This window comes from Ailuropoda melanoleuca, chromosome 1 (assembly GCF_002007445.2).
Source record: "Ailuropoda melanoleuca isolate Jingjing chromosome 1, ASM200744v2, whole genome shotgun sequence".
Lineage (NCBI taxonomy): Eukaryota > Metazoa > Chordata > Mammalia > Carnivora > Ursidae > Ailuropoda > Ailuropoda melanoleuca.
Genome location: NC_048218.1, coordinates 185578306 through 185647954, shown reverse-complemented (window position 1 = coordinate 185647954; position 69649 = coordinate 185578306). Strand labels below are relative to the sequence as shown.

At 39.5% G+C, this 69649-nt stretch overlaps 2 protein-coding genes across 2 annotated transcripts in view; one reads left to right on the top strand and one right to left on the bottom strand.

Moving 5' to 3' along the window:
* Window positions 1–9522: 9522 nt before the first annotated feature.
* ASB15 (ankyrin repeat and SOCS box containing 15) lies at window positions 9523–37997 on the bottom strand. The gene is made up of 11 exons (XM_002919021.4): window positions 37923–37997; window positions 33211–33283; window positions 28420–28556; window positions 26595–26647; window positions 26373–26504; window positions 24906–25064; window positions 20044–20289; window positions 17815–17986; window positions 15428–15998; window positions 14760–14913; window positions 9523–9695 (listed from the first exon to the last, which is right to left on the bottom strand). Exons 3-11 carry the CDS (start codon window positions 28524–28526, stop codon window positions 9523–9525), a joined length of 1767 nt encoding a protein of 588 aa, XP_002919067.2. The 5' UTR covers window positions 28527–28556; window positions 33211–33283; window positions 37923–37997.
* Window positions 37998–64511: 26514 nt separating this feature from the next.
* Window positions 64512–69649, top strand: part of NDUFA5 (NADH:ubiquinone oxidoreductase subunit A5) — a 12076-nt gene continuing 6938 nt past the window's right edge. Inside the window, exons 1-3 of the mRNA XM_002919020.4 lie at window positions 64512–64634; window positions 64949–64993; window positions 67529–67645. Of these exons, the coding sequence (XP_002919066.1) occupies window positions 64614–64634; window positions 64949–64993; window positions 67529–67645 (183 nt within the window). The 5' untranslated portion in view covers window positions 64512–64613. The remainder of the gene's footprint in view (window positions 64635–64948; window positions 64994–67528; window positions 67646–69649) is intronic.

The window sequence follows — 69649 nt, the reverse complement described above, 5'->3', positions numbered from 1 at the left end:
CTTTGTTTTTCCTTTTCAACAGTTCCTTGGCGATTCGGGGCCTTTTCCGGTTCCATACAAATTTAAGGACTGTTTGTTCCAGTTCCTTGAAAAATGTCATCGGTATTTTGATGGGGATAGCATTGAAAGTGTAGATTGCTCTGGGTAGCATGGACATTTTAACTATGTTAATTCTTCCCATCCATGAGCATGGAATATTTTTCCATCTTTTTGTGTCTTCTTCAATGTCTTTCAAGAGTGATTTATAGTTTCTAGAATATAGATCCTTTACGTCTCTGGTTAAGTTAATTCCAAGGTAACGTATGGTTTTTGGTGTTATTGTAAATGGGATGGATTCCCTAATTTCTCTTTCTTCAGTCTCATTATTTGTCACACTGGGTTTCTGAACTCACCACATCTACTCCATCATCCCTGGGCCATTGTCTGAGCTCCACCCTGAGCCCAGAAAGCCTTCATCTCTTCTACCAGGCTGGACGTCTCCCAAGGAGAGGCTTCTCCTGATGCCAGAGGCCAGTTTTCCCAGCTCCCACAGACTGCATTCCACGCAGCATTCCACTTAGGATGGCTTATTTCAAGTCGGTCTTTGCCCTAAAGGCATTTTCTCCAAGGGAGGCTCCACGCCTGCCCCGTTCACTGTCCCCAAGGCCTAGCATAGTTATTAGGTGTTCAAGAAGCATGTTTAAAAAAAACAAACCAGATGAATTACTGTATAGGCAGGAGTGGATCCAAGTCTTACAGAGCCTGAAGATTACCCAGTGGTAAGGCCCTCCTTAAGAATAATAATATAAAATTATAAATACAAAATTAGTTATGAAAGTGAAGCTGTATTTAAAACAATAACAGAATCATGACAAACTACTAGGTACCTCTTAGGTGATTTGAGCTGCTTTCTTCTGAGGTCTCTTGAAGCAGTTCACCAAAAGTGCTCCTAGAGAAGGGCTGCCTAATTGTAACCCGGCTTCTTGGCTCCCCTGCCTCCCACAATGCCCTACTCCTCCTGTGAACCCCAATACTCACAGGGGCGCAGAAGCTCCTGCTTTATGGTCAGTCTGCCTCTGAGTGTGGCCTCCAACTAGTGAACGAGCCCAGCTGGCCGCAGAAGTGTTCATATCTCGTGATAGCACTCCTGCCCATTTCATGGAGACCTTTCTTACTTGAATTGTCCTCAATTTGCCGATGAGGAAACATGGAAATCCTATTCGACAGTGTCATTTGCAAAATTGGGAAACTGGAAATTCTCTTCTCACAAATGTCAAGCATCTATCTACTTACTGTTAACAAGTTGTTCCTCACTTTTACCCTCCTCTATCCCTGCCGCCTCCACACACCCTCTTTTTAAGGCTTATCTAATCCCTTTCAACGTACAGGGGCAAGATTGCTTTCTGAACTCGATCTAATGTATTTTATACTTACACAGAAGGATTTGGGTTTTCAACATTTCCTACGGACGGTGCGTCCCAAGGCTGTGGGGTTAGTGAAATGACCCCTAAGGAAGTGGAGCTTCCGACTTCCCTGTCTGTCTGCCGGGAGCGGCTGGGAGAGCTCCCCGGGGGGACGTCAGGCAAAGGTCAGGCCCGGCTCACACAACAACCAAACAGGCCACGGGGTTCAGATGAGAGCTGGCAATACCCTCCTGAAGCCTCGGCTCTCAGGCCTGGCGGCCAAGCAAATCTCCAAGCGATGCCAGCTTACGATAGTGAGCATGAGTCAAATTTAAAATTGTTAGAGCTATTTATAAAATAACATCTTGCCATTGTATCACATCGGCAGTTCACAACATGCTTTTACATAACAAGGTGCCAGGCGGTGGAACGCACTAATGCGATCTCCGTGGGATCCCTGAGGGTCGCTGCCGCTTGCTGCGTGGAAGGCAGCCCTTGGGGAAACAGATACTATTATTTCTACTTTACAAAGGACGGAAATGGGTTCTGAGGCTCTGCGAGGTTCCAAAAACCTCTTTGAGCGTACCCGGCTCAAAGAGAGAATTGTGGTTGTGCGTCAGAAGTCCAAGCTCCTTCTCATATTGAGATTTACTTGTGTGTCGTTTCAAAATGTTCTGAAATGAAAGACAGGTGGGATGAAAGACAGAAATTTTTAATAGAGCATCGGATGCCTTGCCTTATGTAGAGTAGGCCCAATTTTCATTTGTTGAACTAATTCAAACATGGAAACATGAGTCCCATGCAAGCAGATGGACAGTTACGCTGATAATGGGAACACCGTTGAAGGCAAAAAACCGATTTCCAGAAAAAAATTCCAACGTGAGGAATGAGTAGCTAACCTTCATCAGTCAGGCCTTTCAGTTTAAGCTGCAGATGACGAGTATGGAATCACACTTTCAAAGCAAGAGCAGATCTGATATATATTATGTGAAGTTCTAATAAAGGAAATTTCCCTTGGAGCGTCCCGAAGGTCTGAAGCAACCACTCATTTCAGCAGCTAGTTATCTGTTACCTCCAGAGTTGATATTACCGTTTGCGACAGATTTGCTCACTGTGGTGTCAGGAAGAATGATGTGGATGGAAGGCCAGCTCCCAAGACACGGATCTTTCCCTTGGGATGGCTCCCCTCTCAGGTTCATGACCAGTCCTGCAGGGAAGTGGTATCTTAAAGGGCAGAAAAGCTGACATCCTGCTATGAAGTTTGGCTCGAAAGGTAAATACAGAGCGAAAGGACAGGAATATGGGAACTTGGTGTACCCAGTAATGGGACAGTTCCATGCTTGAGAGCTGCTATCTGGCTCCTGAGCTTTTTCATTTGCAATTTTATCAAGAAAATCAAAGGCACTGTCTTTTCACAGACTCACAGTTCCTCGCTGACTTTTACCTCCATAGTTCTCCTGTGTTCTTGAGATTCATGGCCTTTTGAATGATTGCCTTGTCTCATTTTCCCCTGGCCCTCATTTCCAAATGCCACACCCCCTTCTCCTTGTTCCCCTTTCTTCGGTGCCCCCAGGGGAGATAGTTTTCAGGGGTGTTACAAAAGCCCCAACCCACTGGTAACACGATTCCTTGCCAATTCATGCCCTCAATAGAACAGGAAACCTTCATTCTTAGCTCTCCAATTTGTATGTTTCTCTGTGTTTTGTGAGAGCCATAACAACAGCAACCATAGTACTAAAAGATGGGAAAGTCGTATTATAATCAGCATGACATGTCAGAGGTTGGCAGAAAGGCTGCCTTGCCTGGGTTGAGGGCCAGTAAGGCCGGTGAAGGTGGCAAGCATGGCGCTGCCCATGAATGCTGTGTCATCTGCTTGTAATGGTCTTATCAGCAGAGCAAAACGAATAAATCATGTGCTGCTAGCGCAAGAACCAAGTGCTTCCGTCTGAGCCAGATGATTCCATTGTTTAGCTGGGCTACCTCAGTGAGATTGTAAACATGGCATCCCCTGCCATTGAGAGACAAGTGCCTCCTGCTTCTTAAAAGCTATTTATTCAGATTAATTTATATTCCATAAAATTCACTCAAAGTCTAAAGTTTCATGATTATTTTCAGTAAATTTATCAAGTTGTAAATTTAGAACATTTCCAGAACCCCACAAAGATCCCCTCTGCAGTCAACTTTTGTTCTCACCCCCAACCCCAGGCAACCACCAATCTGTTTACCGTCTCAATATATTTGTTTTGTCTGGACATTTTATATACATGGAATCATACAATAGTGTTCTTTTGTGTCTGACTTCTTTCACCTAACCTAATGTTTTTCAGATTCATCCAAGTCGGTAGCATGTTGTGAGATAGTGTTCTCTTGTATAGACAGACCATGTTGTATTTATTCACTCACCAGTTTGTGGACATTAAGATTGTTTGCACTTTTTGGCTATTCTGAACAATGCTCTCCTAATCTGAACTAAAAATGATGGGGTGCTAAGAGCTTGGGATTTGGAGTCAGGAGTTTCAGGTTGAGTTCTAGCTCCGGTATTTACTACCTTAGTTAACTGTAAGATTGTTTTCCTCAGTGCAGATAATTAACCCCTTCCCTGCCCTGCTCCTCCAGTTGTTGTAAGAACCAAGTAAGAGTAGGTCTGTGGGATGCTGTGTGAGCTGTGAAACACCGAACCAATGAAAGGCACTGTTATTGAAGTCATCTTTCTAGAATGCATTAAAATAAATGAGCTGCTTCTCAAGATTCTTTCCACATTCATAGAACAAATGATTAAGCTTTTGATCTATAGGAAATATTTACCTGTTTCCTTCTATAGACTTGGGGTTCTCACTATCTTTTTCTCACTAAAGCCTGTTACTTAGAAAGGTTTTTACTATCATTCCACTTCTCTTAAATTTCCTTGCCTTCTAAATGTTACTTTTGATTGTCAAACAAAAGGTTGTGTTTCCTATTGAAGAGAGGGTTTTCGGATATCCTAGAATCCCTGTAGGAAATTAGACTCAGTAAAGCAGAAGGTGATATTTGATCAGGGAATGCTCCAATCCACAATTCAATATAGTCTCTTGGGTATTTCCGGTGACTGCAGAGCAGAGACCTGATGAAAGATCTGGGGGCAGAGCTGAGACAGGTTCAGGGCCTTCCCATGAGTCAAACCTAAGCAAATGTTACCATCCTCCAGTCGAAGGGGATTAAAATTGTCATTTCGGTGAAACAATATTAAACCAATTGGGGTAACTAGATCTTCAGGGGTATTCAGACATTCGGGAACGTACATTGTTGACCACTGAATGTCCTGTCTAGTTACTTGACTTCTACAAAGCATAAAAAAAGAAAAAAGAAAAAAAAAAACACCTTTCCTTGAGAAGCCAGTGCCAACTTCACTTCAAACAGAAAGCACTGGCTACTGGTATCTCACACCCACTCAATCCCAAGGTAAGTACCACATTTAGCGCCCTCCACACCTTCTACCTTATTCAACACTGTGGGCTGCTTCCAAGGAGTTTTATCTTAAATCTCATTGGGAGATCTGGGATGGAAGCCTTCCAAGGCCAGAGAAATGGCTGTCCCCAGTTTACTGGAATCTCAAGCACAGAATGTGAGGACCCGTCAAGTGCCTCTGGTGGCATCACAAGCCAAGCTGATATTAGAACTCAGGCGCTCCCAGTGCCCAGATTCAAATTACTAGACTGTCCCCTTCCAAAAACAGCAAATCCCCAGACATCTCTAGCACTCCCTGAGGTTGCAAAACACAGGCCACTGAGGTCAGATAAGTATTCCTTCTACACATCTTCTCCCCAGAGAAGCCTTCCTTTCTTTTTCAATGATGGGTGATCAGGGATTTCCTAGCAAAAGCAGAGGTGGCGTGTCATGTGCTTGGGACAACTCTCTGCAGTATTCATTCTGTGAATTTTCTCAAAATATTTACAGACGATAGTGAGATGCCATATACATCTCTAACATTATTTTTCATATTTTCGCATGTAAGCATGACAATCTGCAGACATATCCTAAGACCAAGGTTCTTGGCTTTTACAAGTCTGGCCCTGGCCCCGCTGCTCTGTAGTAATAATGGTGAGAACTCGAGTTTCACGCACAGTCACTCTAGGTTAGAGCTGGTGTTTCTATACTTACCTCATGTCTTATTCAAAATCAAGCAGCCAACAGTTGGTGGAGCCTGGTTCACTCAGGTCTGTTTGACTACCAGGTACATATTTTCACCTCCTGCATTATACGACACTAAAATACCACCCTACAATGCACTTATGCATGTAGAATATATGTGTATATGGCACATAGTTGTGCTGTGTGTGTATGAAAGTATGGACATAGGCATAGTGTTTCATTTTTGACCCATAAAAAACTTGAAGCAGCTGAGAGTTCTTGTATGTTCTACATAACTTCTGACTTGGAAGATGACTGTATACATGAGAATAATGTGACTTGAAACCAAAATTTGGATAGGAATGTGTGGCAGAAGGTCAACGACAAGGCTTAAGTGTGTTCTCTGGGTCATAAAAGACACCATCTTTTTTGTAGTTTCCATGCTGTCTGACCCATATGTACAGATTTTTCAAAAGCCTGTATCAAAGGGAGTGTTACCTATGAATGTTTGCTGTACGACATTGCTTAACACGCTCCTTCTCCCATCTTTTGCACTGTCATCCTATTGCCTAGAAGCATGTCCTGTGACCAGCTGAAATGACCAAACCACATTCTTCAGGAGGCACTTGGTTTCAGTGCTTCAATTTAAGTCAGAAATGGGAACACTCTTTTGAGATTGCCTCCTGAAAAACTGAACAAAACATACTCAAATGAGAGGTCAGAGCTGCTGCTTTGCATTCGGGCCATCTGTCTGATACAAAACAAAATCCACAGTGACCAAAACAACCACACACGTCTTGGCAGCGTGGGGCGGCGTCATCAACACTCCAGCGTCGATCCCACAGTGGTTCAACGGGCAGCACACCGCACTGCGTTTGCCTTCTCCTATGGCTTGGTGAGGAGAAGCAGCTGTTGCCCTCTCCCGGATAAAGTGACATATTCCAGGAGAAACAGTCCTAATGAGATAGAACTGAGTTCCCCTTACCACCCCGCCCACTCACAAAGCACAGTTAGGAAACTGCAAAATATAAGAAAAAAGATCAGATCCGTTTCAGACACAGTGATTGTGTCAGGTTCATAGGAAACATGTGTCTCCTCCTTCACAAGTATCAGAAGACCCTCTTGCAAAATCGATAGCATATGCCATGAGCTTGTAGCTTTACATTCAAATGTTTCATGAATATATTTACATAAAATGCATTAAAGAAAATGTCACAGCTTTAGCGTACTAGACTTTACTTAACATCTGAAGCAGCTTGAATGTACTTACACAAAAATACATTAAAGTGTCAGTGCTTTGACTTATTTAATATCTGAAATATCCGATAGCAGACTTACATCCCCAGTATTAGTTTTTATTTACTTGGAGCAATACTTACAGGTAACAGTGCCTTTTAGCCACAACTAGGAAACAATAGAGGAATCATGCAATATCATACACAAAGCATTATAGTTTGAATTAAATACATTACAGCTCAATTTATATAAAAATATATCCTCTGGGGAATACAGGAAGTTAACACTACTAGCTCTAATTGCAAAGGTTTTTTTTTTTTTAATGCTTATTTATCTTTTAAAGATAACTGAAGCTAAATACGATTTGAAAAATTCACAAACCAATCAGGTATCACCATTGGAAAAATACAGTAACTCTAAAGATAAAAATAAATATAAGAAAAATACATTATTAAAATCTAGGAAAAACAAATCTAGATAATTACATGATTAAGATTACATAGCCAATTCACAGATTCAAAACTATCAATTTACCATGATAGTGATGAGGTCACTGATTATTTTTGTCTGGGTCTTATACAGAATGTACTCATTCAATATATTCAACAAATAATTATTGAACTCTGTGCTCTAGGGAATGTGTTTGGCTCGAAGAAAACACTGGAAAACAAAACAGACATAAAGCCTGCCCTCATAGAGCTTCTAGTCTAGTGGGGCAGACAGATGAGAGCCTGGGTGCCTATAATAAGCCTGAGAAGTGCTATGCTGGGCCCTCCCCTCCCACGGGAGGGATCGTCTAAACTGAGACCTGGAGGAGAAAGAGTGAGAGGGGAAGAAGGAGATGGAAAGAGGATTCTGGGCACGGAGAGAAAACAATGCAAAAGACCCGGAGGTATCAGAGAGCATGGTCTATTTCTACAACAGTGGTTCCCAAACAAAGGACCTCAGATATTTGTTGGGCCAGAATGAAATTTTCACCCATCAATGAGGAAATGAAGACAGTGTGGTAAGTCTTTTCAAAGCTAAAGCCATTCAATTTCACTAATTGGGTTTAAGACTGACTGGCTTTCTGGCATTAAGATGGCCCCTCTTTTATAAAATGACAGTGATAGTAGGTGATAGATTTTTAAAAAATAGATGACCCTGTTTTTGAAATTAGCAAAACAAAAACTACAGGTGTATAAAATCTGAAAACCTGGGAATCACTGTTCAAAGAATAGACTTGTAACAGGTGTTTAATATGGTTAAAGGAGAGGGGTAAGGGAGAAGTCAAGAGATAAAGCTGAGGAGGAAGGCAGGGGTTTAGATTGGGTAAGGGCCAGGAAGAACTTTGAACTGTATCCTAAAAGCAGTGGGAATGATTTTGAGCAGGGGAGTGCAATTCTACTTAGATTTGTAAAAGTTCACTCTGGATGTGGGTAGAATGCGTGTTGGATGGAACAAGACATCAGGAAGGAAGGCAAGCTGGCAGCACTACAGTACCCCGGGAAGAAGAAGATAATAGCTAGAATTAGGGCCAAATCAGTAAGACTGAGTAGGAAAAGCTGTCTGCAAGGGACAAACTTAACCAGGATTTGGTGATTTGCTATATTGGGTAAGAAAAATAGGGTGGTCGGAGCTGACGTCCAGGTTTTTCCTTAGGAAACTGCATTGACGATAATTGGGCTTAACGAGTGAGCTAATGTAGGAAAGGAGCCTTTTTGTGTGCAGGAAGGTAGTGAGTTCATTTGGGGACATGTTGAGTTTGAGGTGCCTTTGTGTTTAAAAGTCCATTAAAGGGGCGCCTGGGTGGCTCAGTCAGTTAAGCGTCTCTCTTCAGCTCAGGTTGTGACCTTTGGGTCCTGGGATCAAGCCCTACGTCGGGCTCCCTGCTCAGTGGAGAGTCCCTCTCCCTCTGACTCTCTTCCCTGCTTATGCTTGCTCGCTCTCTCTGTTTCAAATAAATAAATAAAATCTTTAGAAAAAAAACAAAGTCCATTAGAACACTTGTTTACATAGGATGAGAGAAAGAGTTGAACTTCAGATATAAACTGTCTAGCCAACAGCTTACAGTTAGTTATTGAAACCATAGACGTGAATGACATTTCTCCCAGAGAACATAGCGTAAGAAGAAAACAGGGCTTAAGACATATACTAACGGTTTGGCAGGAGATGAGTAACAGAAAGAAGCCAGAGACAAGAGCAGTCCGTCAGGGAGGCGAGAGGAGAGCTAAGAGAGCAAGGTGTCCTGAAAACAAAGGGAAAACCATTTCAAGGAGGGAGCAGACAGCAGTGCCAGATGCTGCAGGAATCAGCTGGAAGGATTACGAATGCTCATTGAAATTAGCAACAAGGCAGTTATTAAAGACCTTGAGAAAGGCAGTGGAGGGAGGGAGGGAGCCCAAGCGAGAGGGCAGTGGTGCATCTGCAGGCAGGAGGGAGCTCTTGTACACGGTGTGGGTATAAAAGAAAGAAAGAGCCAGCAACTGGCTGGAGACGGGTTTGAGAAACTGGTTCTTTGTTTTATAAACGCAGGAGAATGGGTATTGTAGGAGACACGTGATAGGGAGAATATGAAGACTTGTTGGAAGTGAAGATAATTAATAGAAATTCGCATAAAAACATTGGCCAGCTTTAAAAAAAATCACAACGTAAAGGCCTTTAAAGATGTGAAATATGTTGTCCCCATAAGAACACACGATCGTTATAAAATTGTTAATGGATTTAAATACACTTAAGGATGTAAAATGATTCCAAGAAATTCTGAATGAACCCATTTTAAAATACCTTTAAAATCACATTTAAAATATCTTTTAAATCATGGCAATTTTAGCTCTTGCCCATAGAGATCATACTCTTTAAATAATATATATCTTTGGATGGCTGGTGGCAGAGAGAGCTTCTCCATGGAGGTTTGCTGGCACAGGCGCTGTAGTCCCATCAGCCTTCGAATTTTTAACCGACACAAGTGCTTTAATGAGCAAGGATTCTCTAAAATGTTGGGAAAAAATAAGCAAAAAATAAAAACAGTATTAGTAGATTGTCCTGTAAAATACATCCTGTTTTAGAAAAACATTAATGGTGTCATTCTGAAAAACAGGCACGTACCCATTAGCAACCGGCGATTTGAAAAGAAATTCTAAGTGTAATGGAGCATCGCAGAGCCCTCCCCCAGATCGCGGTCTCCACGAAGACACGCATTTAGCTTCTTCCAGTGTCAGGAAGAGCCTGGCGCATAGTGCGTGCTCGCCGGGACAGCTTAAATGAATGAATGGAATTGACTTGAGAAAGCAAATGCTCGCATCTCCTATTTATGTTTTAGAATTGAGTACTATACAGTTTTATTTATCTGCTTCCTCTCTTGTCTACTGATCTTTCTAATGCATAATTATCCAGGAAACGTGATAGAAATGATTCAATCTTAGCTTTGTTTCAGTGTCTGACACCTAAACGTTTTATATTTTAAAAAAATTCTAATGTTACTTAAATATTTGATATTAGTCTCTATTCTCAACTCCTCCTTTATCTATGTTACAACACTGATATATTCTCCCAACAGCATGAGCGCAGCAGAGCACATGGTCTTAGCTGTGGGCTTTGGACTTTGGCATGGATTGAAATCCTGGCTCTGCCACTTGGGATCTGTGTGACCTTGAACTTAACCTCTGATTTCAGTACTCTCACCTGTGAAATGTGGCTAACAATGGGACCTACCTTGTAGGGTTGTTTGAATATCAGATAAATTAATTTACGTGAAGTATTAGAAAACTGCTCGGCACTTTGTAGCCACTCAATAATGTAAACTATCACTCAATTCAATAATAAAAGACATCACATTTCCGTTGCCTTTGTGATTATAAACAAATTCTCTTAAAAAAATTAAAGCAATGTTTTTCAAAAACTATGGAGGCAAAATTATTGTTACTCAAATAGGCAAAATAAGCCCATCTTTTTTTAAAAATTACATTTTATTTTCTTCTTTAACAAATAGATTGCCTTACATATGTCTGGAGGAATCCTGACATCCAGTGGTTAACCCCACCCATGGCATTCAAACGCCTTGCACGCCAGTTGCATTAATGGATGACTGAAACAATATTACACCTTCCTGGTCTTCTTCCTTAGATCGCCTTTCTACAGCCATCAGAGTTGGTTATTCTTTTGTAATAAAAACACATGGACAATTAATTACCAGTTAGAAGCAAACTCTGTTCTGCCTCTGACAGGAAGCACAGGGCTGTTGGAGAGAGTGGTTTGAAGTAAAACAGGCAAGGGTTCAAATCTTTACTTTGTTGTTTTCTAGGTCTGTAACTTTGGGTAATTCACATATTTAAGACTTTGGGTTTTTTTTTTTCCTCTTACAATCTCCAAAATGTTTTAACCTTTTTATTGCAAAATAAAATATAAAGTAACTACACACACGTATAGCTTCATGAGTTATTATTAGTGATTAAGAGATGAACATCTTTAATCACCTCCCAAGCCATGTATAGAAGAATTTCCCCAGTCGTCCCAGAATTCCCTTCATAATCCATTGCCATCTTCATTCCTTCCTCCCCTATGAGTTACCACGATTCTGACTTTGATGCTCATCTCTTTATTTTTTATTTATTTTTTAAGATTTTGGTTTTTTAAAGTAATCTCTACACCCAACATGGACATGCCTCGAATTTGCAACAGCAGATTGCAGGTCGCAGGCTCTACCAACTGAGCCCGGCCAGCGCCCCAGCTAATCACTTCCTTTAGAGCTTCCTCTTCTAAGTGTGCTATCCCCATGCGATTGTATTGACAGTATTTTTAAAAAATGTGTTAGGACCTTTAAGTCTCTTAATCCACAGGTTCTTTTCTCCATCCCCTTCTCTTTCTTTCAATTCATTTTAGAAGAACTGAAAAGCCCTGCAGTTTCCCACAGCCTAAATTTTGCTGATTGCCTTTTCATGGTGTATAGCTCCATGTTTCGCCATCATTTCTATTTCTCGCAAATTGGTAGCTGGATCCAGAGACTTGATCAGACTCAGATTTGATCTTTTGGCAAAACTGTAGCTGGTGCTGTGTTCTTTCATCAAGGGCCACATAATGAGATATTAGGAGCAGCTGATGCTCGATGATTACGTCCATTAGCTGACTGGGGGCTGCAAAGTGGTGACATCTAATTACATCATCTCTTTTTCATTTATTATTTGGAATACTTTTATAAAGAGATGCCTTTGCTCATCTACTCTGGTTACTAGTGGCACAAATCATATAGGTAAGGCAGAATAAATGCTCAAATTTTTTCCTGTATCAATTTTCAAGATAACAAATTGGTTTTCTTATTCTCTGGAGCTGACTGATTTTTAATAATATCATGTTTAAGCACATTTAATTGGTTTCAATTCACTGAAATAATTACCCTTTGGCAGCTGAATTGTCCCATCTTTGGCCAGTAGGAGCCTCTTCAAGTTGGTTCCTAAATTCTTTTGGCATGGTCTGGTAGTCTTTGAGAGTTTCTTTGCAACGTAGAATGACAGACACTCCAGGCTTATCTTGCACATTCCTTCCTGAGACCTGAAATCATCCTTTCTTTTTTTCTAGGAAATGGTAATTCAAGACCACAAGTCTAGGGATGTTCATTGCTCACAGTTTGCCATTATTTCTAAGCCTTTGCTGTAGGCAGACAGACAGACGCACACACTCCAGGTAAAATAGCTTGAGTTCATATTGATAATTCCAATTCAAGTTCAGGACTACAAGATTTTTCTTTTCTTTTTTTTTTTATATTTTATTTATTTATTTGACAGAGAGAGAGACAGCCAGCGAGAGAGGAACACAAGCAGGGGGAGTGGGAGAGGAAGAAGCAGGCTCATAGCGGAAGAGCCTGATGTGGGGCTCGATCCCAAAACGCCGGGATCACGCCCCGAGCCGAAGGCAGACGCCCAACCGCTGGCCACCCAGGCACCCCATGGACTACAAGATTTTTCTTTAACTTATTACATTTCTATTTCCTTTCTTCCACACTGAAAATCTTCTGTATTCTCAAGGATACAAAGAATAATAGAGTTAGAATATCCCACAATCACTCACTCACTGAATGCATCTGTCATTCTCATATAGCAATGTTAATATGACACCACCACCATATAATTTGGTATCTTTAAAAAATGTTATTGTGTGTGCTCTCCCCATTTTAAAATAGTTGTGTCATATCCACATTATCTGAACATGCAATCCTACATTTTTTATCTCCTCCCTTTTATCTCACACTTGGTCTTGGTATTCTGTCTAATCTCAGTACTAGTCCTCATGTCATTACTTCTCCAGTTATTTTGTTTGTCTGAAGCTCATTTCCTAGTGGATTCTTCAAAAGGTGATCAGAGGAACAATATTGCCTGAGAGCACCAGATTTTTTCCCCTCATAAGTCCGTTGTTCTTTTTGCCTACATGACCAAAGGACATAGTAATTTGTAATTTGTAGTTTTGTCTTTTCTTTTTTTACAGATTTTTTTTTTGTAATGTAAGTTTTTGTATTTGTTCTGTTCCCTCAATTTGATTTTCCTTTTCAAGGAATACTATTGTTCATTTCTTCACTCTTTATTGCCTGTCTTCAATATCTGTCACTCTTTCAAATGCTTTAATCTGTTCCTTCATTTCTATTTTATTTAAGCTTTTTTTTTTCCATTTCGGCTTCTTTTTCTCTGAGGGTATTATCTATCACATTATTAGTTCCTGCTTTCATTCAAGTTCAGTCTTTATATTTGAAGTTAATTTTTTCTTTTTATTTCTAATTCTTCCCTCAGTTCTCTTACCTCATTTCTGAATTTTTGTAATTCTGAACTTGTGTTTTTTCATATCTTGTATCATCTTCCGTATGCCATTTAGCTTGTTCTGAAATGAAGTTTTTAGTTTTCTCCTGTCCTAAGGGTGTGCCTTTCTGGTGTGTTTTCTGGTCAGTAGGGATATTATTCTATTTCTCTTTCTATATTTTCTTATAATAAATTTATATGAGACTTGACTGTGATAATTTTCTGTTGCTCATTTTGATGTGACATTAGCTGTCCTAAAGTTTTAGAAGGATGCTTGGTCGAAGACAGCTCTTCTGCCTTTACGGAATTCTTTATTCTGTTGTCTTCTTGTAATGATCCAAAATCATGGCCTACTGCCTGAGGTCTCCTTGTTCTGTTTGCTGCCCCTCCTTTTATGTGGACTTTCTCATGACCATGTCCTATGGTTTCGGTTTTATTCCCATTGTGGACTGTCATTCAGAATGAGAGCTTGACAGGTCAGTTTCAAGATTTTATAGGGTCTGGGGGCACCTGGCTGGCTCAGTCAGTAGAGCACGTGACTCTTGAACTTTGGATCGTAAGTTCAAGTACCACGTTGGACATAGAGCTTACTTAATAAAAAAAAAAAAAAAAAGATTGGTTCCCAAACATTAGTGAGTTTCAGAATCACTTAACTACTTAAAAAAAAAAAAATTTTATAGGACCCAGACTGTTTTGTAATTGCCCTTAGCCTTAGTTTCGTATTTATAATATGATTCACTTTTATGATTATAACTAAACTTTAAACTAGAGAATACAAAATGGCCTGCCCATAAGACAAACTTCTGATAGGAATTTGTCAATAAACACCTGAGAGAGAGAGTATCAAAAATGATAACTCTAATTCATTCCATTCACTCATTTACTCAGTATTTATTATTTACTACTCACTAGGTATCATGCAAAGCCTTGAGAATACAAAAATAAACAAAATGGATGCCTGTTCACATGGAGATTACAGTCTCCGTATCTTACGGTATTATAGGAGTTACCTTTTAAAAAATGAGTTCCAGTCGAAATGTTAATATAGTTATAGTAGTACTCGTTATACAATTAAAGAGTTGGAAAGTATCAAGAAAAGCAAAAAATCAGCATCTTATATCAGAGGAAGTATTAAGGATGATTTAAAAACCCAGATAATTCTGAAAGTGAAGTTGCACCGGAAAAGTCTCAATGATGACATTAAGAGACGTTGCTTACGTACATTCTTCAGGGAAAAAAATTCATAGGCAAAACTTTTTTTTTTTTTTTTTACCTAGTATTTGACGGATTTCTGGCCATTCTCTCTGTACTTCTAGTGCAGACTTCAGCTTAGTGCACAGAGGAATATAATCCATGTAATCGATTAACACACGAATAACGCTGCCTACCAAGTGTTTCATCCAAGGAACTGTAATAAACTCACAGAACTGAGAGAATTGATAAAATTTAATTTAGTAACACATTCAATATACTATATACATAAACACTCAATTTTGTTATGAAAAATTACTGTCTCTTTTTACAGAAAATAAAGTACCCTCCTTGTAATGAACAAAAAAGAAAAATAAATTGCTTTTATCTGTGAAACTATGAGCCCTGAAGCTATATGCAGGACTCTGCTGTGATTGCAGTCGACAAACATGGGAGAATCATATTTCTTCCCATGATTCTTCTTTCCATGTTTCCATCCCCAATATTCCACCAAATGAGCATCAATTATTAATTGCATACATTTTCACATGCTTCCACATTCAGTTTGCAATTCAAGAAAAAGAAATCATCTTGTTTGCCTCGTTTTATGCTTATATCCCCATATTACTGCCAACCAAAATTCAAGAATAAGAAAAACGTAAGAGTTGATTTTTCTTTTCCTGTCACATCCCTAAATGGGCAAACATTGGGATGCTGACCCAACAGGAAGAAGAAAAGGATGTAACTCACCGGGTTATCTTTTATTACACAAGATGTCCACCCCGGTAGTACCTCTTCCTCTATCTCTGACCGCACAAATGAATTTCCAAAGATGTTCCCATGCATGCACTCAAAGCACATCTCTACGTGATAGCCATTATTCAGCAACAGGCGCAGCATCACCTCGTCATTTAGGGCGTACTGAATGGCACTGGGGAAACGCGTGTCATTCACGCGCATAAAGTAACAATTGACGTTAGCTCCATGGGCGAGAAGCAGCCGGACAATTTCATGGTTATTGGCCCTCACTGCCACAAGAAGACAGTTGAGGGGATCTAGGTTTGGGTCTGCACCTGCAGCCAGAAGGACTTCTGTGCACAGGATGTCATTGTTAGAAACGGCAAAATACAGCGCCGTCTTCCGCTCATCGTCATAGCTCCCAGAAATGTGGTCCGCGAGCAGGGTATTGACATCAAAGCCATTTTCAATAAGCAGCTCCAGGCACTGCGCATTTTGCCCATCTGCTGCTGAGTGAATTGGTGTTAGCCCACTTTTCTGGATTGCATGTTTGGATGTTACTGGGATAAGATACTTCAGCGCACTGAAAAAAGAAAAAAAAAGTCAAACATCCACATGGCGTGAAGAAAGTGAATTTAAATTAGCTTCCTCACTAGACAAGTGAATGCAGTTTGTTTACTTTCTTTTATTTTCTCTAGACAACCTCATGCAAAAACATGTAACATTTGAACTTTGCCCATTGGCTGACTACTTTGTTCAGTATAATTTAGTTTTGTTTTTAGTTTCCCATTCTAAATACTCCTGGGGAACATGCTGGCGGTCCTGTGTTTGGTCCTAGAATTGTGGTTCCTCAGGAGCCCTCCCCGTCTTCCAATTCTTTTCGGAACAACATAATACTTAGAAACAACCAAAGCTAGTTAATGGAAAAAATATAAAAGAAGATTGGCGCATCTGCTGCCACAGAAGAATGCTTTGTGATCTCGACCATGAGAATCATGGAGTCATAGGAAGTGACCTTGGAACTGCTCAGTCCAACCCCACATTTAACAGAAGAGCAACAGGAAGTCTGCGGAGGTGAAATGACTCGTCCAAGGTCACTCAGCTGGATGTGGAGCAAGGACGAGAGTTTAGGCCTTTCGAGTTCTCATTCCTTACTTCTCTTTCACTGCTTCCTGAGTGGTCCATGCTTAGCAGTGGCCGTGCACGCCCTGCCTGCTTCCATATAGCTTGCCATCGAATCATCGGTCACAAAAAAGAGTCTGTATAGTCTGTATTATTCCATCAATCTATATCAGTCCAATGGGGATAACAAACCACAGCTTATGTTTCTAAGAACCTGTGATAAATAGTTGTGAATTTCACACTTGACTGAACCACTAGACATGCATGAGAGCCACAGGCAAGGAGAACTTGATCTCTTGTGCCTAATTCAGAGCTACCATGTGTGAATTTACGAACGCTGGGAGTAAATCCAGGTAAACTTTAACAACATGTCACTTAGCGTCGATTATGCGTCATTGGCTACTTAACTTAGCCAATGTGGCCACTGAAAGCGATAAAGCCTAATGATTTCAAAGTTTTTGAACTTACAAAATATATTTAATTGCCTAAAACCATCCTCTTACGGTGGGTAGTTTAATACAGTGATTATAGACTTCCACTGATGTGTTGATTGTGGCACCTGTTCTGATTTAAAAATCTATCCAAACTTTTTTTTTGAGTAAAGAAATTGGAACTTATAATGAAACTTTTCTATTCAAGGATAAATTTGACATTGTATCATAATATCCGTAGGTATTAGTAAAAATTAGAGTAATACTGGTAAAATTTCACAAAATCCTTTGCGAAAGGCAGAAGTTTTAGGAACCCTGTAGCCTTTTGTTAAACACATTGAAAACAAAACAGAACAAAACAGAAAGGCGTATTTGGGTGGCTTGTGCAGAATGTTCAGTTATAACTTGCTTCCTTCTAAAAGAAATTTTTTAAATTATAAAAGTAGTGTAAGTTCATAGGGCGCCTGGGTGGCACGGCGGGTAAGCGTCTGCCTTCGGCTCAGGGCGTGATCCCGGCGTTATGGGATCGACCCCCACATCGGGCTCCTCCGCTTTGAGCCTGCTTCTTCCTCTCCCACTCCCCCTGCTTGTGTTCCCTCTCTCGCTGGCTGTCTCTATCTCTGTCAAATAAATAAATAAAATCTTAAAAAAAAAAGTAGTGTAAGTTCAGTGTGGAAATTTCATGAAGTACGTGAAAATAAAAAGAAAGGGAAAAAGCCAAATATTTATATTTGTCTTTTTCTTTTCAGATTTTGAAAGTATCATATGGCTAGACTTGAGACTCTACTGTATATACAATTTTGTAGTTTTCAACTGAAAATGATCATCTTACGACATAATACTCACAGATAGTGTCCCTCATAGGCAGCTCGGTGTATTGGGAGATGGCCTGCTCTGTTGGGTACATTTCCACTTCCTCCATATTCCAGCACGAGGGAAATGCAGTCGGGATTGCCCCCTCCTGCTGCCTCAAACAACACTGATGCCCCATCATCCGCCAAAGCAAACACATCCCCGCCTGGCAATATAAAACATATGGCATAGTGTTAACTGGAGTTATCATGAAATTGTCAAGATAGTCCCCTTAAAAACAACCTGCTGTTTGCCTTTCTGGCTAGGACTTAAAAATATAGGATTAAGAACATCTGTGTTGGGACACCTGGGTGTCTCTGTCAGTTAAGCTTCTGCCTTCGGTTCAGGTCATGATCCCGGGGTCCTGGGATCGAGTCCCATATTGGGCTCCCTGCTCAGCAGGGAGTCTGCTTCTTCCTCGGCCCCTCCCCCTGCTCATGATCTATCTCTCTCCCATGCTTTCTCTCTCTCAAATAAATAAAATCTTTAAAAAAACCCATCTGTGTTCTCGGTATTTTCAATAAACAACTGTGCGTGCATGTTTTGTTTTATTAGAGAATCTTTGCATCACAACAATGTCTGAAAAATCAACAAGTTTATGCATTGTAGACAAATGCTCCCAGGGAAAGGGAGAGTTAGCTTTTCAAATTAAAAAACAATGTTAACTCTCTATTTCATTTCAACAACTGCACTCTAGGTGCTATGTGTGACCCAGCAGAAGATCCTAAAATATATCTAACTACCTGAAGCGGCTCAGAGGGGAAATACAACAAAATATCATCCAAGAACACAAGCGTGTGGCATTCAAGTGAAATCAGGGGAGTCCTGACGTAGAAGGAGGTCTGTGTTTGAATTCTGGCTCCGCTGCCGACTGGGAGAGTCTGGGCAGGCTACTTCTATGAATCGCCATCTCCTGGTCTGTAAACTAGAGGAATGCTGCTTATTTGGTAGGGCTCAGAGGATGATTAAATGAGATTGACTGGTGGGGGGCTGCGAAAGTGTTCGTTTTTTCTCCATAGAGGATCCTTGAGGAAGCATGTGGTCCTAGCCTTTATTTACACATGGGGAAACCGAGCACGAGAAGTTTTGGCAAGGCTAGGGTCCGACCGCAAGGAGGCGGTAGAAGCCAATTTGAGAATCTGGTCTCTTAAATCTCCGTTTGGCCCTTGGAGGCTCAAAGGAGGGCAACGTCACGACCTGTTGGGAGAATCCAGAAAGGCTTTAGGGGGGAGGTGTCTCGAGAGTGAGTTATGTTGGAGAATATTCCAGATGAGAGGAAGGGCCGGGCGCGAGCCCAGACAGAGGGAATGCGGGTACATTCTGGAATCCTGCTGGTCTCGTGCAGCCGGGGTACAGGACATGCTGAGAGCAGTGAGGGACAGACCTGGAAAGACAATTGTGGCTGATGCAGTGGGGCCGCGTGCGTGACTCAGAGGCTGCGGGGAGCTGCTGAGAGTTTTCTGAATACACCGCTGTAGCTGTCCTTCGAGGAGAAGAGCTGAGCTGCAGCACGTCGTATGGATTCTCTGACAGGGAGCCCGGAAAAGGGCGGCATGGTTAGGAAACAACTGCTCTGGTCCAGGTAAGATGTGAGGATCCTGCCCGGTATGCAAACCAACGGGGCTGGCACGGTGCGAACAGGTGGGAGAGACACCGCGGGACTTGGCAATGGGCTGGATTTGGAAAGGAAGGTGATGGAGGGCGTGGAAGTAAATCTAGGCGTTCCGTCTTGGTTGAGAACGATTATTAGGTCAAAAGTGTGAAGAAGGAATTCCGTTTTGGAGAAGCTAATGGTGAGGCCCTGGTGAGCCGTCTCGGTGAGTCTGGGCCGCCCATAGAGAGAGCAGCCAGGCCTGACCTTGCGGATTTGCAGGTCGCGATGTAGCGGGTGTAACTGAGGGCGCAAGAGCGGGCTTTCCAGGGGCTCCGGAGGAGATGGGTGCAGAAGCCCGAGGCCCGCTACACGCAGGACAGGAAGGCGAGCCAAGGAGGGATGGAGAAAAGGAAATCAGAGACCGGAGAATCATCAAGAATGTGCAAATTAGATAGGCTCGTTATGGGTATTAAGGAGGGCACATATTTCATGGTGCACTGGGTGTGATACGCAAGTAATGAATCATGGAACTTTACATAAAAAACTAGGGATGTACTGTATGGTGACTAACATAATATAATAAAAAAAATATTATAAAAAAAAAGAATGTGCCATTCCGTTTCACGTACCTCTGTGGATGAGGTGTTCCAGCACGTCGCAGTGACCATACTCGGCAGCGACACCTAACGGTGTGACGCCAAACCCGTCTCTCAGGTGGACGTTGCCTCCGTGGTTCAGCAGCAGAGCCACGATATCCTTGCGGCCTTGTTTGGCTGCTTCGTGCATTGCCGACCATCGCTTGGCACAGGGCTGGTCAAGGCTGGTGTTGTGTTTAAGCAGAGTGAACACCATGTCATAGGAGCCCTTCTTCACAGCTGGAGGGTGATTTTTAAAAAGAATATCAACAGTAGGCATATGAACACGCATCCTTCAGATGGTGTGACACGAATTATGAAATTTAATATGAAAATAGATATTCACTATTCCCTTTCCTTCTACGAGAGGATATTGTAGTTTTCATTCCCTTCTATTTCTCACACCCAGGATGATATTGCCTTCTCTTTAAGAGCCTGGCCTGAGGGGGGGTAAGAGTTTCATGGGATATAGTGCACTTCCCTAAAATAGGATGTTGTATATAGTCTTTCTAAACTTTAGAAAATGAAAATAAATGAAATAAAAATAGCCTCCATTTAATAAATAAATTAAATAATGTATGGAAATGCTTAGTGTACACTAAGAGCTCAATAAATTATAACTGTTATCATTAATCTAATTTCATCACTTCTAGGATCCTGGGCCACATGTGTAAATAATGTTTATTAAGCCCCCTCCCCACCCCCCAGAAAGATTCTTTTGTTTTCCTCCACCAAAGCATTGAGTATTAAATGAACTTCCCTTTCCCGTGATCTTAATGGGAGGTTAGCAATGAGAAGGTTTTTAGGTTTTTTGGAGAGAGAGAGCGAGAGTGCACATAAGCAGGGGGAGACTCCTAAGCAGGCCCCATGCCCAGCGCGGAACCCCACTTGGGGCTCAATCTCATGACCCTGAGATCATGACCTGAGCCGAAATCAAGAACCTGGTGGCTTAACCGACTGAGCTCCCTCGGCGCCCCAGCAATGAGAATGTTAAGAATCCCGGTAGGTCTGGTGTTGTAAGCAGGTGAAGTATATGACAGCTAATGCACTACAATGTAAGCGATCCGCTAGATAGATGTCTCTTCCCCCTGTTGCTTCTAATAGATAAAATCACACTTAAAACCATGCGCCTCCCCTCACTTGGTGTTATTAAGAGATTGTCCCAGTTTAGATATAAATAATTCTGGAAGATGTAATATCTTTTTCTCTTATCAGTAAGTAAAATCTTTTTTTTTAAAGATTTATTTGTTTATTTGAGAGTAAGAGCACAAGCGCATGCACGTGCACGAGTGAGGGGTGAGGGGAGGGTCAGAGGGAGAGAATCTTCAAGCGGACTCCCAGCTGATGCCGGGCTCCATCTCAAGACCCTAAGATAAGGCATGACTGGAGCCGAAACCAAGAGTCGGAAGCTCAACCGACTGAGCCACCCAGGCGTCCCAGTAAGAAACAGAGAAGGATGAGTGCTACTCCCTGCTAACGGAGGTAAGTATGGTTTCATTCATTCACTCATTCATTCATTCAGTTCACGCACTCTGGCTATATGAAAGGCACCGTGTCTTACACTGTGGACAACAGGAAAAAGACGGACTTGGTTCTCACTCGTGGAATTTATAGTCTAGGGAAGAAGCCTATGATGTCTTCTATTTGAAGAGAGACTCGGAGTCCAGGCCTTGCTGGGAAAGGCAGGAGGAGATGAGGGGTCACATAGAACATCCTGGGGAGCAGGGGGCAGAATACAGAAAGCATCAGAGGCCAAGGCGAGGGAAAGGGCTCCGACCAGAGGACGAGGACAAACTCTGCCTACTTCATTTGGAGGCAGGCAGGCCATCACTGTGGTGAGATTTCAGCTTTTCTCCCGCTCACTAAGTAGAGCCTGTTGACAAATGCCTTTCTCTGAATCGCCCACCTGCCACTGGCAGCTCTAATTATAGTGAGTGGCCTCATCCTAGCTGGTGTCATTGCAGAGAAAAACATCAATACGTGAAATGAACCCGGAGATATGTGTCCTCATTTATTTTCTTGAGCCTATTGTATTTTTTTCTAGAAAAAATGTATTAAAATAATGAATCTCTTCTATCATGATCTACTTTCCTTTTGTCTGACTCAGAAAACATGTTGATTAGAGATATTAGTCTTTCTTCATGAAAATAATATCACATATAGGCCACAACTTAAAACAATTTAAGAATAAAACCTCACATGCAATTTAACTGTTTTGGAACTAAGAATATATTTACTTCCCATAGAAGTAATAATGCAAATTATGGGGAATCCCTTCCAAGCTAACCCATGAAGACATTCTTAATAAATGGCTGAAATAATGAAAACTAATAGGCACAGACATGGTATTTGTGTAACACAACTAAGTAAAATTAAATTTAAGTAACTTATAAGATATATATATATATATATATATCTTCAACAATAATGCTTAAAGAAACCCAAGAGTTAGGGAATTAGAGACTTTTGTATACGTTATAGGCACTTTTGACCACTTCATAGTTTGCTGGCACTTTTCCTTTTTATTTTAAATTTCTGTCATTTTCTTTCTTTTCTGGACATATGTGTTTTGCTCATGTAATTGTCTTATTATTAGCACTGATTTATCTTGTGACTCGTAAGACAAATAGAGAAGAGATATTTTTCTGAGGTCTCTCTCTCTCCTTTTTTTTTTAAAGATTTTATTTATTTATTTGAGAGAGAGTGAGACAGCCAGCGAGAGAGGGAACACAAGTAGGAGGAATGGGAGAGGAAGAAGCAGGCTCTCAGCGGAGGAGCCTGATGTGGGGCTCGATCCCATAATGCCGGGATCACGCCCTGAGCCGAAGGCAGACGCTTAACCGCTGTGCCACCCAGGCGCCCCTTCTGAGGTCTCTTGACAAGGACTGACAGATCAAAAGAGGAGACAGAGGGCAGAGGATGTATACTGATTTGTGAGAAAGAAAATATCTGACGCAAGATCCCCTGCGCTGTAAATGGCATAAGGCTGTGGGACAATGGAGGGCAGTGGAACTGAGACGTGCTTCCTGGTTCCCTGGTTTCCTCCATCCCCCAGGCCCCAGTGGCCAGGATAATCCTGAACTGGAGAAAGGTGACACCAACTTTGGAGGGGGGTCAGAGAGGGAGTCTGAGTGCAAAATACCCTTAATAAGTGTCAGATGATGACAAATTAGATAGTTAGCTCTCAACAAGTAACTGTGTACGCAAGTACCACGAGGAAGGGCCAGACGGCTGATGGGGAAGAAGACCCCTGAGGGACCCAACGTGATATTTGTTTGGCCATCTAAGGATATTCCATAATGAAGACAAAGATGATGGCATTGGGCTAAGAAAAATAAAAATGACTTCACACAGAGAAATCCAAAGAATGGTATATTTTCCTCTTATCTCTCCTTTTATAAGTTAATGGGCTGTAAATAGCAAATTTCAAAGTAGACTAGAGAGTCAAGAAGAAAACTGGGAAAGTGCCGTGGATGATCCATTTTCCTATAGAATTTAAAAATACTTGGCATGGGCTCCACAAAGAAGGTCCTGGAGAAGGTGACCCAAGAAAAACCCCATTCTCCAGATACATGGGTAATGGAGACATAAGCGAACACCTTCAGAAAATTTCCTTGGTGAGACTTTTGTCTTCTCCTGATATTACCATTTAGCTTTTAGAAAATATTATTTCCAGATGTTAATTCTATTTTGGCTCTGATAACTCAGTGACCAACTTCCTTTCCCACACTTCAGATATTGCTAGAGTAGAGAAGCTAACATATGCAACTTTGAAGTGCATATAAATGCTTAACACTCTGTTGTAAGCATTAAAGAAAAACAAGCAAATAAAGCAAAAAGAAACCAAATGAGTGGTGATCATGACTTAGTTGTCCCTCAAATAAGTGAATTGAGAATAGCAAGTAGAGAATAATTCTACATTCGCAAAGTGAGACAGTATACAAACTGGGAAAGTGCGTGTGTGTGTGTGTGTGTGTGTGTGTGTGTGTGTGTTTGCTTTTTGCAGAAATCAAATATCTATAGATACCTAAAGAACTATCTATAGAAACAGCAGCACATATTTGGATGTCACTGCAAATACCTCCTGGTATGTGCCTTTAAAAATAATGCAGATCACATTAATAGTGGCGATGCAACCATAGGGGAATATTCCATTTTGTGTGTATAGAACCTGCTCAGGATAAGAGTTCTGGTTTACTTATAAGAAGCACAAGGTTATTGTGACAAATTCCACTACTCTACATCCCTATGTGACAGGAAATGTTATCTCTGGTCATTTGTAGTTAATCTCATCTCATTTTGCAAGCAGACTTGCCAATTTTTATTGGTCAATGAAAATAGCAGGATACACAGACTGAGAAGAAAATGACGAATGATACCTTTAGGTTTATCGTCATTCCTTGTGTGATAGTTGTGAACCCCTTTGTAGGTGCCCAGGGCTGCATCGATGTGATGAGAATCTGCTGGTGCCTCATTGCTCTTATGTGAGCTTGGTGTCTCTCTTTCGAGCCCCCTTTCTGCCTCTTTCTTCCTGCTGCATATTACACATGCAACCCTACTCACAACTGGACGCTACCTAGAGAATACTCCTTTAGAACTGGCACTTCTGGCCTCACAAAGTTCTGAGGTTGGATCCCTCCTACTTAGTTGGTGCTGAAGGATCTTTCACATTTGACCTCTTTGTAGGATTAAAACACCAAAATCATAGAGCAGATGAGATGGGTGTTGGGGGAGGAGCTCACGGACTAGAAGGAGATGAGGTCACATAACTTCAATACATAGTGGTTTCCAATACATACTTATTAAATATTTCTTTGTCTCAAACTATAAAAGTTCTAGGAAAAAAGGTCATTTACCAATCAGAAGGGGTGTCTCTCCTTTGTCATTTTTGGTGTTTGGCCACACTCCCTTTTCTAGTAAAGTTCTTACATTTTCCACCAGACCAGCTTTGACTGCCAAAGTCAAGGGTGTTTCTCCATCAGAAGTCTTGAACTCCCAGAGTGTCTGGTAGGATGCTGAGATGTGAAAATATTGTATAAAGTTAAAAGTCTTTACTTAAAGGATATCACAGAGATCAGAATAATCCAACATTATGCACTTTAGATTGAACAAAGTCAACTGATGAAAAGGAAAGGTTAAAAGACATGATTAAAATTTATTAAATGATGGTGAGTATAAGTAGATGAGCGTGGACTTGACAGCTTAGAAAACCAAAATCTGTGTTTTGAGGGTTTTTTATTTTAATGGATTGCAAATTCTCGTTTTTTGATAAATTGTAACATAACTCCTAGATCCTTTGTATTGTTATTTAAATTGCACCTGAAATTGGTTTTTGTCAAATGAAATCTGTGAATGTGGGAATAAGAATGTATATGAATACTGTCAGAATATGTTAGAAAATACCGTGCTTAACATCATCTTCTATATCTAGTTGTCTGATTATCTGCTTAGCTATTTTTTTCTGGCTGGCTGGCTGGATAGTTAATTATCAAGTAGCTATGATTGTCTCCTAGTGCATAGAATGAGGGAGCAACATTGAAGGTTATTGAAAGGGCACTCGCAAGACGTTTTAAAAGTTGCCAAGATGTGACAAATACTGTGCTAGAACATCAGAATTATGAAAATTATTATTAATACTTTATTTTACTTAATACTTAATATTGATTTACCATATTTACTAATGTTTACATTATGAAAAAATTAATGTAATATAAGCACAAAATATTGTAAATATACTTGTTGTACAGTAACGATCTTTTGGAAACTGTTAACTCAAGAGACAGTCAGGATGCAAAATTAAAAGCTGACTCCCTAAAGCAAAAAGGTTTATATTCAAATCAATTAATTCATGATATATATAAACTTGTATTACTTTTAGGTTATAGCCACATCTTCAAGGCAACTTCTGTCACATTCTTAGATAGATGCAAAGGGTGAACCCTGGACCTCACAAAATGTGCTAATTCTCTTTTTTTAGAGAGAGTGTGGGTGCGGGAGTGGGGGAGGAACAGAAGGAGAGGGAGAGAGGGAATCTTAAGCAGGCTCCATGCCCAGTGCAGAGCCCAACATGGGGCTCAATCTCACAACCTGAGATCATGACTTGAGCCAAAATCAAGAGTCCAATGCTTTACTGACCTAGCCACCCAAGCACCCCATAAAATGTGCTAATTTTTATACTCTGAGTATAAAACATGGATATTCTCTTTTCCCTATTCCACATAATCTTTTATTCTGCCTTTTCTTTTTGCTTATGTTTGTTGGGAACACTCAAAATTTCTACATTTTTGCTTTGGTTTGGTCAAAGGGATTTTATGTCCTCTTACCATCCAGAACAACTTCAAGTATTTGTTGAATGGGTTGAACAACAGCTTCGTGCAATGGAAACCATCCTTTTTCATCAGCTTCATCCAATGCATATTTATATTTCACACATTCCTGGAGCTCCAGAATGTGACCTAAATTAAATACATGCGCTGGTAACACATCTCTGTCTCAGCAAAGTGAAATCTCCAACCTGTCCCATTGTAGGCAATATACCCATTTACCTTGTTTTATGGCTTCCACAAGTTTTCTGTTTTGATCACTTAGTGGTGCAAATCTACCAGAGAAAGAAAAATAAGCCATATTTATCCTAGTGGTGTACTTCTAAAAACCCAAACACTTAACTTATATTGAGTTTTTGTACAATCAAGATCTACAGGAAATGCACACAACTAATTTTATTTACTTTAAAAATGTGAATGTCTAAGAATTAGACACAGTATATTTGTGATACACTAGACCTAGGCACATTAGTACAGAGGACAGGATTCAAGATTATAACACTATCTCTGAAATTAGTGCTAAGCAATGAAAATGGAGTAAACAATTGTCAGAGTCAGAAGAGCCAATTTCAGGTTTCGTGATTTTATGATCCTGGGGAGGCCAGTTAGCCTCTCTGGGTAGTGGTTTCTTCATCTCTAAAACGGTGGGACTAAATAGAAAGATGTCTAAGGCTTCTTCCAATTTTAAAAACTTTATGCTCAATAAAGTTTTTTGTTTTGAACTTAATAATTGCTGAATTGGGGGCTTATGATCCACACTGCATGTTAGAATCTTTAATCAACTGATCTGCAAGTGAAAACAGGCTGAGCGCTTACTGAACAAACTCCTAGTCATTGGCCCAACAGGTCGTGATTTCAACCCTCCTGGCAATTCTCTGGTGTGTGTGTTTATTTAAAGGAAACAAGGTATTTCATAACAAATTGATTCAACTCTTATTAAGCAGAAACATCTGCTGGCATTCTAGCGTTGTGAAAGCCTTCTTAGGAACTCTGTTGGGGATAAGGGAAAAATTAAAGAGACCCAGTTTAAAGGTACTGTGTCCATTTTTAAGAAGCTCAAAAGCAATAATTTTATAGCATGGAATCTATTCAAAAGCACTACTAAATTCCAGAATACAGGATTCTAAGATACTACAATAGAATGCAAACTAACGTTTATTTTTGTTAGAAGTATAATGTGTGTTGTTCAAGACAGAAATCTACATTATCAGCTTCAGACTCTATAACTCCTGCTAACATAAAGCATCAATTTTGTGTCTAATTTGTTAACCTCTGTCATTTGGATAGCAGATAATTAAATAGGTTGTGGTTTACATAGTACTTGTTTTCATTAAAAGCCCTCAACTCTTTCCCATTCTTTGGGGCTAGACTTAGGGGCTAGTCCACATCATTTTTCACAGTTTGAAGATCCAAAAATGAAATACATTACTTATAAAGGTTGTCTGAGTCAGTAGCAGAAGGGGCTTTAAATATTCAGCACAGACCTCTGTACACCTATCTATACTTTCGTTGTATAAACCATACATTTGTTCAAATTACTTATTATCATTTTTGATTCTATATTAATTTTAAAAAATAGGCAATCCTAGGGGCTCCTGGGTGGCTCAGTTGTTAAGCGTCTGCCTTCAACCCAGGGCGTGATCCCAGGTCCCTGGGTTCGAGCCCTGCATGGGGCTCCCTGCTCCCCTGGGAGCCTGCTTCTTCCTCTCCCACTCCCCCTGCTTGTGTTCCCTCTCTCGCTGGCTGTCTCTCGCTCTGTCAAATAAATAAATAAAATCTTAAAAAAAAATAGGCAATCCTATACAACCAAATCCACCTAAGAATTTCCCATTTAGGTTATTTCCATCTCCCACAGGAGGTGGGGGTTTGTGGAAGATCATATGGCTGAAACCTATGCACAGTGGCCATGGTAAAGCTGTTGGATTCCCTGCCAGAAAAGAAGAGTAAGCATTTTCCTAGCGGAAGGGCCAGGAAGTGTCTTTCATTTTATCTGACAACAAAATGAATGCCATAAAGAAATTTTGTTGACAGTCAACTTAAACGTTACCTTTCAGAATAAAATACAGACTTGCTGGCTTCAACGGATTCTTGAATACTGAGCTGGATATCATACCTTGTAAGATGGTCTCCATCGGGGTCATCATTAGTATCCATGACTGGACAGAATTTTGAAAGAGGCAGTTTCTTATCAGCAGACAACACAGAACAGTACATACAGTTAATGTGAAAGATGCAGGATGAAAAACTAAAACGCATTCATCTTTCCCCATTGAGCAAACATCAATGTAGTTAACATTTTAATCCATATTATATATGAAGTCCATCCTAACTTTTGAAACCTTTAACTACCTGCCCTTTAGGTGTCTGCGTTTTCTAATTTTGGCCTTTGACTGTAGTTAGGCTTATAAGAACTCATTTTCCCATGCTTCTGACTTACACTAATTTCAGCCTACCAGTTTTCTGAAGACACTGCTCTACACAGCACATTAGAAGTTTAAAACTCAAAGCAAGAAGTAAGGCAGAGACAGGAATAGAGAACAGGGAGCCTTTTACATTCTTAACTTTTAATTCTGTGTCTGCTGTGTTTGCTCATTTGCTAATTTATTCCTTTCCTCACGCCAGTAGTGTTTGAGTTGGCTGCCTTGAACTGTGGTAGTTCTGTATTTGTGTTCAACTTCTAAGACTCTATGCTCTTTGAGGGAAGGGCTCTCCCTCACTCATCTTTGCACCCCTTACGACTCTAGGAGGTGCTTGGCCCAGAGAAGCTTCCCAATGACATTTGTTGAATTGAAATAGAACAGAAAGTCACAAATGTAGGGGCCTGGCCTTGTCCTCAAGAAACTTAACAGAACAAACAGAGAAGACATGAAGGAAACTTTAAACAGAAGGAACTGAGAACTGGGGTGCTTGGGTGGCTCAGTCAGTTAAGTGTCTAAGTGTTCTATGACTAGGTTTAATGATCCATATGAAATTATTTTTGATTAGTGGTCTTTATGAGCCAAAATGTATGATCTATTTGAAATTTAACATAGTGATGTGTCTTTCCAAGGAGAAAAAAACGAAAACAGTTTTCTGTGGGCACTTTTGAAAACACAGTTGATACTTGCTTTACCACCTCTCATTGTTCATGTTTAGCTGATCATGAGTGTGCCTGACCTGTGGACACCCTGCACATGAACTCGATGGCATCGTTTTGATTGCACCAGTGCCCTACTACCATCTTGGAACATAAAAGAGAGAATCGTAGTAATGCTGGGAGACTGCCCATGAGAGAGTAACAGCATCCACCGAGTGCATTTCCTCACACTGTGATATCTCAGTCTACTCAAAAAGCCAACATACGCCCTAAGGGTCTTATTCACCAAATAGATTCGAGTAGTAGTTTATTTTTTAATTGTTCATTGGTTCATTTTCTATTTTCCCCTTCCCCCATAGAATGTAAGCCAATAAGAGCAGAGAATTAGTCTGTATCTCCAGTACCTAGAGAAGCACCATCTCAAAGTCTGTGGTCTCTAAAAGTGTGTTGAATGAATGAATGTGCGAATGAATGAATGAGTTAATTAAAAACCCACTAACATAAGCTTGGTTCTGCTTTACTCATACAACTGACCATGGTACTCAGGTATGGAGTCTTTCTTCCAACAAAACAAGTGTGATGGCCCACTCTGTGCTTGGCTTCCTTTTTCTCACTTCTGTGTTCTCACATCTTATTCCCCTTCAATCATAAGCCCCTCCAGCTCTTCCACACTCAGGGCCCACACTGCCTCAGGCCTGGCTCAAGATGGTCCTCCCTCAGAAGCCTTGCTGAAATGTTCCAGTTTCCCTCTGGCCTTCCTTATCTGTGAACATCTCCTCTTCTATGATATTTTCCCAATATCTGGATTTACACTCCTTTTGTAGTTGCCCAGCAAGTTCTCCACGTATTCGTGTTTTGTGTTCTCACTTGGATTATTAGTTTCCTGAGGGAAGTATGTTACTTTCTTTTTCTTTTCTATCTTTTCTCTCTACTTCCACTCCTAGTCAACTGGGAGCAAATGGTTGTTCCCAGTAGAAAGAAGTTGTTGACTCCCTACTAGCAGACAAACCCTGAGTCCTCCAGACAGCACAATTAGGTCATGCAGTTCAGCCTGTGGCATTGCCGGCTGCCTTTCTCGCTGGTATCACTGTGGTGATAGGGGGATGGCATGGCTCTGGGATTAGTAATGGGATCCAGAGCCTTTTTACCTATTTAAATCGTCAGCTCAGCTCTAACTCTGCTTGAAATTTGGACTTCCAGTACATAGACTCCTTAGAGAACTGAGTTGATCTGTGGAAAGTTTTGTTTTTGTTTTTTTAGAAGCCATTTTAACTACTATCTAGAAGAAAGTTATCTAAGACTCTTAACTATTTTGTACCCCTAACAACAGCTGGATAGAAATAGTGAGGAAACTCTTAGCACGTGGAACAACCCCCTACCTAACACAAGCTTTCTCCAACCTTTTACTGAAAGCTTGGGGTGAAATGAAGAAAGACCGATAGGGCAGGTGCACTAAAGTGTCAGACAGACAATCAAAGAGCATCACTGGAATGAACCTGGAGACATTGAGATGCAATGAGAAGAGCAAGAGGAGAGTTATTTATTGGCATCTCAAATTTAAAATGACAAGGACTCAATCCCAACTGAAGGCTGGCAGCAATCTATTGCCAGCCTTTATGTAAAATTGTTTAAATAAAGCACCAACCAGGAATATTTTGAGCTCCTTTAAGACCTATTCACAGGGGCTCCGCTTCGCAGTCTAGAGAAGTTAACTGACCCTTTCTAAATAATGGTTTGCCAATCTTATTCTGGAGACACCCACTAGTGAGATGTATTTATTTATTACCATTAATTAGCTGCTGACAAAATAACTAGAACAATTATATTGGACAATAAACCTTTTCATTTCTAGCATGCATTAGCCTTTGATAGATGAATGGGTAAAGAAGAATGGTTAGATGAACAGATATGCGTCGTGGAATATTACACAGACATCAAAAGGATGAGATCTTGCCATTTGCCACAACATAGCTGGAACTAGAGGGTATTATGCTAAGTGAAATCAGACTGAGAAAGACAAACACCATGATTTCATTCATATGTGGAATCTAAAAAAAAAAAAAAAACAAATGAATAAGCACATAAAAAGCAGGCCCAGGCCTATAAATACAGAGAACAAACTGATGGTGGCCAGAGGGGGATGAGAAAAGGGGGGAAGTGGAGCGGGAGATGCAGGCTTCCAGTTACGAATGAATAAGTCATGGAAATAAAAGGTACAGCATAGGGAATACAGTCAATGATACTGTAATGATGTTGTGTGGTGACAGATGGGAGCTACACTCGCAGGGAGCACAGCGCAACATATGGAGTTGTTGAATCACTGTGCTGTGCACCTGGAACCGATGTGACACCGTGTGCCAGCTATACTCGAATAAACAAAATTCAAACAAAATAAAATAAAGTGCTGGTTAACCTTCCTTAAGGTCAAGAACACATTTGATGAAAGCAGTGGATTCTCTCTCCAGAGGGATGCATACCCACTCAAAATTCCACATAAAATTTTGGGGAATTCATGGCTCTTCAGAAGCCCTGTCACATACCCTGGTAAAAACCCACCAAATTAAGAATTTCCAAATGCTAAATGTATTATTCAGATAGCAGTAATTATTAGTTTACTTTACAGGTGGGTTGAGTAAAATCCTAGGTTTAGATATGGGAAAAGGGTCAGTTTGGTGGTCATGTAAGTTTTAGATTACCTTTGGTAATTAAAAAAAACTGGCAATTATGATCCCACTTTGCATACACTCCCTTCCTTTAAACCCCCCAATTCTATTTTGTCGATATTATAGATTCATTGTGCATAAGAGGAAACTGAGGTGTCAGGAGGTCAGGAGACCCATCCAATGTCACAGAGCTACTAAGTAGAGTCTGGAGAGAGCACAGGTAGCTTCATGTTTAAGGTCTTTCCCAAGTGGCAGGAAAACAACCCACGGTCTGTTGCCCTTTAAAGAAAACACTTTTGATCTTGCTCTTAACAGCCAGCTCGAAATGACAATAACTTCCAAAAATAAAAAACAGCTTCCAGGGCCACATAAATCTTTCTCTTTGGCACCCTGCAACAAGGCTTTTTGTTGCTTAGGGTGGTCCACGGTGTCCTAAACTTGCCTTCATTCTGTACTTTTTGCCTTGGAGTCCAAACATTACTGTCTTTAAAAAAAGGATCAGCATACCAGTGGTGCCTGACTGGAGCAGTCAGGAGGTTGGGGTGATGTTGCAAGGGATGAGGCAGGGGTGAGCGTGGGTACGTGATGCCTCTCTGCAACGGATTCTCTGACTACCTCCCGTCCACGTTCCATGCCAACACTGCATTGCTGATGCGTGTGTGGGTCCTAAATGGGGCTGGCCGTAACAGTTTCCAGAGTGCCCAACCAGTTCCATGCAAGGAAGGCCTTTGTGTCCTGAAATATCTCACTGCCCCCGGCACCTGTCACCCCAGTGTCATTCAGTTGCATCAGTGAGAGATTCTGTTCTTTACGGCTTATTGTTCCATCTTCCAGTGTCCCTTTGAAAATGCCAGCAGCACTATACACAGTCACAGTGCAGAACTAGGATCTCTGGGAATAGTTACTGAAGATGGCATGGGGTGAAGATGTCGGAGGGTCTAAGACCGAGTCGAGTGGGAGGTGACAAGGCAGAATAAGAAAAGGGACATACGGTAAAATTTAGATTTCTTCACAGTTTTATACACAGCCCAAATCCAAACCCGGAGGTTCTGCTGTGTGGAATGGGGGACCCTCATACCCTCAGGCAATTGTCTCTTACCTTGAAACTGCTACGGTTTCAGGGTGATGTGGTCATCTACTGGAGGTCCCACAGAGAATCATCAGGATTTCTCCTATCAGAGGGATAGCAATGGTGAAAGAGGATTTTTATGTTTTGGTTTTGCTAAGAAAATACAGTTTTTATATTCAAAGCAGTGTTCATTCTCACTTTCCTACATTTTGACCATTTATACATGCAATTTTAAAGATATATTGAAATCAATATGATTAAAACTTTGTTATAACTTTGGTATTTACTTGGTGGTGACACACTTCTGCTCTTTCAGAATCCTATGGCACAAAGTGGCAAATCAGGTCAATGGCTTCATTGGACTGATTTCAGTGAATCAACTAGTCAACCAAGAGATTTCAGAGAGAGCTAAAATTCTGTCAGAATCGGGGTCCAGCCCGCAGACACAGGTAACTTTTATTTATAAGTAATGTTACAGCAACTCCCTCCACATGGTGTAATCCTATAATGACAGGGAGAACTAGACCATTCTCCTTCCTCAGTAGCACAACTTGTTCTGCTGATAAATTGAACACAGACGCACGGGTGCGTGAACACGCACATACACTGTTCAAAAAAAAATGAATGCTACTTTTATGTTGCCTCAAAGAGATACCATTCAACATTTTAGAAAAGATATGAAGAGGAAAAACACACTATTGGCTGAATAAATGAGTGATTGGATAATCAAATATACACTACTCTTAAAACTAGCAAATTAATAGATTCACCTTGTGTTTTTTATGTCCTATGTTTTTGCAAGTTCACTTCCGGTTTTGGAGCTGCATTAACTGAGTCTTAGTTTCTAGGTAAATACACTAGTGATAAGACCTGTCATATTAGTTTTGCTTATCTCTAGTTTCATATTACAACATTAGGTATTTTTACTCTCTACTGTTGATTCCTATGTCAAATTTGATTACAAGAGAAATCTAAGAAGATGTGTGCTAGTTTGTGAAAATGATACACACAGAATAGGAAGGAGCTCTAGATTCACAAATAGGTGGATTTCTAGAGGAATACAGAATAGAAAAGAGCAGAGCAAGCACGGCCCATGAAAAGGCAACTTAATAACAGATGTGCCCTTATCACAAGCTCAAATGATAACATGATTTTTTAAAAACTCCACCCTTTGTTTATAATTCTAAATCTAGGAATCTATCTTATAGAAATAATCGGAGATTTGGACAAAAAAACTGTATGTGAAGAGGTTCATCTCAGCTATATTTAACTGCCAAGACATAGAAACAATCAAATGTCCAACAAGAGGAAATTTGTATAAGACATTATAGTATGCCTAAGTGGCTCACAGGCTGAACCTTACAGTGAAATAGGTCACTTCCTGACAGGTCAGGGACCTTGGTGACTTTGATAAGAGAGAAATTTGCACAAATTTATAGTAAAGCAGGTGAGATCTGGTGGAGAGAGGTTCTTGGCTTGGGGAAGAACAGAAATCTGAAAGACTGATCCATTTACCTGAACCGTCCAAGTAGAGGCTTTGTTACCTAAGTTATTCTCTGTCTGCAAGAGACCAACAGTTCATTTTCCACTAATTAGTGAGTGGCAGCTTCTGAGGAAGGTGAGGCCAGTTACAGACAAAAAAAATAGCTACATTTGGTTTAGAAAACCCAGTTGAGGGTAAGTACAAAATGTTTTGACTACATTAATTAGCTACAATAACAATAAAATGAAATGCCTCTAGACCTTAATGAAAGCATTGTTTATGTACTATGTAGGTATACGAACACACATTTACTATAGTAAATGTCTACGTTATATATATGGTATATGGATATACTATTATATGCTTGTGTTCATTTGACATGGCAGAAGTTCCTGCCTGGGCCTCAAGTCAAATCTTTACCCATTCGAAATTCAAACAATAATGAGCCATTGGATTTCTTCATATTTTATTTTGAAACCACGCACAGGCCATTGATTTCTTTCTGGGGGAGATATCTGGATGTAGCAGTTGAAACTTTGTTCGAATCCTGCCATCTGGATTAGCTGCCTCATTAACTGTGTTGGATGTGTCAGCAAACATTTCCTGTAATTTTTCTGCAGTTGAACTCCTCTGGAATGAGGAACTAGAATTCTAGAGGTTGTTTGGCAATTTCATCTCTATTCCTCACCCTTGAACAAGAACTCTGACATACTCATTATTTCCGTCTCCTTCCTTTTCTCCAGAATCACCAGACTTCAGAGTTGACCACTAGGTAGCCCCACCTGTAAATTCCATTTACAACATGCCCAATGAGTAATTGTCCAGCCTCAGCCCTCACCACCAAAGTGACAGGAAGCTTATATCCCCACAGAGCCCTTCGTCTTTGGCCAGCTTTAGCAATTAGGAAAAACAGTGAAGTTGCATCCGTCTCCTCAAATCATTATTCTGTGATCCTACTTCTATTCCTCAGAGTCACACTGATAAAATGTTGTTCCTCTGCTACATGAGAGCCCTTTAATCATTCCCCAGGAAGGCTGTTAAGTCTCCAGTGAGCCTTCTCCTCCCGAGGCAACACAACTTTTCTTCCTGTGCCATGGGTTCACCTCCCTTCGCCATCTTGATTGCTTTCCTGTAAACTCGTTTTTCCATTTCTTTCTAAAAGTGGCTCTCGACACAACAGTTGTAGTCAGACCAACACAACATTAAGCAGGAGTGACCCCTCCCTTTTCCTAGATACTATAGATCTGTTAATTCAGCCTAAGCTCAGATAAATTTGGGGGCTTATCATGTTATACACTTGATTTGGACCCCTACTGGCCCAAATTCTACATATCATATTTTTTCTCACATTATTGCTATGCATTTCTGTGCAGGACTCTTTATTTAACCCTATGACATTTTTCCTCTTCCTCTTCTTCTTCCTTCTTCCTTCTTCTTCTTTCTTATTTCTTCTTTTTTTTAAGATTTGACCTTTATTCCAGTCTGCTAAGATCTAACGCATTTCCTATCCCTTCAAGTATTGTTCTATTTGCAGATCTATTTGCATGTCTTCTATATGTCCATCTGTTCCATTAATAATGATAAATGTTGAACAGAGATTGGCACAGGACAGAGAGGCTTTCAGGTTGACATTGATCTATTATTTAGCACCCTTCAAGAAAAGCTGTTTATCCAGTTACGAATCCTCCCAAACACACCACCATCTAGTATTATCTCCTTTTTGATAACAAGACCATCATCAAGAAATGCTGTCAACTACTTTGTTGAAATACAGATGCATAGTGTCTATTACATTTCCCTTCTCTACTAAATCAAAAAGATAAAGGAGGAATATTGACTCACCAGTTCTTGGTGATTATTATTTTTTTCTTAGGGATTTTCAAACCATCCTATTCATTCATTCAAAAACATGTGTTCAGTGTCTGCTCTGTTCCAGGCAGTGCTAGACGCAATAGGATACATGCCCTCAGGGAGTTTGCTGCCTTTAAAAACACATTCTAGACTTTTCCCCAGAAACAGCACCCATTGCTGCCCTCCTTCCCAAGGTCTGGCAGAAAGTCAAGTACATAGCACGTCCTCAATAAATATTTGTTTTATTGAATTTAATAACTATTATAAGTAACATTTACTGAGTACTTATCTGTGACGTGCATTACGCTAAGTACCTTAGTCAATGATGACATTTAATTTCTATAACATACTTTCCCCTGTTTTACAGATTAGAAAACCGAGGCACAGAGTTGTGAGGTAATTTGCCCAATCTTGCCCATCTAGTGAGTGGTGGAGATGTGGATAGAAACGCAGTTGTTTGGCATTAGAGGCCACACAGGCTTAACCACTATCCTGTAACTGATGATCCATTTATTACTGTAATGGAATTAATGAAAAGGTGGTCTCATTTTGTAACACAAATATTCATAAGTTTTCTAAAAGAGTTTAAGCAAGCAATCAGCAAACCCATAGAACAACTCTAGGGGAAATATACATATTTTAGATAAATTTTCATCTGAAAACAAGCTATTCCCACAGATACAACAGAAGTGTAAAATTATGATACTTTATGATGATAATATAATGTTCTCAGCACAAAGCAAAGTTAGGAGTTCCTTGTCCACATCACTGCTATTTTACAGAAATCATTTCATTTTAGATGTAGAAGGTTCTTTAGATGTCATGTGTTCATTTATGAACCAGGTGGATGATGGGCTCTGGTAAATTCTAAGGTCTTTCCAACCTCAAGATTCTATGATTTATTTTGCAGAAGCAAATTTCCAATTCTACTGAGTTCCTCTTTTTCACCTGATTTAAAAGAACTGAAAGGAATTTTTGATCCGAACATAAAACATCCATCTTGTGCTATAATTAAAAAAACCTTGATAGAAATTTATTTTCATTAGTCACAAAAATCATTTAATTTTTTTCTCAGAAACAAGGACGAGCAAAGACCCTTCTAAGATCCCATAGTGTGTACATTGACACTTCCTCTAAGCATATTCATTCTTGATCTGTTTTTCTCATGATACTATTATGCTTCATAACTGTGCCATGGAGTTAATATTCTTTGAACAAACAAAAATAATCCTGCCTTTATTCTGTGATTAAAAAGGCCCCAGAAAGGCAAACCCACGGGTGATCAATTGGAAAGAAAGTAATGAGAAGCTACCACAATATGTATTTCCATCTGTTTAAAATATTCCCAATACTAAACTACCTAATAAGCGAGTTGGTGAGGTACAGATCAAATATTTCATAATCTCACCTTTTGGAATGATCGTCTTGTCATTCTTATCCAGGGCCTTGCCTTCCTAAACCAGAGGAAGTGCCTTGGAGCCAATGTGTTCCTCTGTGTATCTAAAATTAAGTACCCAGTTGGTGGTTAAATTAAGATCTGACCTTGTACAACTGAAACATAAGCAGTTCCTGGCACACAATAAAGTATTACCCATGACTTCTCTAGACTTTCATCAAAAGAAACATAAGCCCACAGAGGTATAATAAGATTATCTGTGTCCTGATTGGTTCAAAGAGCGCTCATGAAAACAAATGATCTGCCAACCCAGCTGCAGTGAGGGTTCCTGCTGGGGAACCAAGCAAAACCACGTCAATAGAATTTTTACATATTTTAAAATTAGTTGTTCAAGAGACAAAACTGTGAGTCTGTGTGTCTGCAGATCCAAATCCACTTGTAATCAATTTTAACACACACTATTTCTCGTTCTTCATCTTTTAGACTCACGTCAAATCCCATTAAATACAATCTTCTTGGTATATGAATTTATTGCCTTTCATTTGATTTTCGTTGAGTACCTGCCAGTCTGATACACTGATGGGGATACAACACTCAGTGACATCTAATCTAATCAAGAATTTTTAGGTCAAGTTATAAAACATATACAGTCTTAAAAAAGTGAGCAGCCGATGTAAAGCAAGCAGAAAAATCAGAATTTTAATTGGGGAGGGTTGTTTGTTTCCTATTAAAAAAAAACAAAGTTGAGTGTCTTACTGATTTTCTAATGAAAATAATCTGCCTTAAGTTTGTTTTGACATGGCTCTCCTTGGATTAGCTCGGGCCACTGTCAGCATTCACAAAGCCATCTGGCTTCTGTCCCCAGCACTCCACTAAACAACTCTTCTGAAGGGCGTCAATGCCCTCCTAGTGTCTGAAGACACTGTGTGTTTTTACTTTTCAGACCCTCTGTTAGATTTCTACCATTGGTCCCTCCCTTTCTCCTGAACGATCTACTCCCAGGCTTCGGGGAGCACGATATGCTTTTGTTTTTCTTCTATCTCTCTGACCCATTTTTTGAACGTGGTGTCAATGAATAAACACATGGACTGTAGTGAAAACTGTAGTTTTACTTCCAAACTTGGAATGCCATAAACATAAAATCAGAGGTCCTAGCTCTTCTTCGTGATAGAAGAGCCTGTACTTCAGTCATTCTCAGAGCAGACCCCGAGAAATATTATGTATTTATACCACTATTAGCTGTATCTTGAAATGGTCAAGTTTGAGAGTTAGAACTTGGTGCATGTTTTGTAACTACTAATTTTTCAGTAAAAATTCTTACAAAAAACAAACAGCATTGTGAGACCCTTTAATTTTTATACAATACTTTTTTAAACTAACAATATTAAAAATTCATATGAAGGCTTAGAGTACAATGCAATTTATGGATAAAATCTATACCCAACATTTAAAAATGTGGTTTGTCACATTTCAGGGACATTTCCGCTCTTATACCAATCAATTTATGGCTGTTTTATCCATTTATATAATAGTTATTATAGGTCTCCTTAGATCACACAATATTTAAAATAATGCTTAAAATAACAGAAAGGACAAAAAAGAGAGACTGGGTGCCAAATAAATGAAAATATGTTCCTGATGTGGTAGGCCCATGAACAAGTCTTGCTTTACCACTTATTCTCTGTCACCTTAGGTTTGCTATTTAAATTTTTTGAGACTCAATTTATTCATCTGAAATGAGGAATAATAATAATAACCAAAATAATGAAAATAATAATATAATCACCATGACACCCACCATTTTTAAGAGGTCTATTCCTCAAACAGTTAATCTTCTCTACACACACAATAAAGCATGTTTTGAGTAATTCAAATATTTAAAAGAATGATCTGTTCATATGCTTATAATCATTTCCATATTTGCCTGTTTTGGAAGTTGGCTTTTCCTGTTGATCTTCTCAAAATGGAAACAAAGTGAATCAGATTTTTGAACAGTGGACTTCGGGTTTGCCTGGAAAGGGTGTTGCAGGCAAAGGGTGTGATAAAGCAGTGAACTGTTGACTACAACTGCTGTTGTGAGGAAGGCACGTATAATGATACTGACATCGAAATACACGTCTTTGTATCTTTATATGGCAAGAAGTCCATGTCCTGTTCCACAGTGATAATTATAGCAACTAAAATGAGGAGTCTTAGGTTGAAATGGTTGAAGCACAGTGTTAGAAGGACTGTCCCTGGAAGCACCCATCTTATTTGGGGAACAAAAGATTTGGGTTGCCTTGTACATTAACTTCCAGAAAGCATGTAACATCCTGGTCTTCATGTTCCAGGCACCTGCTGCTACTATACTCCTTACTTGCTCACAGGTACTCCGAGTTCCTGAAAACATGGGGCTTGCAGGCCTTTGACGGTGAGTTAAAAATACGGATCTTGCTAAGATTAGCCAAACAATCACATCTACCCCCACCTGACAAAGCCATTAATCAGATTCCTTTCTGATCGGGCCCATTCTTTATAAAAGCCTTCTCAGACTACAGTTTTATCTTTGCCTTCTGAGCCAAATGGCACGTCCGAATCCCTTGGAGAATCTTGCTTTGTTTTGTCCCATTATTTTGCAGGTTAGTAAGCAGCATCTATGTACATGTCACTTGGTTTCATTTTTACTTTGAAATACAGTATTTCCAATTTTCTCCTCCTTCCATTCTTGCACGTGTTCATTATTTTGGTCATGGGGGGTTGTGATTAAAAAATGCACATTTTATTTCATTTGTATGTAAAACAGAGCAGAAAAATGTGAGAAAGGAAAGAAATCCTGTATTGCTGGTGTTCATCCAAGGACTTTGATAATTGGTTGTTTGTTTTTGCTGTGTTTTCTACTGTTTTGTTTTGTTTCTCAGACTTAAACATCGAAACTGTGAGTCAAATGGATCAGCACCACATTCCACTGGGGTGCTGACGTCCCTGGCCTCTGAGGAAGCTGCACCCTTGGCATCGCTCCTGCCATCTTGTTTCCATACAGCAGCACAAAGGCAAGTGACAAGAAAGCAGTTTTGAGTAAGGCACCACTGTAGAAGGCACGCTAAGCCAATGGTGGGCACAAAAGGGGGAAGAGTTCTGTCCTGGTGCTTAGTTATATGCACTTTATCCCTGGTGTCGGCTAAAGTGCCCGCCATGGTGAAAGCACACATGAAATATATGCTAAATGCATTTTGAACACTGTGACTTGTTCATCTGGGTTAGCAGTTATTTCTTTACTTTTCCTTTTTTAAAAGATTTATTTATTTATTTATTTGAGAGAGAGAGAGAGAGCACGAGAGAGCGGGGAGGAGGGACAGAGGCAGAGAGAGTCTCAAGCAGACTCCGTACTGAGTGTAGAGCCTGACACAGGGCTTGATCTCATGACCCTGAGATCGAAACCTGAGCCAAAACCAAGAGTCAGAAGCTCAACTGACTGTGGCATCCACATGCCCCAGCAATTATTTCTTATTTATTTTAACTAAAGTTTAATTCAATTAAAACCGAATCATAGTAAATTTCAAGAAAGCAGGTTGATGTGATTCATTTTCACTGCTATGAAAGATATTTCAAGAACATCAAAGAGAAAGAACCCTGGATAAAAAAAAGCAGGGAATTTGGATTTTAGTTTCAGATGTGTCCATGTTTTTGGGAATTAAGGCAAATCACTTAAATGTCTATGCTCTGGTTTCCTCCTGTATAATTCTTTCCTGTTATTTCACATCATTGATACGAGAGTAAAATGAGAGCATAATTGTGGCAGTTCTTTGAAAAAGTAGTAATCACTCCACAGATGGAGCTCTTACTATCATATTGTTCAGTTGACCCTTGAAGGTTTGAACTGCATGGATCACTTAAACACGGATGTTTTTAATACAGTACCATAAATGTATTTTCTCTTATAATTTTCTTAATAATATTTTCTTTTCTCCAGCTTACTTTATTGTAAGAATACAATAGAAAACACATATACATAATGTGTGTTCACTGTTTCTGCTGTCGGTAAGGCTTCTGGTCAACAGAAGGCTATTAGTAGTTAAGTTTTGAGGGAGTCAAAAGTCATACATGGATTTTTGGCTGTATGGGGGCTGGTGTCCCTAATCTCCGAGTTGTTCAAGCGTCAGCTATGTTATATTTCGAAGACCTAAAATGGACATTAAAGAAACTATCCCATTTGGCTGCATATTCTACACATGGACACACACATGTTAATATATGCAGGACGGTGCTGTGGTGCCAGGCCACTTCAGGACATGCACTGTGAGAGAGGTGAGACATGCGGTTCTGGTCTTTAAGAAGTTTTCCATTGTGGGGTGGCTCAGTCAGTTAAGCTTCGACTCTTGATTTCAACTCAGGTCATGGTCTCAGGGTCATGAGATCAAGCCCCAAGTCAGGCTCTGCAGGGAGCATGGAGTCTGCTTGAGATTCTCTCTCTTCCTTTCTCGGCCCTTCCTCCCCCACACTCTCACTCACCCTCTTGCTCTCAAAAAATTAAAAAATAAAAATAAAAGTTTACCATTGTATAGAGAACAAATAAGTAGAAAACAAGCCAGAATTGGGTAAGAGAGATAAGGCAAAAGCAGCCCTGGAGGAGAAGTTCAGAGAACAAAGATATACACACGTTTGAGTTTTAAAAAAGAGAAAATGGCTTTACATTAATAGACCATCAAAGTACTTTGAGAGTGTTTTTCTCCTTGTCTTTTGTAATATTGACCTCTTACCTATCTCAAGTTGATAGTGTGCTAAGGCAAGGAAAGTTTCACTATTCTTAGTATCTTATTTAACATAAACTAAACATAATCATCATCAAGACTATATAATGGAACTTTATATTGGTAACCAAAGTAAAATTTGAGTTGCTAAAAATTCAGTATTGTATACTGTTCTTTCTGAAAAGATTGATGTTTTTCATGTGCACCTGTTATGTTTCAATATTTTCGAAGCTACTAATGCATGAAATCCCATCAACTAATATTTGGTTATGAACAAGAACATTTTAATATTAATTGTTATATAAAAGTCATATAAAGTTGGTAAAGAAAACTTACCATGTTAAAACTCAACAATCTCACTGTAAATCTATCCTTTCTATATTTAAAAGACCCTCCTCTTGTAGCTCTTGCATTCGGATCTTTATTTTTTGTATTTCAACTTTGACCCACTGTTTTGTGTATGTTCAAATGATTTTAGTATAAAAGGTAAGCTTAGTGATTCTTTGAGGAAAGTAAAAAAATGAGATTATTTCTGCTAGGCTTAGATTTATCCCTAGTAAAACAGTGTAAGTAATGAGACAGAATACCCTGGATTTTCCAAAATGGTATTTCTACTAAATATTTGGCTCAGTTGCAACTTGATTTGAGGATCTAATGTGCAATTTTCATACAAATAAGGCAATTCGCATTTTCTTCACGGGACCTATAATATCAAAAATATTAAAACAAAGTTGAGTTTTGAGGGTTTTTTTTTTAAAGATGTATTTATTTATTTGAGAGAGAGAGCAGAGTGAGTGAGAGAGAACACAAGTGGGGAAGGAGGGGCAGAAGGAGAGGGAGAAGCAGCCTCCCCACTGAGCAGAGAGCCCAAGATGGGGCTCCATCCCAAGACCCTGGGATCATGACCTGAGCTGAAGGCAGACGCTTAACTGACTGAGCCACCCCAGGCGCCCCAAGTTTTGAGGTTTGTTAAGGTGTTTTTATGCAGCTTGGAATGTTTAGGTAATTTCCCAGTCTTCAAGATCTGAACCATTCAGTCTCACTGTAAGCAAATACTTTCAAGGGGACTTTGGGTGGGATAGAACTGTGAACTGATTCATGGGCTATGGAGCATCTTACAAAGTCAAGAAAGGTAGGACCCAGAGAAGGATTGAATGCAGGATTCTCACCTGTGCTATAGTTGGCAAATATTTGTTGAGCATGTACTACGCCAGGTACTGCCCTATGCCATCAATGACCTCCCAGGTCCCTATTCTTGAAGAATTTACTTTTATGTTGGTGAAGTAAATATTAAACAAGAAAATAAATTGTAGTAAACTTTATGAAGAAAATAAGCATGACAATCGTTGATAACAAATAGGTCACATAGGAATCCCCACAAGTAATGGATCAATTTAGGGACTTAATTCTAGTGCTTTCTAAATTGGGATTTAGGGAATAAGGAGGCGTTTCATGTTTCAAAAAAATTGTTTCTTTAACCACTTAACAAGGTTAAATGGTTATTTTTCAGAAAATTTAACCAGAAAAAATGAATCTCTGAGAGGGGGAATTGGCACCCAATTCAAGTACAAGATTATTTGAATTCTTCATTGAGATAATTATAACCCACAACTGAAAAATACAAGGAAATGCTAGCACATTCCTATAGCCATCTGTTCCTTCATAGGACCATACTATTTAGATTATTACAGCTATATAGAATGGTGTGATATTTGGGAGGGCAAGGCATCCCTCATTATTTTTCTTTTAAAAATACTTATGTTATTTCACACATTAGTATCTGTTAGGTGACTTTTAAAATCATCTAGTCAAGATGGAATTGTGACTGAGCATACACTAAAATTAGATTCCTCTGGGAAAAGTTGACATGTCTAAAATATTTAATCTCTCCATGCAGGAAAACAGTTGTTTCAATTGATTCAAAACTTTTCTTTTAAACTTACATAAGGTGCAATCTTTTTTTTTCCTTAAGTCTTGATTGTTTCTTAAGTATTCCTTAGTATTTTGTAATTTTTATTTCTTTGTGAATAGAATTGTTTTTCCTCAGTATATTTGAATAGGTTATTTCTGGCACACAGAAAGCTAACCCTCTTTGTATTTTTATTTTGGTTTAGCTGCCTTTCAGAACTCCTATTTGTTCTAATAATTTTAGGTTAATTTTCTTCTTTTTGTACACAGTGCCAGCATGCTGAGTGATTAGAAACCTCATGAAAAATAATAGACTAGCTTGTAAGGGAAGAAAAAGAGGGATTCCACTATGAAATATTTAGAAAAAGTAATTAGTATGTAAACACTAACTTTAAGTATGATGCCTGTAGAGCAATGGTTCTCAGGTTTGGCTCCCATCGGAACCACCTGAAGAGCTTTAGAAAACACTGCTGGCTGGATCCCTCCCCCAGAGTCTCTGCTGTAATTCCTGAGCACCAGGATAGAAAAACTCTGCAGGCAATTCTAACATATTGCCGAGCTTAGGAACTCTATTTAAAGGTGACCTAAAATAACAAATTCTTTGTACTATAAAAATCTATTTCTTTCCTTCCCGATTGTTAACTTTGTGCTTTGACACATCTAACTCTTGATTTTAAAGAAAAATCTTTTTTTTAAACATGTACTCATTCTTACGTAGTCTCAAAATCATACATTCCCTTATTCAATAAGTCTTTTTGGAGCAGTGCTAAGTTCCAGATATACTGTTCAGGATATAGGGATGAATAAAACATATTACCCTCTAACATGCAGGGATTTTTATCTGTTGGGAGTATTGGCTTGAATTGGATGTTGGGTTGTGAGAGAGGAGACCAGGTAGGAGCCTAAGCAGCTGGAAGGATAGAGTTACCAATAACTAAAAAGGAAAAGGTTCCAGAAGGAGCAGGTTTAAAAAGGAAGCATAGGAGCTCAGTTTGGATCACGTAAAGCTTGAAATACCTATTAAAGTCCAAGAGGAAAAGTCAATAGGCAGGTGAATGTGCGTCCATGTTTAGGGGGGCGGGGGAAGTCTGAGCTGCAGAAACAAATTAGTGATATTTAAAGCCATGAGGCTAGATGATCTCACCAAATGAACAACCGTAGATGTAAAAATAAATACATTCAAGGGATGAGGCCTGGGGTTAACCGAAGCTTCAAGATAGAATGCAAGCCAAGGGAAGAAAAATATTTGCAGCATGAGGGAGTGACCAACTGTATCAAATTCTGCTGCTAGGTCAAGTAAGATGAGGACTGAGAACTGACCACTGGACTCAGCAAACTTTAGGTTTGTTTTCTAGTCCAAAATCATCTCAGTAACCACCCAGGCTTCCTTTCGTGATTCCCCATCTCTCTCCCTTTCTGCCCTGCTTCTCGGTATGGGGAAGAGACCGTGTTCTTATGTTTGGGGGATTGTAGGACCCATACGTAGTTCCCTCAATCCCTCAATCGGGGAATGTTGCTTCCTTTTCTTATACTTTTTCTCTCTGAAAAACCTCCCTGAGCTCATTTTGTTAGCCTTCTGTGATGAATAAGGGACATGGATGGGTAAAACTCAGTCCTTTTAAATTTTATAATAGCAGCTGCTTTAGAATGAAACAGTGTCATATGATGGATGACATTTAAGCAGAATTTATAATTCTACTAATTCTTTAGAACATCATCCAACGCAGGATGAGCAGGTGAGGTGCAGGGCAGGACTGGCGCAATAAGCACCACAGATGAGGGCTCTTGGAACTGTTTGGAGTTTTGCGGCACTTCATGGCCCTTACTTCCAGCTTCTTCTCAGAACTCATTCCCCACGATAGCTCCTCCCATGACCTGAGATCAGAAATAGCTGGGACATTTGGAAATGGGTCCATCACCTGGCTACCCCATCCCCCACACCCCCCTCCCCTTTGTAACCCTCAGTTTGTTTCCCAGAGTCCATAGTTTCTCATGGTTCGTCTCCCTCTCTGATTTCTCCCCCTTCAGTTTTCCCTCCCTCCCCTGTGGTCCTCTGTACTATTCCTTATGTTCCACATATAAGTGAAACCATATGATAATTTTCTTTCTCTGGTTGACTTATTTCACTTAGCATAATCCCCTCCAGTTCCATCCATGTTGATGCAAATGGTGGTTATTCATCCTTTCCGATGGCTATTTCCCTTTCAATTTTAAGACTATAATGCTTTCTATTTCCCAGAGTCCACAGTCTCTCATGGATCAAACTGAGGGCTTCATAGGGAGGGGGGGTGGGGGACTGGGATAGGCCGGTGATGGGTATTAAGGAGGGCACATACTGCATGGTGCCCTGGATGTTATATGCAAATCATGGAACATTGCATCAAAAACTGGGGAAGTACTGGATGGTGACTAATATAACAAAATAAAAATTATTTAAAAATATATATATAATAAAAAAAGACTCTATAATGCTTTGTACATTTTATGTTCTATAACTTGAACAGTCCTTACTCCTTACTTTTAAGGTTTCAGATTTTGCTAAAATACTTCTGTGTGAGATGCTGGCTATTACTTTGCATTCTGTTTGACTTAGATTTTAAAACAGGTTATTTGGGGGCGCCTGGATGGCTCAGTTGGTTAAGTGTCCGACTCCTGGTTTAGGCTCAGGTCATGATCTCAGGGTTGTGCACTCAGCTCTGAGTCTGCTTAAGACTCTCCTTCTCCCTCTGCCCCTCCCCCTTCTCTCCCTCAAATAAATAAATAAATCTTTTTTAAAAAACAAGCTAACAGGTTAGCCCTTAAATGAGATTTACATCCTACATTACCATTTCTGAGCAACCTAAATGCAATGTGTTTCCCCTTGAATAGTACTGCATTCATTTATTCACTAGGCATGGGTTTATTAGCTATGTGCCAGGTACAACGGTAATCTCCAAGGCAGTTCTTCCTCTCAATTGGACAAGATAGATGGCCAAAAGAAGGTGATATTTAGTTTCTAGGAGGGGACAAAGGATGTATTGCAGAGAAGATAAGGGCTTGAGCTGAGAGGGATGAGAAGGAGATATATATATATATATAATCTAAAAAAGGACAGGCATCCCAGGCAAAAAAAAATGCACATAAGTGAAGGAGAATGGCATATGTGGGAGGAAGGTCACAGATTGCACTGAGGAGCCTGTAGTAAATGAACTGGAGTTGTTGGCAGGAGTCAGAATATGGAGAACATTATATACTGAACTAAGGAAGTTATGGTTTTATTTTAGTTCTTCCTCTAGGGCAGTGGAGTTGACAACAGACTTACTCCCTGGCATTAACTGGGGTGTGTGGTATTGTTCACCAGAATCTCAAAGGCTGTGTGTATATTCTGAACTGAACATGCATTCCCTTTGGGTATTCCAATATAATCCCACCTTCCCACATCACACACCCTCCCTTCCAAAAAGCCATAACTTTCAAGTGTTGTGGAATGAGTTTGTCCAAGTGTTTTGGAGTCTGAGAACCACTGCAGGAGGTGAGAAGCAGCCATGGGAGTATTTTAGGTAGGAAAAGTCATGATCTGATTTGATTATTTCTCCTCCTGCTTCTAGTTTGAAGATATTTTACCATTAAAATTGAGATGTAGATTCTGTTCCGAATTTAACAGGACGTGTTCTGTTCACAAACGGATGTGGAGTAATAGCACAATGTCTGGCCCAGCGTTGCCCAGAACACATGACTGGAGCAGTCCAAAGGCTCTTTTCAGTTTGTTAACCAATCTGTTTGCTTTACCTAAAAAGCTCATTTATATTGTTTTTAAGTGGTTTGCAGAAATCTTTTGAAGAATACCCTCAAAGTCTCATATTTTTTCCAGAAAATCTATCAGACGTAGAAGTGACAAAAAAGGGAAAAACTATGCAAACATATATGGTAAATTCCCAACTGCACTTCAACAATAATAAAAGAAAACTTTCATTTTACAAAATAATTTATTAAATAATTTATGAAGTAGCAAGTTATCCTCATGATATGATATACATGAGTTCTACTAAAGGACTTCTCGGAAACCTATCTTTTGGGCAGTGAAGCTCACAAATTCCTTAGAATGAGATACATTAAAAAAGAGGAAGACAGAAATAATGAAAATACAGCCTTAGGACTCAAGTTGGACAGGACCCTCCTCCCCCAGCTTGGAGCCTAGGTGTCTGGAGAAGAGCTTTTTCTAACCACACAGTTGAATGATCTTGTCCTGCCTCCCCTCTTACTATAAGATGCCAAAGGTGGTCAAACGCTAAAGTGAGGCTGTTATGTGGCCAATTAATTATTGATGATATTCTGGTTTTGAATTCGAAGAGGCAGGAAGTTAATGCGCTTTCTTCATGGTGGTTCACAGCCCTCCTGTAGCTTTCTACTGTCTAGTGAGAGTCATTTCCTTGGAGCGGTGCTCAAGTATATTGTGGAACACGGATGCGCTGAGAGAGGGAAGGAACTCCTCCTCCCCCACGAAGAGCTGAAGGCAGCCTGTGGGACACAGATACCACCTGGCTATCGACTGAGTTATTGGTAAATGAAGGCCATTTCTCCACGGAAATCAGTTGGCACCAAAGTGAGCTGAAGCGGTGCCTACGTTGAAGGACAGCACCATCTAGCGGGAGGAGAGCCACACAGGCGTGGACGCCCACTGGTATGCTTTCCGCTTCTGTGTTTTGAACACTTCTAAGACTGAGGACCCCATTGTGAATACAGTGGTCTCCTTTCATCACCGGCTTACCCAGATAGTCTCCCGCTGAGCCTCAACACTGCGTTTTGCAATGGTTTGCCACCTAATAATTATAATGATGGCCAATGTTTATCGAGGTCTTGTTGTGATGAAGTATTAGGCTAAGTCCTTTCCCCAGGGTTTCTGTGTACAGTCGTGCAGTTGGTGCGCTGCACAAGGATGCCTTGGGTGAAGGCACCAAGGGAATGAAATCGTCATCATCTCCACTCATTGATATGAGTGCTCTGGCGAAGGTGCCTGCCTGGAGAGAGGGTCGAAGTTTTCTAAATTGCACAAAGGTTCCGTATAATGCAGTCCGTATATGCATTTTATGCTCACAACACTCGTGCAAAGTAGGTGTTACATTATCACGGTCTTTTCTTATAGAGGAAGTAAGTCTTAGGAAGGGTTAAGTAAATTGCCCAAGTTCGGCGTAACTAGTGAGAGGCAGGGCTAGGATTTTAACCCAGAGGACTTGACCATATGCTAAGAGACCTCCCAGAAGTGTGAGTGTGAGTGTGTGTGTGTGCGTGCACACACACGGATGCTTGCATGTCAGATCACTGTCTCCATCCCCATGCTGGAGCGAGAGATGTAGTGCAGTGTCTTCTCACTACTGAGGAACTCCTACTCAAGTGGCCCAAAGCAGAGGCCAGCTCAGAGCTGCCCCTGTGCCTGGCAAGTTTGACTGAATGGCCGCTCTGCTCAATGACTTAAGCAACTCAACAAGTAGCTAAATCAAAAACATATCAAGCATTGCATTGGAGAACTCAGGGCTGCCATGCGCCTCGAGACTTCCCCTAAGGTACTTTAGCTTAACGTGTATGCTCCCTGAAGAGCCTATGCACGTTCTTCCCCCTGTGGCTTACTCGCACTGTCACCCATCTCCAGTGTCCTTTGTTGCCACTCCCCATCTCTGCGTATAGAGTCCTGCTCCTCAAAGGCAAGCTTCACTCTTCCTTCTCCACTTCTATGAAGTTTTCCAATCCTGTCAGAGTCCATCTTCTCTTCTTCTTTATTTTCTGATTATATATTTTTTTGTTTGCCATATACTGTAATTATCTATGCACATTTCTTATATTGGGTTTTTATCTGTAACCTCTGAGGACACAGGATGTAACCTGTAGGATCTGTGCAAAGCAGGCGTGCAGTAAATGGGAATTTAATTAAAGGCCTGGGGATTTAAACAAAAGCAAGAGAAACCTGCAGCTTTACCATATGCTTCACGTTCTCACTTAAACTAAATGTCTAAATAGGCTTTTCATAACACAGGGAATGATAAGCTGGGAGTCGGAGGGCAACTCCACAATGCATTCTATAACATAATAGATTTGTTTGTAATAAAGACCTAGTGAATAATTTAATTAGTGTGATTTGCCATAATTAGCTCAGCTCCCAGGAGCTGAATAAGTTATAACTTTGCAAATCTCTTGGTAGCAGGCAGGTTGCAAACTAGTTCAGAGTTAATTTTTAACTTTCACTTTGGCTGATTGTCTATTAGACCCTCAGGCTAAAGTTAAGCAAAAATTAAGTAGAAGAAAGAAATAGAAAAGCCATTCTGAATATTTCTGAGAATATTTATAGAGAATTTATTTTGCATAGAGGTGAATTGATAATAAAAAAAGACTTCAGAGAACAAGCCTAACTATTACAACCTCTGCAGCGAGTGTATAGCAATGTAGAAATTTAACATTACTCATTTAAAAAATAAATTTAAGATTCTTCTTAATTCTAACTAACAAGATATTTTTATCTAAGATTCTTTCCCAATTAAGCTTTGCAATTATCTTTCCCGATTAAGCTTTGCAATTATTAAGGAAAACACATTACAACGGAATCAATGTATTCAAATATAATTGGCAAAATAAACATGACCCCCATTTTTATATATTGTATAACACTATTAATATTGTTTCTTCTCTCTTACCTTTGCATATAAAATATCTTGAATACAAACTGTGTTATCATAGATTTGTTTTAGGAAAAACCGGGTATGTCAGATAGGAAATATGAAAAATAAGACTTGATAAAGTTTACTGATGGCAATGATACAGTTGCCTGAATATCTACAAGAGGGAGGGTGGACTACAGGACAGAAAATTCTAACCATGCACACACAGGTTTCGCCGAGAAAGGAAAAGGGGAGGCATTGAATGAAATTTCTGTAGTTCATCGTAATCTCTCTCATGAGCTCTAATATTAAAATGGCATATACAAAAGACAGCCAATGTCCCTAGAATGCGATACATATAAAGATAATGTTAGGAAAACTAAGGCCTCAAATTAACTGAGCTCACGTGCATGCACGCATGCATGAATGAATGAATGAATAAGTGCTAAAACTACAGAGATGACTGTTTAAAGAACAATTCTTTACAGAGAAGGAAAGTAGAAGCAGGAAAGAGAGGTATGTTCACAGTTTAGGAGAACAGAAAATATTAAAATAACAGGTATGTAGGTCAAGACAAGTTATTTCCTAGAGACTGAAAAACACCCAGTTCTGATCACAGAAATACTGCCGGTAAAGTTGGAACAAGACAGAGCATGAAAAAGGCCATCAGGAGACTTTGGATGGCTAAAGGCTGTGATGAATTTTTTTTTTTAAGCCTGTGTAAAATATAAGGAGGGAGTCTATGAGCAGTTAGGACAGAAATAGATTATCCAGTATGGCTTGTGAATAACTTTTATCATTTGAACCTTATTTTACCATTCATGTATCCTTTTATTTGTCCAATATTATAAAAATAATTTCTTTGTGTAAGGTACTATGCTTGGCATTTTTTTCCACAAGGAACACTAGCTAGTAAATAGAGGTCATAACTTCCACAAGGCCTTCAACAGAAACTCACCTAGGAACCCTAGGGATGAGATGAAGACACTTGGATGAAGAAAAGGTTAGTGGGTTCAAAACGGAATAACCACCCCCAAAGAAAATCTCAATAAAAGGCTGCTGTCGATTTGACAGTATTGTTCAAGAAGTTTCACATCTTTATTAACATTTTAAGTTATATTGCTATGAGCAGCAAATTTGGGTGTTTTCAAAACCTGGGAAGGAGAGAATCATTGCAAAAAGAATTAGAGTTGACTTAGGAGGATAAATAGAATAGGACAAAACTGCATCAATTAAAATGGAGCTGAATAAAGAAGTGGAGCTAAAATAAAAGTGCATATCATTATGACAGGTTCGCCCCTCTTAAATGAACCAAAAATTGGGTCTTAAGTTTTCTAAAGGCTGTTAAGGGAAACCAGGTCATTTATAGAACTATTTAGTGTAAAACATAGTGCTTAGTTCTAGAAGGGTGACAGTGCTAATGATATAATAGTGAATAATAGTGAAATAGTGAAATACATTAGTGAAATACATAGTGAAATAATAGTGAAACACATCCCTGAAAATAATAGAACACAAGTGCTCATGTTCTTATCAAAATACCAAATTATCTCAATATGCTAGAAAGATGGGGAAAATCAAACAATGGACTTTATCAAGGACATATTAAAACCATACATCAAAGCTCAAAATATTAGTCATATAGGTCTGTGAAGTAAAAACCCGGCTTAATAGCCAATAACATAAAACAAAAAAACAAACCCAGAGACTTCATTTGGTGAATTACATATGAGTTAGTTATGCAATAGCTATTTTTTACAACTACAATTGTAATCTTACAGGATATTAATAAAAGGTAGTTTTCCAATCAAAATAGATAAAAATAAGTTTTCTGGTTCGAACATGGGAAATAAGTTTGTTATCCTTTTCTTTTTTTCTGGAAAATTATGTAAAAGTAATAAGGAGAATGACCACAAAACAAATGTAAACATCATTCTCAGCAAAACCAGACTAAAATAATCAGTAGACTTCACAAAAAAGTAAAAGTTGCTAAAAGCATAAAGATTAGAAATAAATCTTTGCAGGAGGATGTAAAAAGAAGTACAGAACAGTGAGAAGGCTGGTGGCAGGAGATCTTAGAAACAACAGCACATATACATTTTCTAAGGGTGAAGCACTCACATTTAGAATGAGCTCTGTCGTGAAAGTTACTACCTTTGTAGAAATCTGTGCGCCTCTAAAGACAGGAAGGTGGTGGCACAAACTCTCCTGGATCTGGTTGGGTTCAGAGAACCAGGAGGGAGCTACACCGAGAACCACATAGATGAGTGACAGCTGTGGGAAGCAGTCTCGCTGTTCTTTCCCAAACATAGTCAGCCCAGGAAAATCCAACTTATTTCAAAATGATTAATAAATACTGGAGTCTTATAGGGTAGATGTAAATGAAAGATAAGGATGAGAGTAGCAGAACTTTCCAACAGATAAATTACACTCATACAGGTGTTGCCATTGAGTAGATAAAAATTATGGTCATCTATTTTATCATTAAGTGAAATGACAATGATACAATTTCATCAATGAAAAGACTACAAAGTAGAAATGTGAGAACTAAGTAAACAAATGGAAATAGAAAAGCAGAAGGTAAAAAAAAAAAAGCTGGCCAAATTCGGAAAGGGAAAAAAAACCCAACAAGTTTTTTTGATCAAATTTGGAAGACTTTTCCGGGGGGGCGGGTAGACCCTGAAGAGGACACAGTGTGAAATATAAGGGATAAAAATGAGAAAAGAAAACAAAATAGAATGACAAATTTAAAAGCATTAAAAAGGATAGTAGAGTATATATCTATATATCTTTAAAACAGGGTCCAACAAACGCACAGAGACTCTAAAGAAAGAAGTTAAAAATAGAGAGAGAGAAGCAAACAAGAATTGAAAGACATAAATAAAAACTTCCTGAAATAAAAGATTTAAGTCTAAGTAGCTAGAGGATGTACTGTGCGTCAGGGGAAAATGACCTAAAAAGTTAATACAGAGGCATAATCTACTAATGCTACTGGATTTTAAAGATAAAGAAAGCTGTGTTGCTAGGGTAAAAAAAAAATTATAAAGGGAATAGCAATCTGACATAATATTTCTCCAAAGCAGCACCTAATAACCCTCCAGGGAAGAAACCATGAGCCAATAATCTTATATCTGGTCACGCTGTCATTCAAGGCTACACTTGTAAGATTCAAAAAATACTGTATATTGTTCCTATGAGACCTTCTTAAAGAAAGTGCTAGAGGATTAATTCAGCCGAACACTAAATGACGGGGATAACTATGACGTATGGATTAGCATGGAATATTGAAAAAAATATTTACTGTAGAACTAGTAATAAAAGCAATGTAGGAATTAGAGTTACAGAACAGAATGTTGATGTTACATGCCCTGACAACATAGAAATGATAGAGCTAACATAAATTCGGGTCAGAAAGGCAAAGAAGGTTAGTGCAGTATTGACTGCCTCAGTTGGTGTGGCTGGGAATAAAATGATAAAAAGTAAAGTTGACGTACCATATCATGGAAGTGTAAAAATATTTAACATATGAAGGCGAACACAGAGAACAGTAATATTTTTTTACTAAAATTGAGTGGTAGAGAAAACAGAGGGAGGCAGGGGGTAGTGGGTGGAAGAAGGATCACGACTATTTCATCAATTTTTTTCCTAGTAGGGAACTAACAGCAACTTGTTAAAAAATTGGAAACCAAGAGAATTATGTAATAATCTAAATATAAAGTCAACCACTAAATAAAAAATACATGTTTTTCTAAATATGTGAAGAACTACATAAAAAATAAAAGCTGACCGCGTAGAAAAAGGTATTTTTTAAAAAAAATCAGAGCAAATACATCTGTTATATCATTAAACGTAAATGAGCCTAACTTGATGCTTAAGGAAGAGGATAAATTTCACACATTCATGGTGAATTCTTACCTTTCTCTCTATATTTTTCTGCCATTTGTGTCATAAATAGAGCCCAAGGGAGCTGAAAGTTAAGGGAGTAGGATGTGAATCCAGTAAAGTATCTGAAACCGAAATAGAAAAATAAAGAGTGCCGTGAAGGAAAATGAGACCAGAAGTACTTAAGCATGACATAAACTGCCCATTACTGGATAAGACATGACTCCGTTCTTCAAAAAAAAAACAAAAACACACATTATTTGATACAAGTTCTTTTGAACAAAGTACAGCGGGTTAAAGAATTAACTGCCTCGCTGTATGAATGTATGGCTAGAATAAATAGAAATTACTAAAAAAAACAGATAAACATTAAATAGTACAGCCTCAGGCCATTTAGGTTGAGGAAAATATGCATGTGAAGAACAGAGAATAGCTATTGCAGGATCTTCTGAACATGTCTTCAGAACCTTCTTCAGTGTTTTCCTTCCATGATTTTTAAGTCTAAAATACGATAAAACCGGAATATTGGTGGTAAAAAAGAAAGAGAATGTTTGTGGTTCTCAAATCCAAGTTGTTCCATCACTTCTAATTTCTGATGACTCCCTCAGTGCTTTAACAATCTGTCAGTTGACTCAAGTCTATTTGTCAGGTTTCCCTACTTTATGACTAGCTCTGTAGAGAGCACTGTGGGAAAGTACAAGAAGTAAAAATCAGTTTTTTGCTCTCAAAATTAACGAAGAGGAAGCAGAAACTAAACTATTTCTAAATTTAGTGGTGTGTTGGTGATGTTTTAGTTTGCTCACTTTTCTGAGGTATAATGGACAACTTTGTATATATTTAAAGGGTATGATGCAATGATCTGATATACGTACATATTGTAAAATGATTATCACAATCAAGGTAATTCATACATCACCCATACCTCACGTAGTTANGGAAAAAAAAAGAATTAACGAAGAGGAAGCAGAAACTAAACTATTTCTAAATTTAGTGGTGTGTTGGTGATGTTTTAGTTTGCTCACTTTTCTGAGGTATAATGGACAACTTTGTATATATTTAAAGGGTATGATGCAATGATCTGATATACGTACATATTGTAAAATGATTATCACAATCAAGGTAATTCATACATCACCCATACCTCACGTAGTTACCTTTATTTATTTATTTATTTTTGGTGAGAAGACCCTATATAAAGGGCAAATAAACACCTGAAAAGATGTTCCCCATCAACAAGCCATTAGGAAATGGAAATTACAACCACTATGAGACATCACTCTACACCAGTCAGATTGATTAAAATTAAGTAGTGACAACACTAAATGCTGGCAAGGATTTGGAAAAATTGATTATTTGTGCATTTCTGGTAGGAATGTAAAATGATACAGCCACTCTGGAAAACAGATTAATAGCTTCTTAAACACTTACGCATGAAATTATAATAGACCCAGCAATGGCATTCCTGTATAGTTATACCAGAGAAATGAAAATGTATGTTCACTCAAAAATCTGACCATGAATGTTCACAGTAGCAGTTGTCCTTTGACAGGTGAGTGGTTAAACTGTGATACATCCATACCATGGAACACTACTCAGCAATAAAAAGGAACAAGCTATTGATATATCTAACAATCTGGATGAATCTCCAGAGACTATTCTGAGTGAAAACAGAGAATCCCAAATGGTTATACACTGTGTGATTTCATTTATAGAACGTTCTTGAGATGGAGAACAGGCTGGCGGTTGCCAGGGGTAGAAGGGGAGTGAATGAGAGGGAAATGGAGTAGCAATAAAAAGGCAACATGAGAGGGACACCTGGGTGACTCAGTTGGTCAAGCATCTGACTCTTGATCTCAGTTTAGGTCTTAATCTCAGGGTCCAGGGTCATGAGTTCAAGACCCATGTTAAAAAAAAAAAGGCAATGTGAGAGATCCTTATGGTAATGGAAGTGTTCTGTACCTTGACTATATAAATGTCAATATCCTGACCAAAATTCAAAGTAATTTAATTCTAAATAACAGTCAAACTGTCAAAGTTTTCTATGTGCAAGTGCGATGAATTGTTCCCAATCTCATCTGACCTCCACTAAGCACAGCACATATTCACCTGCTGTGCACTTGGAAGCTTTCAGATAGTCTTGTTTTAATAGGAAAAATTTTAAGATGTTTCTTATTCCTTAAAAATAGAAATCAAAACAAATGCCATTACAATGTATATTGACCCGAATGCCCTGGAACGCAGTCTTGAACAGCTAGAGGTTCTTGAACCACCTGTCAGGAAACGATGACCTAATCCAACCATTGTGAGCTTCACAGATGGACCAGTGAAGCTGTAGGGTCTGGCCAAGCCATAAAGCTGGTAAAGTGCACAGCTATATTCCTGCTTAGAATCCTTTTCAGTTCACAATGATTTGGAAGAAAAGACCAGAGGGGAGGGGTATACATATGAGAAAAAAGAATATATATAAATGCTAGTGGGGATGGGAAATGGGCAGGGCTGGAAAAGTAAAGATATATAAGCCCACTTGACTCATCCAAATTAAGAATAAGGTTAGAGAAATTGCTTGGTATCTCCCTTGCAGTGTGTCGCTTGAAGAACTAATATCCACTCAGACCATAATCTGTCAAGGTGGGTGAGATCAAGCCTAGGACTAGAGGTGAGCGGTTTTGCCTGCTGGAGTTAAGTAAGGACATAGGAAATCAATTTCTTACTACATTCAGCTTTCCTTGCTCATGCCTAGACTATCTAGTCAAGAAGGCATCACGTGACTGCTGACTAGAGCAGTGTCCGGGCAGCTTTCTTGGAAGGGACACTCGGAGACTTTGAGCATGGTGAGGTAGTTTGAAGAAAAGTGCTACCGCCTGTAACAACGGCGGTAGTTATAAGCTTTCCATATTGCTGACAAAGATTTAATCCTATCTCATCATAATGCAGTGTTTCTTAGACAAAGACATAATAACAGCAATCATTATTTGCTTCTAATTTCTACTTGTCTAAGTTACCCCTAGTAAGACATTTCCATCACACTCCTCTTCTGCCGCCTCTTTCTTATGTGAATTCCATTTAGCTTCCCCTTTCCACCGTGTTTACTGGCCCTGAGTTACTGTAGGGTACGGGTTCTACTTCTTGTTCAGCTGTAATTTTATTAACAGTATCCACCTTTCTTCAGCCTGTTCCTTTTCCCTGCTACTCTCCCTCCCCCAAGTGCTGACAGCGACATTTCAACTATCCCCCTTCCATCCTTCCTTCCTTTCACTGCCCCTTAAGTCAGACTCATACATTCTCCAACCATTAACAATGCATCCAGTAGTGTTCTAGTGGTCAAATAAGGGCATATAATCAAGCCCTCCTTATCCTGCTATTTACTGTTTTTAGTAATGACTTCTTAAGTGGCAGATTGGCTCTTTTTTGGGTCCTAGCCATTCCTGGACTAGATTTGTTTCTTGCTGTCTATATGTACTGAGATATTTTAGACCAAACTCCTTTATGTTGTACTGCTTATTATGATTTTTGCCAAGTGAAATTGCCAGAAAATCTGGAAAAAAAAAAAAGGTTCTTCATCCCCTTAATGGTATAAGGTTGCCAAGACTGCCATTTACTTTTGTCTCTTTATCACTACCTCCTGGAGACTGACTGCATGGCTTATGAAGTCATAACGGCTTTCTAAGGAAAACAAAGAGGCAGTTTGTGATATTATCTAAAACCTCTATGTTACAGGGTTACTTTGTAATGGAGAGAGGCAAGTTGCCTGAATGTATTAAGAAGGTCCCTTAGACTATTTTTTACTACATTTTATATTACATACTATAAATTGCATAGTATTATATATTGCAAATAATGGAACTCTTGGGAATTAAAGCTAGGTTGACCATGAAATTTTTATTTATTTGAGGGAGACAGGTCGGGGGGAGAGCGCCTGTGCAGGGGTGTGAGGGGGTGCAGAGAGAAAAGCAGACTCCCCACTGAGCAGGGAGCCTGACAGCTCAATCCCAGGACCCTGAGGTCATGTCCTGAGCTGAAGGCAGACGCTTAACTGACTGAGCCACTCAGGCATCCCTGACCATGACATTTAGATTAAAAGTTTCCACAATTAAAGTATTCACTCAGGTTTTCAAATAAGATAAAATTAAATATAATAAAAAGAAGAAACTGGCAAAAAGATATCATTAATGTAGAAACTATTTTTAACTAGTCTCATTGATATAAAATGACAAATCTTATTATCTTATTTCTAAATTCTGTTACGGTGTTCATTTTAATTTTTTTATTTATAATTTTTTTAAAAGATTTTATTTATTTATTTGACAGAGACAGACAGCCAGCGAGAGAGGGAACACAAGCAGGGGGAGTGGGAGAGGGAAGCAGGCTCTTAGTGGAGGACCCTGATGTGGGGCTTGATCCCAGAATGCTGGGATCACGCCCTGAGCCGAAGGTAGACGCTTAACGACTGCGCCACCCAGGTGCCCCAAGGTGTTCATTTTTAAAATAATTATTGTTTTATTACCATTTTATTAGTATATGATTATTATTATTTATGTTAATAAATGTTTGCTATTTTAATCTCATAAGATAGTTTCCACCTGCTTAAAAAATTCCTGACATTCCGCACTTTTTTTCTTGCTTGCTTTCAAGTGGAGAGCAGCAGCTTTCAGTGCACAGAAGTGGTACTGGACATGCCCCCCACTAGCAGGGGTGAAGTAGATAGACATCTTTTTTTTTTAAGTTTTTATTTATTTATTCATGAGAGACAGAGAGAGAGAGAGGGAGGGAGGCAGAGGCAGAGGGAGAAGCAGGCTCCCTGTGGAGCAGGGAACCCGATGCGGGGCTTGATCCCAGGACTCTAGGATCATGACCTGAGCTGAAGCCAGACGCTTAACTGACTGAACCACCCAGGTGCCCCTAGAAATCTCTAATACTCAATCCTTCCATAGGTTCTGTTTTTCAATAGAGATACCTATGTTTAACCTCAATGTTAAACTTATCCCAATGCTGGGTGGCAGTGTCAGATATCCCCATTTTCACACATCAGGTAACTCAAATACTGGAAGCTGACAACCACTAAGATAAAACATGGTAATGGCTTTTATCTGAATTATAGCCCAATTTAGAGTGAGGTTCTAAAAACCATCATATAGAAAACATATCAAAACTTATCTAGTTATAGACACTTTTTACAAATATCCATAGTGTAGATAGCAAAGACTGGAAAAATTCCAAAATGTTTTGACTGATATGAATGGAGGCACAAGAGGTGGGTAATATCCAAAGAATTCAAATGTTAATATTTCGGTCTGTTCTAAGAACTAACTTGAAAAAAATGATTTTTCTTTCTTGCCAAGTCTGGGAGAGGAAAGAATACTCCTTGAGGGGACATTATTTTTACCCCTGCTCCCTGACCGTAAAAACTAAGAGTAAACTGGCCAAGGTAATACTTATCTCCTCTAGATTATCAGGAATAAGCCCCTCATTGAGATGCTTTCTTCTTTTCCAGCCGTCTGGTTTCATTCCTCCTTCAAGTAACTGGCTGGGGAGCATAGCTCCAGAGCCCTAGATTCTAGAGAGACACTTTCACTATCTAACTTTGGTAAGATCCAGCCTCCACAGAAGAGCCTCTGTCATTAAGCAGCAGTGTAGGAAGTCCTAACTCTTCCAGTTACTTAATTTTGGGGAAACAAGACCTCCCTTATTGAACAGGCGAGGGGTCCTCCACAGCATATTATGTAAAACATGAGATCCAGATTTTAGCTCTAAGTCACCTGGCCTGCTCTAATTTTGTTTTCCGAACTTCCTAACATCTGTCTCCTTCCTTAGGAGGATTCTAACACTTACTTTCTGGGAGAACTCTCTCCCAACTGAGAGTATCATGCATTTGATGTCCTTGCTACTCATATTAAGATACTCCCAAATCCCTTTCTGATATCACAGGTGCCAAGGTTGATTTCTTTGTAGCCAATTCTACTGTCACCATCCACAGGACACCACTATCAAGCCCCCGCCATACATAGCTTTGCACCTCTGCAAAGGGATTGCTTCAGAAAATCTACGCATTTTACCACCACATAGAAATGGTTAGCTATGCAGTAACTTAGCCAGGATCAGCTAGGTCTGTCTAGCCGTGGTGTCTGTAGCAAATATGGTACGGCAGAAGCCTGAACTCTCAAAGCTACAACAAATGAAAACACATGCATCTTTTATAATCACATGATTCTACATTCTAGAACACATCCACAGTGACAAAAAATTCTTAGAATCTGAAGCGACGGGGAATAAATTTTGTGACTTCATAAACTTCCATTCATCTAAGTTCCGGTGATTATTTCAGCATTATCTGATTTGAACAATAAGGATGTTTCCTCTCAATCCTAATATCGTTTCCCGAATCTAATCTAGTGTATCCAAACACAAATGTCACCATTGCAGGAGCAAATTGATGCATCAGATGGTTTGTTCCAGCTCAGTAGTTTGTATTTTTGTATGTCGATACATCCATACACATGCCTGCTTATTTTTAAAATGCCATTAATACGTGCATTTGTGTTAATATATATTTCCTCTGTCCTGAATTGTCATTGGGAAGGATTTAAATACTAGAAGCGAGAGATTATGAAGGAAGTTGTGGTGAAACCTAATTCTTGAGTAATCTGAGCTGGAAAGATTATGACCCCCATAATGGAAATAGGAAGTTGAAAAAAATATGACCCCCATGGGCTCATATTTCTAGGGACAGCTATCCTAAAAGAAGAGAGGAACATATGATCAAATCAATCTATTACTCAGCGTTAGTTTATAGGATTGCTGTAACAAAATACCACACACTCAGGGATTTAGACATCATTAGAAGTATTAGCTCTGTCTGGAGGCTAGAAGTCTGAGATCAAGTCAGAGTTGGTTTCTTCTAAGGGCTAAGAGAATTTGATCCCTGCCTCTCCCCTAACTTCTAGTGATTTTCTAGCACTCTTTATTGTTGGCTTATAGAAGCATCATCCCTATCTTTGCCTTCATCTTTGCATTACATTTGCCATTCTCCCTGTGTACATTTCTCTGTGTCCAAATATTTCCTTTTAATAAGGACATGAGTCCTATTAGACAAGGGCCCACTCTAATGACCTCATCTTAGCTAATTATATTTGCAATGACCCTATTTTTATATAAGGTCATATTTTGAGGTAGTGGGGATTATTACTTCAACATATGAATTTGGGGAGGTCATAGTTCAACCTATAACACTCAGTTGTAAATTTTGCATATCTTCAACTAACTATTGTGAAATTATTCCCTAAAGCGATTACACCAATTCACTCCCACCAGCAGTATATGAGTGTTCCTGTTGCTCCACATCCTTGCTATCACTTGGTATTGTCAGTCTTTAATTTTTGTCCATTAGATGGCAGTTAAATTATAGTTGATTTGCATTTTCTTGATTATTAGGGAGGTTGAATCCTTTTCATGTTTATTGACTGTTTCCATTTTTGTCAATTGCCTATTCATTTCCTTTGCCTATTTTTCTATTGTATTCATTAAAAATATATTTATTGAGTGCTTATTATGTACCGGGTACTATTTTAGGCATTTCAGATATGGTAGGAAAAAATTTCCACTGCATATGATTTGTATATTCTAGAAAGGGTGATGCACAGTAAAAACATAAGATAATTAGACAGCGTATTAGAAGGGGATAAATACTATGAAGAAAACAAAACAGAGAAGAGCACAAAGAGTGCATGGTAATTTGCAATTTTAAATCTCATGGCCTGGGCGGCCATAATGAGAAGGTAATATTTGAGCAAGGACTTGGAGGAGGAGAAAGATGGAGATGTGTGCCCATCTGGTGGAAGGGTTTTCCACGAAAAGGGTTAGAAGAACAGCTATCTAAGCAGGGAGACGGGAATAGGAGGTCAGGTCTGAGAAGTGAGAGGCTGTGGGGCTATCTGGTGCAGGACCTTATACGCAGATGAAAGGACTTTGACTTTTACACCTTGAGTGAAAAACCATGGGAGAATTTTCAGCACAGTACGTTCTAAAAGGATTATTGTAGCTACTGGTTTGAGAATAATAACCATGAAATAAAAAATTAATAACAACCATGTGTGTCATATTGTGTTCCATGCACTGAGCCAGGCGCCTTACATATGTTAACTCATTTAATGTATTTCAGAGTGGGAGGCAAGAATGGAAGAAGGGAGACCTGTTCTGGTTATTAGTTATCTTCTTACTGATTTATGGAAGTTTCCTATGTATTCCAGGTGCCACTTATCTTTTGGTGATTTTATGTGGTTGGAAATATCTTCTTCCATTCTACGGGTTGTTTTACTGTTTGTTACACTTTTTGCTACTCAGAATATATATATTTCTTTGTACACGTGTTCACTCAATTTGTTGTGCTTTTCTCCCATTGACTTTTTAGCAAATGCCTTTTTTAACTCCACTCATCTACCGTTTTTGGTTGGTTACTTCCTCTTCCCCGCTACCACTGCACTTGACACAAACTTCCTTTAGAACATTTTCTAGGGGCGCCTGGGTGGCTCAGTCGTTAAGGGTCTGCCTTCCTTTGGCCCAGGGCGTGATCTGGGATCGAGCCCCGCATCAGGCTCCCTGCTCCGCTGGGAGCCTGCTTCTTCCTCTCCCACTCCCCCTGCTTGTGCTCCCTCTCTTGCTGGCTTTCTCTTTCTCTGTCAAATAAATACATAAAATCTTCAAAAAAAAACCCAACTTACCAAATATTAATGCATGTTTTCATCATTGTTCAGTAAATTCCAGGACGTGGGATCCATAATACANTTCTCTTTCTCTGTCAAATAAATACATAAAATCTTCAAAAAAAAAACCAACTTACCAAATATTAATGCATGTTTTCATCATTGTTCAGTAAATTCCAGGACGTGGGATCCATAATACAAATTATGTCCCGGTAACTAACGCATAATGCGTACTCGATAAATGTTTGCAGAGGTAAGTGGGGAGAAGTGGCATGGTCTGTTATCGCTTTACCTGGGGAAATGAGAAAGTGGATGACGTACTTTCGAAAGTGAAGTGGAAAAGGGTTGAGACAGGAAAAGGCCTCACACTGCAAACTGCTTTGGCGCATTAGACAATACTGATATGCTTGCGCTATGAATTAACCTTTGCTGCTATGAGATCACTTAGATGATAGCTCCAGAGAACTCTCATTTTACTCCACACTACACTGTGGAAGGGAGGTTGAGGAATTCGCCAAAGGGTAAGCCGAGTGCAGGTTCTGTCCGAGCTTTTTGGAAATTTGGAGTGTTTCCCTCAGCCTTTGGGCAAGCCGTCAACGGTAGTAAGAGCAAGAACCCAACCTAAGACAGCTAACGCACAGCAGCTTCCTCGAGCGCCTGCTCTGGACTCTTGTGTACTCATTGCGCATGCGTCAATTTTCCCCTTAGAAATGGGCGGCGCACAGCCTTTGCCCCGGTGGAAATCCTGAGAGGGGCGGAACGGAACTGTTTCCGAGGTGACGGTGTGGCGGCCTCGGTGGTGGATTGAGCGGGTCTGAGCGAGGTTCCCAGAGGGCTGCGCGTCCCGGTCCTGTCGGCGCCGTCATGGCGGGTTTGCTGAAGAAGGTAAGGTGAACGGAGGTCACTGTTGGAATTTAGACCGTAGAGGTAGAGTCAGCCCGAAAGCCCCTCATCCCGCGGGTGGTGGCCAGAACTGGCACGGGCTTGCCCATGTTTTTGGGGGGACTCGTTCTGCTGTGCCCTCAGGGATGACAGATTTGGTAGCTCCGCTCGGAGAGGCAGAAGAAACTAGTGGCTTCGAGAGACCGATAGGTGGTTTTAGGCCAGTTTTAGCCCTGGAACTGGTGGTTTTGCCTTTCCTTAGCGTGGTGGACGCGCGGGATTGTAAACAGCGTGAATTGTGTTTTGTTTTTGAACAGACCACCGGCCTTGTGGGATTGGCTGTCTGTGAGACCCCACACGAGGTACGTGCTGCTTCGTTCTTGACTTCCCAAGGACGGCTAGACCCCTGTGACCTTGTTTGAAAGGCTAAGGGAATGCGGATATTTCAAGCCTCCAATAACAACTCGGCCTGAGAGCTGTCTCGAGACAAGAACAGTGTCTACTTCGTTGATTGGTGCCGTGTGTTTGTATTTGTGCGCGTGTATGCATGTGCCGTGACCTCGTTCTTAAGACACTTTTCTTGTTCAGTTTTAGCGTAGCCTTCTCGTGGCTTCCCTTGTACTTTTATGTGTGCTCTCCCATACCTATATTTCCATTTTCCACCTCTTCCCCGGCCTCCCATTTTCTGCCTTAGGTGCCTTAGATTCCAGTACACTTTGGTTTACCGAATATATCGATCTAGCTATTAACCCCCTATATCATCAGTTTTCTAGTGGGAATGCGTCCATTTAAAAAAAAAAAAACTTTAAAAACCTCCTCCCTCGATCCCTGTCTTCCCTTCAATAATCACACCATTTCTCTCCTCCCTTTATAGATGACTCGAAAGACTTAGGTGTAATTTACTGTCTCCATTTTCTCTCACTCCCCTTTGAACTCAACTCCACTCAGACTTGGTTAGAACTGCTCTTTTGAAGGTCGCCATGATTTCCGTGCTGCTAAATCCAATGGTCAGCTCACGTTTCTCATCTTAATTGACCCAGTAACAGCACTTGCCACATTTGGCACTGTCTCCATCAAGCACTTTGTGCTTGGGGACACCTCAGTCTCCTGGGTTTTTGTTTTTAATCTCCTTTACTCTTTTTGCCTTCTCCTTTTCTGGTTATTTCTCATATCCCCACTTAAAAATTTTGGAGTGCTAAGACTTACTTGAAACTTTTCTCTATTTATATTTATCTCCTTGTCTGGACCCAATCTAGTGGTTTTAAATACCATCTATACACTGATAACTGTTAGATTTCTGTACCAGGCACTGACCTCTTTTTACGAGAGTCTTCTATATTTAATTACTTAGTGGATATCTCCACTTGAATATCAGACAGGTAACCCAAACTTAATGTCCAAAATTGGGTTGCTGTTCTGCCTAAAACCTGCTCTTCACTCAGGCTTGCTCACCTCAATGGATGGCAGTTCCATTCTTGTGTTCACTCAGGTCAGAAACCTTGAAATCATGCTTAATTTCTCTCTTTTGCTAACACCCCATATTTAGTACTTAATTAAATCCTCTAGGTTTCTACTTTTAGCGTATATCCAGATTTTGAGTACTTCTCACCATCTCCTCTGCTACTACCATGTTCTCAGCTACCATCATCAAGCTGTAGATAATTGCATTTGCTTCCTAACTGCCTCTCCTTCCTTGTCACTGCTTCAGTTTGGTCTTTTTTCAGCCAAGCTAGAGTCAGTCTGACAAATGTGAGTCTGGTCACGTCACTCCGCAAAACCTTCCACTGGCTTTTGATTTCACTCTCAGTAGAAGAGTCCTAACAAAGGCTCTCCAGATCACCATTCAACACACTGTATTCTACTAATTTATCTTGCTCATTGACTCTCTCTATTAGAAGGTAGGTTTTCATGAAGGCAGGGATTTTTTTTATTTTGCTCACTGCTAGAACTATGACTAGCACGTGGTATGTGCTCAGTAAATATAAGGTTTGTTGAATGAATGTTGTGTACTTCTTATAAGTTCATAATGACTCATTATTGTATAAAAACTGTGATGAAACCTTCATTGACATGATACCAACTCAGTCATCATAAGCTGAAGTATTACGACTACATTTCATTAAATTTGATCACCCTGATAATCATTGTTTGTATGTTTTACTTCTATAGAAATTCAAATAAGAAAAATTGAAAAAAAATCCGAATTTTTAGTGCTTAGGATCTCAATTTGAGAAATAATGGTTTAGTAAATGAGTTGATTTTCAAATAGATCATTAGCAATAAGTTAGATTACAGTTTTATTTTTACTTGTTATCATACCTTTGGCTTCTGTACAACTTTTGTTGTTCATGCAACATGAAAAGTATCCATATTTATACACTTGACCCTTGAATAGCACAGGTTTGAACTGCATGGGTCCACATATATGCAGATTTTTTTCAACAAATACAATACAGTGCTGTAAGTGTATTTTCTTTAGAATTTTCTTAATAACATTTTCTTTTCTGTCGCTTTATTGTAAGAATATAATATGTGATACATATAACATATAAAATATGTATTAACCAACTGTTTATGTTATTGGTCAGGCTTCCGGTCAACAGTATGCTATTAAGTTTTGGGAGAGCCATAAGTTATACGTGGATTTTCAGCCATGCCAGGGATCCGCCCCCTAATGCTAGCGTTGTTTAAGGGTCAACTGTACTCATATTTTTCCTCAGTTATAAAGGTGATAGATAGGGCATAGACATGAAGAAATGAACAAGGAGGAGTTAAATGCTTTTTAAAAAACAGATGTGAGGGTTTTTTTTTTTTTTCTAATTTGTGAGACTTTTTTAAGTGTTCTGTTGAATCTTTGATGATTTTAAACTGGAAATGTGTATGATTTGTCTTTTCAGAGGCTAAGAATATTGTACACAAAGATTCTTGATGTTCTTGAGCAAATTCCTAAAAATGCAGCATATAGAAAGTATACAGAACAGATTACAAATGAGAAGCTGAGTATGGTTAAAGCGGTAAGTAGCTGACTTGATTTTGTTTTCTTGGATTTATAGTTTCAATGCAATATTAACAAAGTTCAGTTGCTTATTTTTGCATATTCTACATACTTTCCTCTCTTCTATCCTTTATTCTGTGCTTTCCATCCATCCTTTTTTTCCCTTCATTCAGCAAACTCCTGTTTACTAAGTGCCTTCCATGTGCAAGCCACTGTTAAATACCAGAGTGAAAGAATAACATCAAGTCTCTTCTCTATGTTCACATTGTTCTTTTACCTCTCTTCCCTATCCCAAGTCCTTTGTTGATTATTGACTTATCTATAGATACATCAATCCTTACCTCTTTTCTCTAGTTTCAGAGTAGAGAAGAATGAAAGCAAAACAAAACATGTCTGTTGTGTTTAAAAAAAAAAAGTTCTCAGAAATAACCATTTTATTTATTTATTTATAAACATTTTATTTATTTATTTGACAGAGACAGCCAGCGAGAGAGGGAACACAAGCAGGGGGAGTGGGAGAGGAAGAAGCAGGCTCCTAGTGGAGGAGCCTGATGCCGGGCTTGATCCCAGAAACCAGGATCACGCCCTGAGTGGAAGGCAGACACTTAACGACTGAGCCACCCAGGCGCCCCAGAAATAACCATTTTAAAAAGTGCTTTGTTGCAAAGAGGACCAAGTCAGTCTCTTAATTACCAAAAATTGTATCAAACATTGTTAAGGACTGACTGTGTTCCCCCCCTTCCCCCAGACTCATATGTTGAAACCCTAACTGTTACCTCTAGTGTAGGTGGAACATCTACAGAAGTAATTAAGGTTAATGAGGTCATAAGATTGGCACCCTGATTGAGTAGGATTAGTGTCCTTATAAGAAGAGACAGTCATGTGAGGAGGACACAATGAGAAGGTAACTATCTGCAAGCCAGAAAGAAAGCTCTTGTCAGAAACTAACCTTATTGGACTTTGATCTTGGACTAACAGTCTCCGGAGCAATGAGAAGATAAATTTCTGTTGTTGAAGCCACACAGTCTATGGTATTTTGTTGGCAGCCCTAGCAGACTAATACAAGGATTTTACAGGTTTTTAATCAAAGGCCGTAGCCAGACACACCATAGACTGCTGCTAATTCTTTTATACCAAACTGTATTGTACTATTGTGCAATTAAATTTTTAAATTATTAAATTTTCACACTAGCAATTATTTCACGGACTTTTGTAATTATCCAAAAGTGTTCATAAACTCTAAAAGTAATTTACATATATGTAGCAAGTGGCCCTAATATATTTTTCTTATTACTATGTTACCAAACTTTATAGTCCAAAGAGAGTAATTATTTTTCCCTAGGTATGCAGCAAAGCAGTGCAATTTGATTTAGAATTTTTATTCTTAGTTTGGCAATTCTGAAAGTGACTTACAGATTAAAGTCTCTAAGGGGAAGTTCAGCATTTCTTTTGATTTCATGTTTTCCTTAAGATAAACAGGCTTATGCATTTTTTCCCCATCACGGAGTTAAGACATTTCCCTTTTTCTTTTCACGAGGTAAAGCTCTTCAGCTCTTTGAGTCTTTCTCTGCTTTCCTTCTCTATAACCTTATTCCACTTTAATCATTCTTCTCTATTTCTCTTTTTAGCCTCCGATTTTATTATCTTTCAGATAGCCTCAAAATGTGTTTAGCTTATTCCTATCTTAAAAAGAAAACTGTTATCTTTATATCTTCCTTTAGTTTTGCCATATTTTTCTTTTCTGTTTTAGCCAGTGTCAACTAAAGAGTAGTTTACTGTCATTACTTTCACTTATTAGTTCTAAAATAGTTTTCTCTGACTTGGGTTCTTTTAATTGCCTTGTAACTTACTGGTCTGTGTGTAGTTTCATCATAACTTCATTACATGCCTCACATTGCCAATAGGGTGATCTTTTTCAATATATAAGTCTGATCCAGGTTCTTCCTGCTTAAAAACCTTCTTGTGGTTTCTTGGTTAGTGTTTCTCAGAGGCCGAGTTTAAGAATTTTTGCTGAGTTAGTTGT

Bases quoted from the DNA above. Each gene is read 5' to 3' on its own strand.
- ASB15 (XM_002919021.4), bottom strand. From the start codon at position 28,526: ATGGATACTAATGATGACCCCGATGGAGACCATCTTACAAGGTATGAT. The intron at 25,065-26,372 runs GTAAGAGGACAT...TTCACATCTCAG, and splicing joins ACTTGAAGTTGTTCTGGATG to CATCCTACCAGACACTCTGG. The intron at 14,914-15,427 runs GTGAGTTACATC...CAATTCTCTCAG, and splicing joins GTGTAATAAAAGATAACCCG to TTCTGTGAGTTTATTACAGT.